General features: G+C 42.0%; 2 protein-coding genes and 1 pseudogene across 4 annotated transcripts; 2 read left to right on the top strand and 1 right to left on the bottom strand.

Annotated features, from left to right (window-relative positions):
• Positions 1 to 22,972: 22,972 nt before the first annotated feature.
• LOC148016113 (glycine-rich RNA-binding protein 3, mitochondrial-like) lies at positions 22,973 to 48,436 on the bottom strand. Of its 3 annotated transcripts, XR_015688145.1 has the most exons (5): positions 48,014 to 48,436; positions 25,120 to 25,243; positions 24,298 to 24,625; positions 23,991 to 24,059; positions 23,836 to 23,902 (listed from the first exon to the last, which is right to left on the bottom strand). XR_015688145.1 is itself a non-coding variant. In XM_087664497.1 (4 exons), exons 1-4 carry the CDS (start codon positions 48,129 to 48,131, stop codon positions 23,617 to 23,619), a joined length of 390 nt encoding a protein of 129 aa, XP_087520623.1. In that variant the 5' UTR covers positions 48,132 to 48,391; the 3' UTR covers positions 22,973 to 23,616. The 3 variants fall into 3 exon arrangements, 2 of the variants coding, with proteins under 2 accessions (XP_087520623.1, XP_087520624.1); XM_087664497.1 differs by lacking the exons at positions 24,298 to 24,625; positions 25,120 to 25,243 and adding an exon at positions 22,973 to 23,712 and having other exon boundaries at positions 23,796 to 23,902; positions 48,014 to 48,391; XM_087664498.1 differs by lacking the exons at positions 23,991 to 24,059; positions 24,298 to 24,625; positions 25,120 to 25,243 and adding an exon at positions 22,973 to 23,712 and having other exon boundaries at positions 23,796 to 23,902; positions 48,014 to 48,409.
• On the top strand, positions 31,257 to 34,773 carry LOC148016115 (uncharacterized). Its single transcript, XM_087664797.1, has 2 exons — positions 31,257 to 31,328; positions 34,066 to 34,773. The coding sequence occupies exons 1-2, from the start codon at positions 31,257 to 31,259 to the stop codon at positions 34,771 to 34,773; spliced, it is 780 nt and encodes a 259-aa protein (XP_087520923.1).
• LOC148016114 (uncharacterized) lies at positions 34,902 to 36,102 on the top strand (annotated as a pseudogene).
• Positions 48,437 to 72,089: the final 23,653 nt, after the last annotated feature.

Here is a 72,089-nt window from a genome sequence, read left to right as displayed (position 1 = left end):
TTTTTAGGTTATTGAAATATCATATATTACCACCTACAAATACCATGCCTGAGTCTCGTGATGATGCACAACATGTTTTACGGAAGCTTGGCATGGACTACAATAACATCCATGCATGTATCAACGATTGCATACTGTTTCAAGATGAATACGAGACTATGGAGACATGTCCAAAGTGTGGTACTCACAGGTATCGACAGGACTTGCAAGGGCAAACCATCCCTCAAAAGTTCTCAGACACTTTCCGCTCATCCCCCGCATAAACCAATGTTTCGTACGTCCGGCATGGCAAGCTTGACAACGTGACATGTGCAGAATAGGTCCACAGATGGAGTTCAACAAATATCAGCGGATTCGCGCGCATGGTGTCACATTGACTCTACCTTCCCAGGCTTTGCGTGAGAGCCAAGGAATCTTCGGCTCGGTCTCGCAATGGATGGTGTGAACCCATTCGGTCTGCGCTCAACTTCTTACAGTGTGTGGTCTATAGTGCTTGTCAACTACAACATCCCTCCATGGCTTTCTATGAAGAAAGGACATCTCATCCTTAGCTTGCTCGTCCCACGCCGCTACAAAGTAAAAAATATGGACATGTATCTTCGTCCATTAGTCGATGAGCTTAAGATTTTGTGGGAGGAGGGGGTCACTGTGCAAGATATGAGCAGGCGCGATGGTCGGCGGCGGTCAGCCAACATTCGAGCCATTCTCATGTGGACGATGCATGACTATCTGGGATTGGGAGAGTGCTCAAGTAAGCAGACCTCCGTTCTCGCTAGTAATATCTATATTTTATCTCACTCAATCAAGTATTCACTAGGTCGTGGCTCGCCTTACAGGTCTGGTTACCTCAGGTTATCATGCATGTCCATTGTGTGGGCCACAGTTAGACTCCCGAAGGTCGAAGAAGATAGTATATCAAGGACACGCCGCTTTCTTGTCGGAGGATCATGAACTCAGGGAAGGTTTCCTTGGATGACCTCCAACACGTATGAACGCCGCAAGCTGGTACGAGCTGAAAATGGTAGACCCGTAATCACATCCAAATGGAATGCGACGGTTCTCAGTTTTCTACGAGTTGCCATATTGGACCCCCTTCAGACCAACCACTTGTTGGATCCCATGCATATTTTCAAGAATGTGGGCAGCTTGCTATGGGACCACATCACAGGAAAGAGAGACACTATAGGGGCACGAATGGATTTGAAGGAGGTAGGTAAGATGGAGCCGCTTTGGCCGCAGTCGAGTGCTGATGGTCACGTGCAGCTTCCTCTCGCTCCTTGGGTTTTGTCCACTAAAGAAGAGCGCATTGTGAAGCAAGTAATCAAGTCTATCCGCACTCCGACGGGTATGATGCGTTCTCTCAGGTCCGCATTTTCTAAAGATGACCAATTGTCGGGGCTAAAATCCCATGATTGGCATAAGATATGTCAGGTTTGTGCACCGAATGGATTGTAATTAGCATGGGCATTTTGCAATTTGAAAAGTGGCCATTATCCATAATGCTTTCTCATTTGTGGCAGTTTGTCCTACCGATCGCGATCGCAGGATGCCTTACTCCAGAAATTCGCGGGGCCATTTACAAGTTGTCGACTTTGGTGCAATGGATCTCACAGAAAGAGATTAAGACGTCCTCTATTGAATCCACGAGGCGGGGAGCAGTGGAGATGGTCTGTCTCTTTGAGAAATACCTGCCCACTAGCATGCTCACGATATAAGTCCACCTTCTTGTGCATCTTGTGGACGAAGTGGAGATTGTTGGACCTGTCCATATGCGATGGATGTTCTTCCTGGAGCGCTTCATGAAAACCCTGAAAGGCTTTGTGCGACAATGAGCTCGACCAGAAGGTAGCATGGCCGAAGGTTGGTTGGTGTCAAAGGCGTTAGTGCATATCTCACAATGGCTACCAACGGTGGAACCAGACAATGAAATGCTATGGACGCTGAAGGACGATGATAGACTGACTGGAGATGTGGTGGTTGGAAATGGGGTAGAAAAAAGAATGGATGCCTCAATGGAAGAGAAGGTGAATCGCTTTTGTATGTTGCACCATGCCTCCATGGAGACGTGGCTCGCGAAGTACCAGATTGCAAGGCAAGATCAAGAGGAAGCGCGAGCTGAATTCCGACGTAGTACGCGTCATCGACCGATTCGATATCCCGAAGGCATGGAGAAGATGCCGCGGTTTATGTCAACACGACGGTTGCATGGAGCCTTGACCGCAGCATCCAGCGAAGGGACAGAGGTCTCAATGAAGAAGTGGGAATTCTCGAGGGGATGTAGTCCAAAGGTGATGAGGGGTTTAGAATCTGTCGTATCTAAATTTTATATGCGACATCTAATTTGAGTGTTTCAATGTACAGTACAAAATATATAGTGCAGCGTGGTCGCGCGGACGGCATTTTCGCATGGAGCGTATTGATAAAATGCGCTCCACAATGGACTATGGTGTCATGGCAAGGTTCGAGCAAGAGAGCCGACGACGAGCAACGGATCCGAACACGGTTGTGGATGAGATGGAGTATTTTGGGAACTTGCAAAGTATTATTATGGTGGATTACCGTAGCTTCTCCATGATACTATTCTATGTGCAGTGGTTCAAAGTGGTACTTGGAGGAGCTAGAGCAACAGTTCGACGAGGTCCATCGGGATTTCTCAAAATAGATTCCGAAAAAAATGGACGGATTTGCGCGACACCTTTGTGTTGCCGGCCCATTGTGAACAGGTGCATGGAGTCATTTGCTTGCTAATTGTAATACGACATGGTTTATGTCACAATGGTTTGAACTCGCTTTGTACGTGTTTGTGAACATGTAATCTTCTATCCAAACCCCCGACAACCTCGATGGTGGTATGTTATACCTTCGACTCCCCGAAGTGCGAGAGTATATGATCAAAGCGATGTTCCGAGCATAGATGAAGATAATATGCAAATAGAGGGGTCGAGACTCATTCTTTTGTGGTGACATGTCTATCGACCTTCCAGTGTATGCGGAGTTGTGTCAGGAGATTAACATGGGACCATAGGATACTTCATACTTGGAGCATCCACTTACTCAATTCGTTGTTTAGATCTCTTATAAAGGTACATAAGATATGCATTTTAAGAGGGATTTTTTAAAAATGATTTATATTACTGTGCTTGTATAATTTAAATTGATTATTCTAACACCATTTTTTATCTGTGCAGGTGACATTTTCAGGATGACTCGAGGGATGAGCGATGAGGAGTTGTAGGACATCTTCGCACGCATGTCTCCAGACCAGCTCGTGAGATTCAGAGAGATGGCAGACCAGGAGCTGTCTCGTTCTTCGTCAGGGCACTCTGCTAGATCTGCTTCAGCGCGATCGGATGCTTCAACTTCGAGCAGACGATCTCGACGCTCACGACTTGGGCCAGAGGGAGGGACTTCATCAGGATCAGGGGGATGCTGCTGTGGAGGCACGGATGTGGTGTCTCCGTCTCGTCGTTCAGCTGGAGCTGCGTCACCTCCAGGATTTGTCACACCTGTGGGGACGTCTACTCCAGTTACTCCGGCTTTTGCGCAGCCGTCAGCAGGTGCCACCCCTTTGGGTGCCACTCCGAGAGAGGTTACCCCCGTTGGTACACCGGATGTAGAGGGGTCTCCTGAATATGCCCAGGAGCGTGGACGGAGATGGGAGAGGACCCATCTTAGGCAGACTCCTAGGGGTTATGGATATCTGGTCGATAGTAGGTCAGGAGCCATCATCATGAATAATGAGGGGAGGAGGGTGATGGCTCGCATGAGAGAGTTGTGCCAACAAGTTTTTCGGCACAACTTTCTGGATCATTGGAAGAACATACCGGAGGGGAGCAAGGACTACATAGTAGCATCCTTGCACGAGGAGTTTCCGGTACCAATCGCAGTAGATAGATTCTCTATGGCCTGGATGATGGATTGCATGCATGCATACATGTCACATAGACGATCCGATGCACACAAGGCAATCAAGAGTGGGGCTGCAAAGCCCGAGTGGTTAGATACAGACGACTGGCGCCGACTGAGGGAGGAGGCTACAGATTCTCCAGGACGTTGGAGTCAGCAGCGCGAGGCGGCGAGGGCATGACTCGAGGCCGGAGTGGTCTATCATCTTGGGAGTGGCGGCCATAGGACATATTTGGAGGACTTTGTAAGTTTCTCTTTTGTTTTGCTTGTTTGTTTTTTTCAAATATTCTTTGTACTAACAATCATGTTTCTAACAGTTAACATTTTGTTTTCTTTGCAGCACTCCATTACAGATCGCGATCCGCAAGGCCTTAAGACTCGATATGCAAAGAGGCACGGTCTCAATGCATTGACCGACCGATTGTATAGACGCGGCGGCCCTGTAAGTCACCCATCTTTCTTGTCCATAGTTACCATGAGATATTTGAATGCATTATTGTATGGTGGATTGATGTGTTGTTTCTTTTTCTGCAGAATCCGTTCGATGCTCCTTTGCGGCGAGACGAGCTTTCGGAGGACGAGGATTTGTAGCTCGCCCTTGGATCCTTGGAGCTCACACACCTTTATTTTTTAGTCGCCTGATCTATGTAGACATTTTCTATGTATTAGTGATATCCTGTCACACCTTTATTTTTTAGTCGCCTGATCTATGTAGATATCTTCTATGTATTAGTGATATCCTGTCATGATTGTACCAATTGCTTTTTATGCGATCATGTATTTATTTCATGTATCAGTTTTATGATTTCAGTATACATTCTTTTTGTTTGCAAGCGCTTTGTATACAGTAGTGAAACTATTTTGTATGGCTCGCATACAGCACACAGTGTTATATGTGGAAGGGCAGCTTGTTGCCCTGCCACAAAAATTTTTTTATCCCTATTACCGTCGCTATTGGCATCGCAAATTTACTGCTCGCGTCATTATTGCCGTCGCTATATGCGTCGCAAATTTACTGGTTGCGTCACTATTGGCGTCGCTATTAGCGTCGCATTTGCGATGCATATAGCGACGTTTCTATGGCGTCGTCAATAACGACGTTTTTTGCGACGACGGGGGCAAATTTTGTTGTTTGTATTTTCGTCGCTTTAAACGTCGGTATAAGGTCTATATCTTGTAGTGCCTCCCTTCCGCCACATCTGCCGCCTTCTCCCTCTCGTCTCTCCTTTTTTCTCCTCTTCTCCACCTCTTCTTCTACTCCTTCCCCTCCTCCCTCTCCTCCCCCACCACCTCACCGCCTCCTCCTCCCCCACCTCCCCTCCTCTCCCGCCCATCTTCTCCTCCCTTTCCTCCTCCTCCCACACCGTCACCCGCCCACCCCCTCCATCCCCTGGTAAGTCCCCAATTATTTAATCTAACTTACTTTACTTAAATTTACTTAATTCACTAATCTAACTTACTTTACTTCAATTATCCTAACCTAACTAACCTAATTGATTTAACAAACTAAACTAAGCTAACTAACCTAACTTAACAAACTAAACTAACCTAATTGATTTAACAAACTAAACTAACTTAATTGCTTTAACCACCTAAGCTAACCTAATTAACTTAACCTACTCAGTCGCCTAATTCACTTAGGCTACTCCCTTACAGCCCCCGTTTCTGCCCCTTCTCCCTCCCCTATTCCCACGCCGTACGGCCACTCTCGATGTACGAGTGTGCTAGTGGGCGTTCACACGCGAGGATGCGCTTCCGGTTTGTTCGTGCGGTGGAGTGTTGCAGTCAGTCGTTCACACACAGTCATCCTCCGATGTTCACACACAGCTCCGGTACCGCCTTTTAATTTCCATACCCGAAAAATATATAAAAACACATAAAAATACACTTAAAACACTAAAAAACTTCCAAAAAATATTAACATTTATTTAAAATTCGAAAAAATTGCAAAAAAATCTTTTAAAATTTCCAATATTGCTGAAATAATTTGGAAATTAAAGAAAATAAATTGCAAAAAATTCAACACTTCAAAATTCCTTCAAAAATACATGTCAAATGTGTAAAATTCATTAAAATTTGGTTAAATTTTAAAAATATTTCCAAAAAAATTTCAAAAATTTCCACAAATCCCCTTGCCCCTTTTTCCAATAATTTCTCAATTGGAAATGCTTTCATAAATGGCCAAAGTATTATTTGAAGCCAAAACCCTAAAGTTAATACGTCATCTCATAAAAATTCATTTTAAATTCCAAAAATCAGTTGAAAAATTAGGGATAAATTATAATACATTGTTGACACTTGTTGAATTGCTGAAATTCCACCTCTACACTTTACAACATATTCATGTGTCCTATATCCCGCAATAATCAACCTACACTCCACCACGATGCGACACCGCTGGTGAGGTAAGGGCTCATGGAGCTCACATCCCTCATACATACCCCCCCTCGAGAAAACTCGATGTCCTCATCGAGTTGTTAAAACTCAGATGATGTTAAAGGGGGTGATTATAATAACGGTACTCAAAATTCGGGGGTCTTAACACGCCTCCCTATCAAGGCGGTTAGTGTCTATCCCGCTAGACTCTTAGACTTAACCAAAAGTTCGGGGGTCTTTACCAACTCGCTATCAAGATGGTCAGGGTCTACCCACTAGGTGCCATGCCCACTGACTCGATACAAGTGCGGAACATGGTCTTTCGGACTCGACATAAGGTTAACCACCCACAGACTCGATTACAAGTGTGGAGCAGCCCTTGGGACATAGACTAGGAAGAAATCTTTTATTGATGAGCACTTCAATCCATCCACCTGCTGACCAACTTACAAACACAGAGTGGAGGTAACCCGGTTGGGTCCTGGCAGTATGAGTGCGCAGACCATGCCAGCAGACTAGAGGCACGACTGGGTGCTCAACTAGAAGCATGCCATGCCATGAAAGCGAGGACCCAAGAGTTGGCACCTTGCTGATTGTGGCCCTGATTGGCCTGATCTGTCAATCCCCGCATCAAGTGGGAGAAAGCATTTGCCCACGCTGGAGTGGACGCATTTCTCCATTTGCTTGAGGTAGCATTTGACCACCCAAGAGTGACCGCATACCTCAGCTTACGCGAGGTGCACTTGGAAGCCGCACCTCCTCGTGAAGAGGGTGGGGTGTTGTATGCCTGAGGTTGATGAGGAAACCGTCGTCTTGCGAAGGTGGTACATCTCCTTACGCATAAAGCGCGAATGGAAAAGGGGTTGGCCGTTCTTTTATACTCGTGGCTACGCGAGTTTTCCACTGCTCTTCTAGCAGCTTGAACCAAAGCCTTCCGTTTATACTCCTGGCTAAAGGAGTTCTTCATCCTTCGGATCTTCCTTCTTTTCTGGTGCACTGAGGGCACCGGATGTGTGGCCTTTCGTTTATCCTCCCGGCACAAGGAGCTTGCTAGATAACCATCATATGCATTATACAAGCCCGTTCCTTTATTCTCCCACGGCAAGGAGTCTTCGACCGTCTGAGTAACAACCTTGTTCCTTTCTTTATCCTCCTGGAATAAGGAGTCTTCGCAAGGATCATCGTTGAACATAGCCATTCGTTTATCCTCCTGGTGTGAGGAGTCTTCACAGGTATCACCCTGCTGCTCGTCCATTCTTTTATCCTCCTGGCACAAGGAGTCTTCATAGGTATCATCTTGGAATGTGGCCATTTGTTTATCCTCCTGGCGTAAGGAGTCTTCGCAGGTATCACCCTGCTGCTCGTCCATTCGTTTATTCTCCCGGCACAAGGAGTCTTCGTAGCAAACATCTTGGAATGTGGCCATTCGTTTATCCTCCTGGCTCCAGGAGTCTTCCGATTCTAGATCCGACTCGTAGATCTCACTGGTTTCAGCACCATCTTCTATCAACACGCCATCAATCATAAAACTAGGCCCAACGGCCTCTGGTATGCACATTGTAGGGTGTATGGCCTCAGGTTTCTTTATACTCGTCCGTGCCGTCATGAGTTCTTCATCCCGCTCTTCTATCTCTGAATCTGACTCGGAGGTCACCTGTTCGTCCTCATAATCTTCGATGAGCACTCCATCCACGATATAGCTAGACACCCTAGCTCCTGATAAGCTCAATGGATGAGTGTTGGCCACAGTTTCTTTTATACTCGTCCATGCCATCCCGAGTTTTTCATATTGCCTCTCTGTATCTGGCCCGTAGGCCCCTTCTGGGTCTATCTGATGTGTGGCCGTTCGTTTAGGCTCCCGGCTCAAGGAGACTGCAAAGATGTCATCATGGGCATCCGCCGTTCGTTTATCCTCCCGGCACCAGGAGTCTTCACAGGGATCACCCTGATAGATGTCCATTCGTTTATCCTCCCGGTACCAGGAGTCTTCATAGGTTCCCTGTTGTAGGTAACATTGGCCTGACTCTTCATAACATATGGCCCTCTCTTCTTCTTCTTCATATCCTTCGCTCCAGCACCACTTTGGGTCCACTGGACTATCTGCATATTTTTCCAGATCTTCGATTCCTGACTCGTCACCACCTGACCCGACTATGGCCCCTGTCAGCTTGCCAATAAATTGGCCACACGAGTTCGAATCCGACTCCATGCCATACTGAGAGTCACCAACCCGCGAGCTCGTATCCGGCGGCCTCTCTTTCCCTTCAGGGACTCATCCCATAGCAGCCTGACTTTAGCCATAGCGGTCCTTTGTGTTACAGTCCAGACCGAATTCCTATGTACCTCATCTTCATTCTCCTTATCTTCTTCTTCGTCATCTGCATTCTGCTCTTCATCTTCTTCTTCATCATCTGACTCCGTAGAGTCGCTTTCAGCATTGCTACTTGACTCCTCAGAGTCCTCTTCACTCCCACTCGACTCCTCAGAGTCGTCTCCATCCTCATAAGACTCCGAAGAGTCATCCTCATATTCATCCGACTCCGCAGAGTCATCTTCATTATCACTGGACTCCGCAGAGTCATCACTATGCTCACTGGAACCTTTGTCACTTGAGCTTGAACTGGGCTCTTGGCAACTCGGTATTGCTCTTGACCTCATATAGGTAGTTGGGGTCGACAAGGCAACCCTTCGTGGGGTTGGACATGGCATCATTTCCTTCCGAGGCTTTGGCGTTGGAAGCCACCCACCGCAGCATCTACACCAAAGTCGCTAGCAATCCCCTTCTTCAAGGTGCTTTCAAGATACAAGGTATCCCCATCGCCCACTTCTGCAAGGTACTCACAATATTGCATAATACTTGCGTTGAGCACTCCCACTTCTTTTTGGCACAAGTCCAGGTCACTGCAGACCTTTTCGATGCGCCGGTCCAGCTCCGACAGCACCGTTCCAAGGGGCTCTGTTTTGCCATTCAGCTTATCCACCTTGTTTTGACATAGCTTAGCTTCTAGAGACTCCATCTGTAGGTAATCTACTAGGAGGCACCTTTTTTCAGCATACCTACGCTCAATTTCTTCTTTTCTCATGGCAGCCTTTGATTTTCGCACAAGGGACATTTTACTTCTACCAGGCTCGCTCACTCGGGGTCATTACGCACCTGCCGAGGAGTTTGCTCTGATACCAAGTGTGACGACACTCCCGTGGATCCCTCATGAGGCGGGCTTCACGGGGTGGGTCTTGCCTACCCCATGACGGCTCCACGGGAGTGTCCACACTCGTATTTATTTTTTGAGCTTTATTTATTTTTATTGTCCCTTAACCACCATTAATTACTAAAATGAACTATATTCACCCACTTTTCACGCGCACTCGCGCTAAACACACAATTTTCTAATTATTTAAAATCAACCAGCCGTTCACTTTGCACGCACTACGTGCGCTTTAGAGGCACATTAATTTTTAATAAAAATGAACCAACCATCATAAAAAAGTACGCGTTGACAAAAAAGTGCTCCACATCACCATTAATTTTTAATTAATGAATTTGCATTTAGAGACCCTAGTCTAGGAATCATAGTCCGGGTTTCGTTAAGGCATTGCTTCACCCTCATAAATTGTAATTAAAATTTTAAGAAGGAACCGTCGTTTTCTTATTAAGGTTTATAACCTAATAAAATGTCACCCATTGTTAATAATTTCTTAAAATGAACCCTTCATTAAAGCCAGTTTCCCTCAGTGCACTTTTTTTTCCCCTTTTAATCAACACGCTTCGTGGAATGGGCACGTAAAGTCCTCTTAGTTGAAATTGTTGGTCAAAGTTATTATGGTTTGCTTCTGTGCTACAATTACAGGTGTGTAGAGGTCATGCCGAATTTTTTCTAGGATGTGGGTTGTTTGGGGTGGTAAATTGGTTAGTTACGTCTGTGTGTGTACTTCTTTTGATCGACTTCTTTTTTATAGCTATTTTGGTTGTTTTACAGGCATTCTTTGTGATTGGCTGTGTTTGTGGTATGTGTGTTTTCCATCTGAATGGCACCTCATGCTCCTTCTCCTATCCAATATGTCCCGTTGATCAGTAGGGATTATTCTTCACTACTGGCTTTTGAGCCTATAGCGAAAGCTAGACTTGCGACTTTTGTGGTTGCCTCATTCCCATTGATTCCAAATGATCCATCCCTGTGTGATGAGTTTCTTGCATCATACAGCAAGAAGTCGGGCCTGGTTCATGGTGCTTCCATGGTGTTGACACCCCGAGGATTAGGAAAGGCTTTGTCTCTTCCCTACAAAGGCGATCCCTTTGTTACAGCTAGACAATTATTCTCCAATGATGAGATTTTCAAGCTGTTACAAAAGCAGACCAAAGAGATTCTGGATGTCAAGAAAGTGATAAACACTTCAAGAGTATCTTTTTCCATAATCACTGATCCTCTTTGGAAGTTAGTCTGCCAGTTCCTCCAAGACAGGTTTATGCCTACCAAAACACCATCCCATTATTTGTCCAAAGAACTCTTCACAACTTCCAGGATGGTGTTAAAAGGGGTGGCCATTGATTGGAGTACTTACCTGCTTACAAAGATGGGCCAACATTTTGTCAAAGTAACTAGAGGAAATGTCATTAATGTCACTTATGGTTCCTATCTATATACTTTCTTGACATACTCAGGTCTTAAGAAGGGTGTGCTACCATCTCCTTCATCTGATCCAGTTCCTCCCCCACCACCTTCAGAAGAGTCAGAACCAATTGACATCGAGGATCTTGATTCCCCTCCTCCATTGGTCATTCAGCGGAAGCGCTTGAAGCGTGTGGTAGATAAAACTTCATCAGTCATTCCTTCAATCACAATTCCTGCTACTTCTGGCAGTGACATCCCTGCTTACCTCACATGCAATAATCTATTCAGGGCACATAGAGAGGGTTCTTTGAAAATATCAGTCCCTTCACTGAACAGTTTAGTGTCAGGAGATGCTATTCCATTCCTTTGTAATGACATCCAGAGTTCGATTGAACTTTCAGGGAGACAACTTGTATTCAACAGTTGTATGCTTCTTTCTATGAAGAACTGATGCATTCCAAAGACCAGTTGCATAAGGCAACCTCAGAGTTAGCCTTTGCTAAAGACACACTTGCAAATTGTTTAAGCAGATGGAGCAGCAAACCCAAATGATTGAGACCCAGAGAGAAGAAATATCTTCTTTGAAGATTCAGTTAACAGAAGCTCAGTCAGAGGTCACTAGAGTCTCGAAGGAGAAAGAGAGGATGTCCACAGAAGCTCAAGAGTTTCAGACTCTTTTAGATGCAAAACTGTCAGCTTTACAGGTTGTTCATAATACAGTGGAATCACAAGCTTCCCAAATTAAGCAGTTGCAAGACCAACTGACGCAGTCACGGTCTGTTCCTCCAAGCTCCAATGTTCCTATTATTCCTTCTATCTCTCAGTAGGACTTGGCAGTTCTCCAGAGACAGGCCACATTGTGTCCATTGTTTCAAGATAAAGTGAAAAGATTGCAGTCCAAGATGGATTTATTATGGTCTATATTTGAGCACTTTTAGGAGTATGTTCCTCCGGACCATTCTTTCTTTATCCACTATCAGTTGCAAAAGTTGGCCTTCTATATGAAGCTTTCAACAATGGATCTTCCTCTTCCAGAGGATGGTTGGAGTGGGGCTTGGTCTTTTGAGTTGCTGACAGAAGTGGTCCATATGGTGTTTGAATATTCTGTGACAACGAATACCATGTTGCTGTCTTACATGTATCTACGAGGTGATCTGTCGATTTCAGATTATGTAGATATGGCCTACTATGTGGGGGACGTGGTTTTGCAAGCTGATTTGTATGTCAACTATTTGGAGTTGCGGATAGATGGCATGTTCCAGTGTTATTCTTCAAAAGTGGCTACTTGCCCTGACAATTCATGGCATTCAATGATTGATTCTGTGGTCCTGAATCAACGTCAGAATACAGCTTCTACTTATGTGCAAAGCACTAACCAACTGAGGGTGGATCTCTTAGCTTATCTTTCCAAGAACCATCCATTTGATTCATCCTTTTTTTATGCCTACCAGAGACTATGTTTTAGGTCCCTCTGTTCCTAGCCTATTGTACTATCTACAAATGGCTCATCGCTATGATACTTATCTTTCCCTTTATCAATCTAACTCAGCAACAATCTTACCTCTTCTTTTCCAACCTCAGGGTTTTCCTCAAATTCCTATATTTACCTATTGTTCTTTTATCGAAGATAGAGTTTTTTCCCCTTCTCCACCATGCCCTTCTCCATCTATTCATATACCTTCTACTTTTCCTGTTTATCAATTGACACCTTTCCTAACTGATTCACTTAAAATTTCACCCACTCCTTCTTTAGCCTATTCCTCCTTTTATGATTTTGCCTACCCATCTCTTCATCCTCTTTTACTTATTCCACTTCCATCTCCTGCCACTTCTATTTCTCAACCCCCTTAGTTGGTTAGTGAATATGAAGGATTTGATCAGCAGATTCCAAGAAGAAGAGGATGGAGCTTGACTTATTCTCTCACGGGACCACAGATTAACTGGCCAATAATTCCAGGGGACTCGACAACTGCCAGTCAAGCATACCAGAATTACCTCCATTTTGCTCATCAATATTCACAATCTCTAGATCCTTCAGTGAGATTGACAGCTCATTTTGCTTTGTATCTAGCATACATGCACAAGCATTCCCATAATGATCAAAAGGCCATTCCAAAGCTTTGTATGAATGTCAATGTGAACATTGATTCCCAACAGTTGGATGTCTTCTATTTTCATGCCCTATGTCTATCTAGCAGATACCTTGTTTTGCTAGAAAGGATGTGCTGCCTGCAGTTCTTTCAAAATCCTCCAAAGACATTTGTGGATGAGTCCTTCTCCATGGATCCTTTTCGAAACCACCAAGCCTTCAAAAGGGATCACCTTCATTGATGCCTTTGCAATGTATTTTGGATGATTCTTAATGATATATATATATCTCTTTTTGGAGGTGTCATTCAGATGGTTGTGTTAGTGTTAGTGTTAGTGTGTGTGTTGTAATAATTGTATGTGATGAGTTCATGCTGGTTGAATAATTTGTTCGAGAGCTCTTTTCAAACTATTGATGGTGGATGAAAAGCCTATGGTGGAAAGCTGAAGAAAAACCTCTTATATCCTTTACAAATTTGTTATGACTTTTAAATGTTTATCAAATGAGTTAATGAATAACGAAGTTTTCCTTTAGTAGTTTTTTTTTAAAATACAGGTAATAAGTTGGGGTCGTGGTTTGGAGAGATTATTGAAGATCCTACGGAATATAAAATTTAGCTATTTAATAAACTTATATTCTTCTTTTCCTTAGGTTGCGAGGATGCTTCCTTTCTAAGTGTGGGGATATGTTGAGAGTGGAAAAAGACTGAATTTTTGACTGATTTTTGTTGTTTTTTTAGAACTGAATGATTGATTTTTTATGGATTTAGAGTGATTTATGGTTGTTAATGGAAGTGTTTGAGAGTGTTTTGGATGATATTGATTATGTTTTGAAAGATCATGATGATTTTTAGTGGAGATATGAAGCTCTGTGATATTCTGATAGGTTCTGTTGAGGTTCTGATTAGTTTTGTATACCTTCTGTATAGCTTCTGTTTTGTTCTGATTTTCTTCTGTATGAAGCATGGATTGATGATTAATGAAGATTGAGATCTTTTGGAAGCCTATTGAATAGTTTTTTATATTTTGTAATGGTTTTAGTATGAGTTATGAGGTTCTGATGACCTTCTGTAACCCTCTGTAGACCTTCTATGTAGAGCCTCTATCTTTGCTCTGTAACTGCTCTATATCTACTCGGGTATTGTACTGTACTGTTCTGTAGATCCTCTGTATGTGTTCTGCAGAATGTATGTGTGACTTTGGGAAAGTTTTCTAACTTTTGGAAAGGATGAATCTAAGTTCAAAAGATCTAAAACAAATGGAAGAAGCAGCTGAAGACTGAAGAGAAGACTGGAGTGGCAGTGACAATAGTGAGCTATGAAGAGACACTATAGTGGCTCTAGTGCCTCTTCACATCAGACATACCTCTTTGGGAGGTGTATCCACAACCTAAGAAGGATTATTGAGAGTTATTATGAGAGCATTGTAGTGAGGAGATGATGTACTATTGAGAGAGAGAGAGAGAGAGAGAGAGAGAGAGAGAGAGAGAGAGAGAGAGAGAGAGTCAAAGATAGTCAATTCTATCAAAACATTGTACCTATATATGAGAGATTGAGAGAGAGAACTATGAAGACATTGAAGATGAATACTATGTGATTGATTTCCATTCAAAGATGGTTTATTCTTTTATGTTCATTGTTCTATTGATGGATTTTATGAAGAAGTTGAAGATTTTGGTTGATTCTATCAAATTCGTGGGAGATACCTACTATGACGCTACATGAAGAATTGCTGTTTTCTTTGTTTTGGTCATCAAAAGAATGAAATAAAAGCTTATTGATATTACAAGATAGATTTTCTTGCAGTAGAATCCCCTTTTCCTTGGTGTTCCTCTTGGGGCTCCACCATGCTCTCCAAATTAAGCAAAGTGATTGAATTTGTAGAAGGGGAAGCATAAGGAAAGTGGGAGGCAACCTTCATCAAGTTGTCAACTAACCTAGGTATTGCGCTATACGAGGAGCCAAAACATAAAGTCAAGTTAGACGCCTACAAGTACCTCTTATACAAATAGTTGGAAATTTATAAAGAAGAAATGTTGAGAATCCATGTCCCATAAACTAAGGACTTTGCTGAGCTCAAAGTCTAGCTTGGCACAACTGTTAGTATCTCATTAGCTTGCTAAAAAGCATGGAGTAAATCAAGGAAGCTAGTTTACTAGCTTTTGAGGTAACAAAAGAAGCCCTAATCTAGTATCTACAAGAAAAGGGATTTGGGAACTGAGAACTTCAAGTCATTGGACTTTCAGAAAAGACAAGCCTTATCCTCTTAGTTCCCCCACTGCCTTGGATCCATCTTCTACTATGACACCACCAATAGATCTTCTTGATCTACCACCATTTGATGAATTCACAAAGCAAGACCCACAATAGAGTAGATTACTGATCAAAAAGAGGTGTGTGATGTTATGGTGGAGGATAATCTTCAAAGATACAGAGCGGAGGAAGAATCTAAGGACATTGTGATTTTTTATATCAAGATCAATGAGGTTGACCAATCTAGGGAGCTCCTAACCCCACAAGCAATACAAGTGCTTATCTGACGTGCAAAGAGTTGTGCCAAGAAGTGGGTATGTTAGTGATATCAATGCCTTTAGAATATCCTTCAAATAATGGGGGGTGCAAGTGGATATCTCAACGTAGCTAGGACAACCAAAATGGAAGTACCTAATCCTTGAGGGGGACAAATTAGCCTAGACTACCTTCATTTACTCCAATGAGCTTGCTCATAAAAATCATATTTTTTGTCCCTATTCGTGCCGCCCAACAAGTATTATGATAAGGAGTATGGGAGGTACAACTTCCCAAGAATTCCCAATGGCAATGCCACTAAAAAGCAAAAAATATACATTGTCTAATCATATGACCTCATCAATTCATACAAGCATTTTGTAAAAATATTCACCAACTATCTAGATCCTACCTTCATCATGACATGCAATTACATGCACCTCCTCATCATAGTACTCCAACAATCCATCACACCATATGAGGAACATCTTTGTCCACTCTTCTTTGATGTCAACACATGAATTGATTGAGTAGCTAGGATACGCCTACATTTCAAGACCTCCCTACTACCTATTTATTATCCTCAATTGTTAAGGGACATGGTAGAGAGTAAGTTTTCCTTGTATACACACCCATTTTTCCCAAAATCATGTCTACAATTGTGCAGCTCATTGAAGGAGTATATAGTTAGCACAAGGTGTCTTCAACACACACTCAAACCATTCACTGAGTTATGTAACTCCTATCATTTGCACTTATTCATTCAAGGAAAAAGAAGAGAAAAATAAAAGAAAAGAAGAGAGAAAAGAAAGGAAGAAAGAAAGAAAAAGATACACACGGCACATAGGGGTCCCCCTAGCCCACTTCCCCCACATCACAACCTTAGGGCCCATCAAAGAAGGTAGGGCTACCCAAGCTGGCTCAGTAAACCTTTCACCCTCATGTTAGCACAACACGATAACCTCTCACAAACTAGGTCCTCAAGTGTGGGACAACATTCCAAGTTTACTTTGGAACTCGGCCCATCTCCTAGGTTCCCTACACAAGCACCTCACACCACCAAGACACATAGTCACACCCTCAAGGAGAACACCTTGATTATTAAAATATTGAGAATGCATGCTATGGAGGATCACTGATGAGAAAATAGACAATCATAATGAGGCATAAGCATTGACAAAGAAGAACAACTAATATTATCCAAGCATAATGCAAGTACAACTGAATGATAATGACCGATGAAATAAGTGTGGGGATGAGTGCCTTTTATAGGCCTACAGTAGGTGTGATTACAAATATCTCAACACCCCTCCTTGATTTGATTATGAGTAGGGAAAGAGGATGTCTTTTTTCTCCATCATTGCAAGAAATTGGAAAGAGACATTATTTTTAGAGAGTTTGATTAATAATACCATGTCACACTAGCATAAGTATAAATGATGTTGAGACTTGTACTTACAAGAATACAGTCCTTCATCTTACCTTCTTCTCTCAACCTTCATACCTTCCCTCACCTCTATCCTATCTTTCTAGTCTTTCTCTCTCCTCTTTTCTCTCTCTTTTGCACTCTTCTCTCTCCTCCCTAGTTCTCTTCTTGACAAGTGGTATATCAAAGCATTGGTCTTTGATCCATCTAATCGCATTCTAATTGGCATTTTTTCCTTAGACAATTAATCCAAGTTACTCAAGGATAGGTTGTACAACTCTTGAAGTGGACTGGTGTACATACTAAGGAGCCTTCAAGTGCAAAGGACAAACTGGTCATAGCCATTTCTAGGACATGGAGGCAAAAATAGAGGCACAATGGACAAGTTAGCATGTCATCACCAAGAAATGAGCTAATTTTGAAGGTACTTTGGTTAAATAGGAGGTCACAGGAGTTAGCCAGGGTTAAAACTTTAGTTATGTTTTGAAATTTGCTCTCTCTCTCTCTTCTTCTTGAAAGCTCCTTCCCCAAGCTTTCATGGTCGATAGCCATTGATCTTCTTCTCCTGCTCTCGAGATGCCATATTTCTCTCTCTGACAATGGGGCAAGTAATCTTTGAGTCTTAAGCAACAAGTAGAGCACACATAAGATTAATCTTGTTGGCGGACATCAACAGGGACAACCAAAAATTTTCGAAGCAAAATGTTTTGATTTCCTACTCTTCTTCTATAGTCCATGACAACCACTAATCTTTCATTTGGGCTTTAAACATTCATCAATCACTGAGTTGCAAGGATTCTTATCAAGATTTGCTAACATTTGACCTCTGATCTTCATCCTCTTCATCAAAAACTCTAAAGTACACAAGGATTCCTACTCTTCTTCTATAGTCCATGACAACCACTAATCTTTCATTTGTGCTTTAAACATTCATCAATCACTGAGTTTCAAGGATTCTTATCAAGATTTGCTAACATTTGACCTCTGATCTTCATCCTCTTCATCAAAAACTCTAAACTACACGGCGGGGGGGGGGGGGGGGGGGGTGTTTTGCCCACCTCCTAGTGATTCAAAGCCCATGTAAGGAGCCTTTCATGTTATTGTATTCCTCACACAGGTATCGTGAGTGGACTCATTGAAGATCTTGAAGACTTCATCTAAAGAGCATCAAAACAAGGATATCATTGATCAATCTACTTGGATTACATGTGGATTACAAGTTCTTTTGGCCTTTAAGAACAAGTACATGTACTTGCAGGTGAAATAAGGAACTTGGGCTTATATTGGGGATAATTTTCATTCATTTACATGTGTGATATAGACTATTATAGGTCTTATACAAATTCATTACAAGTTTTTATAGTGTAACAAGGTAGTAGAGGTCATTTGGGGGTATTCATCTACAGGTACTACAGGTCATCACAAGGCTTAAACAAGGCTATTGTAGGTCATTGCAAGTTGTTTATAATAGCCTTAGGTCATATACAAGAGGCTACGTGGTTTACACACCTTACTTTGGACTATGGGTGGTTAAAACACCAAAACAATGATCTTATATGATGCTTGGACAATTCTGTATGGTAGCAAATGAATATTCCCAAAATATTTTGACATGATTCTAATGGAGTATTTGATAGCTCGTCTCAAAGAGCTATTTTTTAGCTTCAATTTTAATCAAAAATAGTTCGTTTGCTTATCATGGTCAAAAGTTAGGGCCATTTTTTTTACAAGTGGTCTATTGGGATACCACTTGGACAACATACAAAAATGGTAGGGAAGAGGGGAAAGAACAAGGAAAATGAGGATGTCTAGCAACAAATCAAGGAAGTACATGATGCAATGATTGAGCCACATCATGAGGATGAGGAATCACAAGAATATGGGGCTTATAGTACCTTGAATACCACTCTTTATAACCATGAGACTAGACATTCTATCAAACACATGAAGCTTGTTCCAAGTTAGATCAGGTGGTTCAACAGATGATTCAGTCTAATGCTCAAACCAAAGAAGCAATGGAGAAAATGGCCCACTCTACCATAGACTCTTTGGAGAAATTTATTGCTTCTGATGATAAAGAATCATTGGACAAGCTCACTATTCAAATATCTTAGCTTGTGGCAACATAGTTGGCAAACAAAGAAAGTAGGGACAAACAATCATTTTAGCCCCCTAATCCTAATCCACATCCTAGAATCGTTGGTCCCCCAGAAAGGCATCCTCATGCTACCTATTATGAGATAGGGGGAAACATCCTTCAAGACCAAAGAGCCAACCTTGAGTATTCATGCATACAACCCTCCAAGGGTAAGAAGCCAACCACCTATGCCTCCATGAAGATTCCAAATAGTCTATCACAGGAGACTCCTCCCATTGGTAGTTACATGGACACACATCCCCAAGCTTCTAATGGGTAGTAAGGCTTTGTGGAAAGAGAACTCTATGATAAGATTTTGTAGACTAAGTATAGTGGACACTCATCTTCCCCTTTAGATTTGGAGGAGTGGACATCCAAATTAGAGTCATATTTTGATATCTTCCCTAGATCTAATGATCACAAAATCCATTTTGTGATGCTTCACCTTGAGGGATTTGCTCATACATGGTTGAAAATTGGGAGGATTTGAAATCAAAGATGGTTCGAGTGTTTGTGTCCCTAATTGAAAAGGAGAAATTAGCCAAGAGGTGGTATCAAAACAAGGTACAATGTATAGGAGATTTTCCAACACCTGCAAATGCTACCTCTCTTAGAGAATTTCTTAAGTCTGCAAATTCTATCGCAAGTTCATTAAGCATTATGCAACTATAGCAACTCCTTTGACTAACAGATTAAAGAAGGGACATTTCTTTTGGGATGCCATTGCAGATAGAAACTTAAATTAATTGAAGGAGCTCCTCACTTTTGCTCCTATCTTAGTATACCTAAACTTCTCTATGGAGTTTACTATATAGTGTGATGCTAGTGGCAAAGGCATAGGTGTTGTATTGTTACAAAAGCATGGTATCATTACCTTTAAGAATCGCAAGCTTACATATAAAGAGATGGCTATGAATGTGTATGACCAAGAGATGTTGGTTATACTCCATGCAATCAAAAAGTAGTACCATTAGTTGTATGGCAACTAATTTAGGGTGAAGAGTGATCACATAGTCCTTAAGTACTTTCTTACTCAATCAAATCTCACTCCTAAGGTGCATTGGTAGATGGCTACATTGCAAAATTATGAATGATATCAATCATATACATTGCAAGGATAACATAGTGGCCGATTCTCTTTCTAGGATGTGGGCATGTAAAGTTTTAATCATAATTGCGCTTCATAGTGATTGGGTTGAAGAGATATAGGAAGCTTATCTATTGGATAACGAGCTTATCCATACATTTAATGTGTATTCAAGACCTATGATAAGATCTCCAAGAGTTTTCACTAGAAGAGATTGTGAAAGGATGTAAAAGATTATGTCATGAAGGGCATTCCATGCCAACAAAATAAGCACAATGCTTATAAGCCAAGTGATTTGTTGCAGCCATTGCCCTTCCCGGAAGAAAAGTGGACACATATAATTATGAATTTTATTATTGGCTTGCCTACGACTAAAAAGGGCTAGAACAACATCTATGTGGTGGTGGATAGACTCAGCAAGGCACCCCATTTGATTCCCATGAAGACACAGTCTACTACATCACAAGTGGCTAGTCAATTCATAGAGCACACATTTAAGTTACATGGACTACCGCAAGTGATCGTGCATGACAAGAACTCTAGGTACATGAGTAACTTCTAGCACGCAATATTTAACTCCATGGGTACTAAGTTAGCTTCCTCTATAGCCTATCATCTACAAATTGATGGCTAGACAAAAAGGGTCAACAACTGGCTAAAGACCTACCATAGAAATTTTCGTCATGATGTGCATCATGCGTGAAACTCCTGGTTACACTTGGTTGAGTTTGCTTATAACAATTCTATTACAAATATTAGAGTTTCTCTCTTTGAAGCCTTGTATGGCCATAAAGTGTGCCTTCTCATAGTTCTTTTCAATGAAAATGTTACTCTCAGGAAAAAGAAAATTTAAAGAGGATACAGACCCTTCTTCAACGGTATAAAGTGAATCTTAGAAAAGATCAAGAGTAGATAAATATGTATGATGATGAGAAGAGACGTACTATGGATTTCCAAGAAGGAGAGTTTGTTTTGCCAAAAGTACCTAAGTCTTACTACTCTACTTTGAAACATGGCTCTAGTAATAAGCTTGCTCATAGGTTTTATGGGCTACACAAGATTTTAAAGCACGTAGGAAACTTGGCATATAAACTGAAACTATCCTCTTCTACAAAGATTCACAATGTGTTTCATGTTAGTTAGCTGAAACCATTTTATAGCACTTAGATTGATACAATGGAAGAGCTACCTCCCGTTGATGACAAAGGCCTCATACAGTATATCCCTGAGGAGATCATAGGATAGTGTGAGAAGAAGATTTGCTCTAGGTCCATCACTGAGTACTTTATTAAGTGGAGAGGATTACCACTTGAATAAGCTTCTTGGAGGCCTAAATCGGTCTTAGATTAGTTTTCTTATCTTTGAGATGCTTTAGTGGACTGAAGCATAGCTCCAATTGTGTGCCACATTGATTATTGACAACACAAACATGTGTCAATCTAATCATATGTGGCTTAAACCCTTTGTAGTGAGAGCACAAAAAAGAAAAGGAAACTTTAAGCTATGAAAAATAATAGTTAGTAAAAATAGTGATGTTAAAAGTGTTGGTAGCCAAAAAAGGCAATTGAAGGCTTGACGATTGTAAATAGCTAGAAGGAACCAAGGTGGAAACCAAAAGAGTACCAAAAAGATTTGAGGCTCCATCATCACCTACACTTGTATCTCTATTCATACTTGGAGTCCCATAACTATGCTGCAACGTTTGCAATAAATTTTGAAAAATTTGCAGCAAGCTAAGATTACTTATTTAAAAAGTGAAATGTTGAGTAAAGTCTCGAGTAAACTATATAAATGTGACAATAAAATTAATTCTTTCACAAGCTCCCATATGCATTACTTAGTTCCATATGCTAATTAGAAAATCACACATGTGCATTTGAATATCCCATGGGCAAGCGGCTAAAGGCTAGGCATTGTAAATGAACAAGAGAATGAATCAAAGGGCGCGGCAAAAGGCTAGGCATTATAAATGAACAAGAGAATGAATCAAAGGGCCTAAGGTGTCTACACAAAAGAAACGGTATTCTCAAATAGTCCAAGAATTAACAAATCCTCATTGTTTTGTGCAAATTTTTGAGAGCTCAAGCTTCTTATTCTTTTCTCCTCCTACTTTCACTATAGCTTGTGTGAGATACATGGAGAGAGAGAGAGAGAGAGAGAGAGAGAGAGAGAGAGAGAGAGGCTTTCTTCTCTCTTCTCTCTTCTCTCATTCCCCTTCTTCCTACTCTTCTCCCTCTCTTACTTGCAACTACAAGGACAAAGAAAGAGGAGACATTGGCTTAGAGTATTCAAGGAAAACATGGGAGGATGTTAAGGCCATTGAAGCTTCTTCCAAACATATCGCACAATAACAAGGGAGGTAAAGCAATGATGTGCCTACTACAAGGAAGCTGCTTGAAATTCTTCTTCTTTTGTTTGGTATTCTTGGTTGGGAGAGTGAAGAGACGGCACAAGAAACTTGCAGCTTGGAGTACTTTCCAGTCAGGTGAGAGAAAGGTTGAGTTATGAAAAGGAAAATGCTTGAAGAAATAAGCATTTGCCAAATATCCTTGATTGTAAAGGTAAACAGATAAACAAGAATCAAATGAAGTAGATTAACCTCTTAACTTGTGCAGATTGGCTACCTTGTTGGTTGTGTTTCTGATCATATGCATTCTTTCCATGACCATAGCCCTTTCACTTGACAACAAGAGCCTCACACTGACCTGTCTTGACGAAGGAAAATACACACACCCTCCACCACACAATTACAAAGGCCTTAAGCAAGCCAAAAGGATTTGTCAAACAATGTGGCTCACAATCAGATCACATCAACAAAGGCAAGCATACAAAAAGTACATTTCAGTACAAATGTAAAATAGAAAATGGCAGTGAGATACTTGTCAATTAGCTATACCTTAAACCCATTTGGATTTACTTAACAGCTCTCAGTACTCTGGGCAGCACGTATACTGTCAACTAGATACACTTCAACCCTATTTGGATTACATTATACAACTCCCAGTAGTACAGGCAGCACCTGTACAGCCATTAAAAGCTGTTCATGCAATTAAACTTAATTGCAGTAGAAACTCTCTCCAGCCTTTGAGGAGGGTAGATCATTGCTTTATACTCCATTGAAGGCCTTGCATTAAAAAACTTTTCCTCCCTTGTTATTAAGCTATGTTTGTTCTGCACTTGACTCCAGCAGAGTTGCCTCCAGTTCTACTCTCTTTAACTTCATTCTCCTGAGGATTCCTCATGACAGAAAGCTCAGACCACAAGCCTATTGACATAGAGCAGTTAGTCTCTCACACACCCATACATCACAGTAATATATCAAAACTTCTGATTCTTCCCACAAGATATGCTCTAGCTGACATTTGGGTACCATACAGCTGATATAATCTGGCTTGACTTGGATTAGAGACCACCCAATTTTCATAAAAGGAAATTTGTGCCCCCAGGAAGTCTTTACTACCAAATGCAGCAATTTGAAATCAGTATGCACCAAAGCCTTTAAAACCACCCTTGCCACCTTTTGGACCAGTTGGGATGGCCGCATAATCAACTCTAATAGCTCGTCCATCTACAATCTGGAGGCAGAAAGGAACTACCAATATGAACGAGAAGAATAACAGAGGTCTAAAAATGTCCACAAAATGAAGATAGAATGCACCTTTCCATCCATTTCTTGAAGAGCAGCTTCAGCATCAGCTTCAGAGCTGAATGTAACAAATCCAAACCCTTTTGATCTTCCAGTTTCACGGTCTTTGATTACCCTTACTGCACATATAAACGAGTATCCAACAAAGACAGCATGTAAGCTTCAAAATCAATCTGAGACTAGAAGCCCAAATCACCTTAAACTTACCATCCTCTATATCACCATGAGGTGAAAATGCTCGTGTCAAGGAATCCTCCCTGGTTTCGAAAGCAAGTCCTATATACAAAATGCTTTTAGGACTTATCTAAAATGTCTTTATTAGGACAGTCAAGCAAGCAGTTTGAACAAAGGAATCAACACAAGGACCTTAATATCTGAGAAGTTTGTCGGAAATTCCATCATGGCAAACTCGTTTCATTGTAAAAAGGAATATGCTGAGGCATGAATCTAGTATGTGATTCGAAACAGAGATTCCTAGGTCACACACATTAACAAATGGCTTGATGTGTACCACCTGTTTGAACTAGCCTTCAGAAATCGCGTCTTGTAAGGGACCCATCCTCTTTGATTTTGATTCTTGGTTTACATCCTCCCAACCTTTCATCTCAGATCCTTTCCTCACTCTTTCCTGCCCAATCCTTTGACTCTCTTGCTGCTGTATACAGTAAGTCCAGGAAACATCATCTCGCACAGGTAGCAAGTTAAACAGTTCCTGTGCTTCTACAAGAGCACCACAATTTGCATATGCATCTACCAAAGTACTTGAAGCAATAGGGTCTTGTTCAAGACCATCCTTGATGATCCCAATATGTAGCTCCTGGCACCCATCTAAATATCCAATGCTGTCAGAAACTTTCAAGTTAGAAGTGAATGTAAAAGCATCAGGGCAGATGCCTTCTCGAAACATTTGTTTAAAACAAGTCACAGCTTTCTCACTAAGCCCTTGTTCGGCATAGCGTGTTTTTAAAGCACATGTAATTTCACCATGAGGGGCCAAGGACCTTGAGAAGTCAATGGGCGTCAAAGAGAAAAGTTGTAATAAGTTGTACTTGACATGCACTAGCTAGTACCCAATGTCAATTTGGACCTAGGGCATATATTTGACCAATAAGTATCAATGGTGACATTAGGAACTAGGCATTATTTAATTAACTGATGTCGGTTCAAGGGTCAAATAATGCACGAGACCACTTGGTGGTCAAAATGGCCAAGCCAATTTGACTATAGATTGGCAAAATTAATTTTTTGGGCATGAACAAAGGGCTCAATTAATTTTTAGAGTTAATTAAATTCTAAAAATTAATTAAATTACTGAAAAATGGACTAGAAAGGTTACCACTTGGCAAAACTTTCCCATGCAAGTAGTAGAAAGGTTGTTGGAGGCTGGGGGGAGTAGATTCCGAGGGGGGTGGGGGTACAAGTTGTACCAACATGCGCCAACTCATTGGAGGCCATTACAGCTGGAGAAAGCAGCCCAACATCAGCAACAACACCATGAGGATGGTTGGCAGCAAACAACAACATTGGGGCAATCTTTTATCGAGGCAACAACAAAATTTATCAATTTCGGACAATGAAATTCTGAATTCTCTCTCTCTTTTCAGCATTCTCTCACATTCTCCAAATTTCCCCCAAAATATCTCATCAAATCTCAGCCATTTATAGAAAAAATCTTAACCCTAATTTACAGCAGTAACTTGGATTTAGCAGCCAGCTTGAGTCCCATGCCAGAGAATTAACAGGCTTACTACTGAAATCAGCAGCTGGAATTGAAGGAATCGCCAAAGATTTCAGAAGCTAGCCGTCCAAATTGGATTTGAGGCTAGATTTGACCAGCCAAAGGTCAATTCAAGGCAAATCCATGCGTGAATCAAGGTGCAGAAGGCTTGCTGGTCATTTATGACAGCAAGAGACATTGAAAAGGGAAGTATATTGGAGCACTCAGTGTATATTTCATCCAATTGCAATACTAACAGAATATATATTGCAAGGATCATGTCATAACTTCCCTTTGGTTTCATGCATGAATTGAATGCTAGTTTGGTGTGGCAACGATGCAAGTCCAAATTTAATCAATCTGACTGTGACTTGGATGTGTTAAGGCTAGGGAAAAGCATTGGGATTGATGCATGAACAAAGCTGAGGCTTCATACAACAGATCAAATCAATTTGAAACTAAGATTTGCATGTATTGCACGTTATTTGCAGACTTGAGATGCAAAAACGTAAAACTGAAGAATGAAGATAACTAAATGAATGAAAAGTGCTGAAAATTGAATGCATAAATGGATGAATCTGTACAGAAGGCTCAAGGGCAGAGCTGTCCAATAGTTGATGACTCTCATGGGAGCAAGATGAGGGATGTGTTGGAGTGTGTAGCCCACCAGAGATGGATTCTGAGTCCTAAAGCCACTAATCTGAGCTGTAGGATGAAGATGATGATGCAAGCAAAAAAAACACAGCTTGTAGGAGATGTGTCTGAGCAGGATGATCCACTGAGAGCAGCCTAAACACAATTTTCCTTCCAATGCTGATCAGTAGGTTGGCGGATGGAAAAAGACAGAACAGGTGCTAAAGATGTAAAGGAGGTGGTTCAATTGATGGAGAAGGTGACCAGCAATCAGGCTTCAGCTGGAACATTAAAAATTCAAGTTGTTCTCCTTCCAATGCAAATCAGCAGTGTGGCGGATGGAAAAAGGTAGAACAGGTGCTGAAGATGTAAAGAAGGCAATCCCACTGATGCAGAAGGTGACCAGTAGTCAGGCATTAGCTGGAACATAGAAAATGCAAGCTAAAACTGGTCTGAAGCTGTAGCTTGGAAGTCCAAAGGCCACCATGGCATCGGACAAAGGGTGCTCACTAGCTTCCACTAATGCAGAAGGTGACCAATAGTCAGGTATTAACTGGAACATCAAAAATGCAAGCTAAAACTGATCTGAAGCTGTAGCAAATGATGACTGATACTTATCCTCCCTCGGAAGTCTGAAGGCCACCATGGCATCAGACAAAGGATGCTCACTAGCTGCCTGGTGGCCTACCAAGACCTACAAAGGCGATGTATTAACCACTTTAAACTTTCATTGCTTTTTTTCTTTGAATTTGTGGATGAAACAATGCCTATTCAAGGAGAAGGATGGTTGGCTAGCAAATCCCAAAACAGAAAGCATGTACAAAGTCACCCCCAAGGGATGTCAATGATGAAGTAATTGTGAAAAAATATATAGGGGTATGGAGGTGACAAAACTATAGGTGAAGTTTGCAAAGGATCCGATGGGAGCAAGTGCTCATGATTGCTCTGATCAATGAGATGCATAGACGAATGCTTATGTAGCAAGGTGCCATTTGGATAATGTTCCTCAAGGGAATAATTGTTCACTCGCCCAAGCACCCTTTTCCAAGGATGATCATGTGATGCAAAGGGTAGGTACAACTAGGAAGGGGTGCTGATGTTGAGGACGAGAAGATAATGCCAAACCTGAAAATACCTAATGAAGGGCAGAAACCCCCTCTCAACCATGGATGTCGATGCAAAAGGAGTCGTTTGATGTCGATATGTGTGTGATGGCAAGAACCAAGATGAGAGGATGAAGAGCGATGATGAAGGTAGACCTAATAGCCCTCAATTGGTGGGACTAAAGAGAGAATTAGCGACTTGGGTAGTTGGGACAAGCTTATACTCGATCTCGAGAGATGGCTCCAATGCTAACCAAGTAGACTAGGCATGCCCGAAACTCAACCTCCAAAGATGGCTCCTGTGCAAATCAAGAATACAAAGGCACCACCACCAATGTAGCAATCTGCCTAACCGAAAAATAAATAATGTTAAATAATAAAAACACCTTAGCTGAAAGGAAAGAAAGACAAATGACATGATAAGCAAAAACAATTCCCGATACCCAATCTTACACGAAGAAGATACCATCTCCATCTCCATCTCTGTAGGTCATCTCGTGGGCTACACGTTGATGCCCTTTGATCCATGATCCATGCTCCCTAGGCATTAAACTGTCATTAAATGCAGTTGTTACCCCTTGTGTCCTAGCACTACGTGACACTAGGGTTAAGGTGTACATACTAATTCTTGCTCATGCCATATGAATCCACACCCTATGCAAACACACCCTTAACACGACATCCTCAAGCCATGTCACGTTATCGTCTGCATCATCGATGATGTCATCATGAAACATTCTAGAACATCTTTAGCCACCCTCCAACACCTATAAAAGGAGGGGCTCACCATAGAGCTCCTCAATCTTGCCAAGCCAGTCTTGGGAGCTCAAGGAGTCGAGACCTCCAAGTAAGTAACTTCAAGTTCTGGTTCTAGTTCTTGTCTAGTCATGGTATCTAGTCTTGTCTTGTCTTCCATTATACTCCTTGTGCCTTGTCACCTTGTAATCTCATAGTACGAGATATTATCTAGTACTGTCTTGTATCTTGTTCATCCCCGTCGAGGGAGATCTTGTAATTCTAATATCTTGTATCCATGCCTACAATCACGGGTTGTGGGATCCTTCATTTCCTATCAAGTCCTATTGTCTATACCTACGGTCCCGGGTTATGGGATTTTCCGTATCTTGCTAAGTTATCATTGCACCTTGTGCCCCTACGCGAAATTATCTTGAAATCGGAATTCTTGTAACAAATCCTGCATCTAGTCTTGTCTCTCGAGCACAGTCTAGTGCTCCCATAACACCTATGGACAAAGGCTGTTGCGTGCTGCCTTCGCCACATTTCCTAGTTGCCACCCTGCCACGCATGTGTTCAACGTCACACAGAAAAGCTGCCGACCATCAACCTTACAGACCGCCAACACATCACCAACAAGTTGCCGATCTATCCCTGATTGACTGACTTTTTTTTAAAAGGTATTATTTTATTCATTCTTTTATTTCTTCACACCGGCAAGCCCCTATTCATATTCTTTTTGCCCTTCTCTAGCACAATTTGGGGCAAATTTGGGGATTTCCACAAAAATCACCCAATCTGTCTCAAATTTCTAGAAAGGTTCGGGCTTCTCATCCTCATTCAGCAACTCATTACTAAATAGGCGAAATTTGTTATCACTCATCGACAAATTTGGGGCTTTTCATTGAATCGGCCAAATCTCACGCCAATTTTGCCACCAAATTTGTGACTTTTCCAGGATTTGGCGTTCCTCACCAACACTGATGCTCAATTCATCATTGGACGCGACATTCGGAATCTTTCGAGTAAAAAATTTACAAAAATTATCAAATTTCTCTCTAATTTTCCAATAAAATTTGGAGCTTTTCTTAAATTCATTAATATTGAGTCTCAATTCACCTTCTAGCGTGGAATTTGACAATATTTGGGTAAAAATTTTACCCAATTTCTCTTCATTTTTCAAATAAATTTTGGGGTTTTTTCCCAATTCCACCACCGAGGCACTCAAAATTTGCGGTTTTTGCCTCAATTCATTTTCTTGGCCCTCGACGTACTCCAAAATTATATTATTCGGCTGCTAGTACTATTGGGCGAATTTTCAGTATATTTAGTTGTTGTCCACATTATTGGAGCATTTCCAGCCATTAATCTTGATTTTTGCATGTTGCTGATTACCACCTTGATCGGGTAATATTTATTTCTAAAAATAATTATTTTTTGCATTTTTTCTCTTCTCAATAGAAAAATAGCAAGAGAATTTATTATTCTCTATATTATTCGGCTTCATTGGGGCAGACAACAATTGTCCTATCAGTGACTTATTATTATTCGGGCATCTATTTTCTCTCTCTTCACTTGGAAAACATTATTTTCTTACTGATCAAATCTCATGGCCAACAATAATAATGATTTGTTGGGCATGCTTGGCGCCGACGACAAGCTCGACAGCACCAATTACCCAATGTGCGCTTACATGATGCAACATGTTCTTGTCGCAAAGAATCTATGGCATATAGCCAATGGCACTGAGCAAAGGTCGACTTCTCCAACACCAGCACCATCTCCTGCTTCCACATCACGAGGTGGCTCTCATGATGCTAAATCATCTTCTTCTTCAACAACACCTCCCACTTGAAGAGAGCCATCATTCCACACATTCGATCATGCAAGACATCCAAGGAAGCATGGAATAAGCTTGCATCATTATATCAAGTGCGCAATGAAGCGCGCGTTGCTTACCTACGTAAGCAACTAGAAGACCTTCACATGGAAGAAGGTAATATGGATGCCTATCTCACCGGCATCAAAGATCTTATTGATCAATTATTAAATATTGATGAAGAAGTTCTTGATAACCAACTTGTTTCCATCACTCTTAATGGTCTACCGAAATCATATCAAGGTTTTGCTACCACCTTGTGTCAAAAGATGACGCACCAGCGAGACAGTAGGGTTTGTAGGGAGAAACACAGAGTGAACTCGACAAACATGGAGAAGAAAAGAGAAGAGAGAAGAAACTCTAATGAATGGAATGATGAAGTTCCGAATCATGGAGTGAATGTGATACAAGGGAACAAGGGTGCCGTAGCACAAGGAAGATGATGATGATAGCCACGAACCATGAACCGCAATGTCCTCCTGAGGGTAGTGGAGAGGCTGGAGAGAAGAGGTGACGGACTGAATGAATCAGCCGTGAGGAATGAATGAGAGAGTGGCCTATAAAAAGGCACAGTATGTCTAGGATAGCGCCCCTTTTTGGGGCTGCAAATCCTAAATGCAAAACGCAAAAACGCAAAAACGCAAACTGCAGGTGAAGGGTGAAGGGTTTCTCAACAGCCCCTCTCAGGCCCAAAAAGGGGAACAAGAGAAGAGAGAGGTGGAGATGCAATGCTACATGCTGAAGAATGCTCATGCAGCAGGTGCCATTTGGACAGTGTCCCTCATGGGAAAATTGTTCACTTGCCCAAGCGCCCTAGTTCAAAGATGATGAAAACATGCAATGCATAGGAGGAATGTCGGACTTTGTGTGGTGCCGAGAACCATAAGGATATGCCCGTACTCAATCTCGGGAGAGGTGGCTCCATGCTAACCAAGTGACCAAGGCAAGAAGAGAAGAGGAAAAATATATAGAGAATCCCTAAGATCCAAGATTTCCACCGGAAAGGGAACTTGCAAGAAAGACCAGTAGACAGAGTGAACTGGAGAACCCGAAACACAACCTCGGGAGAGAAGCCACTTTCTCCGTGCATCCATGCTGGAAGGAATATGAAGGCCTCGTCACCAAGTCGCAGTTGAACCTCTGAGATCCCGATCTAGGGGATACCTGAAGATCTTGGGTATTAGTAGAAGAGATGACTGGTCGAAGACAGCCACCCTAAGAAAGTAGAGGATGGGTGAAGAACTTCATGTGGAGTAGGTTCCCCCTCTGAGGTGGGAGGTGCAGGGGCCCCCGCTGAAGTTGAAGAAGTAGATGCCCCCTCTGAGGACAAAGAAATAACATCCCCCTCTGAATTCCCCTCTGAAGTAGATAAGGAATCCAAAAACTCATGGATCACGGACTCTGAAATGTCTGATGACGAAGGAAGTACCGCCGATCGTGCCAAAGAAGATATCTGGGGTGGCGAAGAGCTCCCAGAGGTAGCCTTTCGAACCTGAGTAGTCAAGGGTGGGAAAGGGTGGTGCTCAGAATGAGCAAGAGGTGGGCAACAGTCGTTGTCTCTTAGTGGAGCATACTGGGTAGCCGAAGAAGAGGAAGGAGTCGAGCAGTCACTGTCTCTCAAAGGAGCAGGAGACTGTATCAAACAATCACTGTCTCTCGATGGAGCGGAATGCAGATCCGTAGGTCGTGGAAGCCACTGTACCTGAGAATAAGTGGGAGAAGACTGTCGATGGCATTGCGACGATCTCCAGGAGATCATAGCGCCAATCGATCCTCCATGTGCTCGAAAGGACTTAGTGCGCATCGGATGCGTCTTATTGCCTTGAGCATAGTACTCTGATAGCCAATGCAGAACGATCTCTGTGGCCCAAAAAGGAGAGGTGGCACAAGGAGTGCCTAGTGGAAGATGCATATACTCAGGGGGGTGGAAAGCAAAGGTCGAAGTCAACAAGCATCGATGGTGTAGGAGCACCCAATAGTCTGGACATCTGTTGGTAAAGAAGCCATAGATACCAGTGTGCCTTGCTGAAGAAGGAAGAGGTCAGCCCCCATGAACCACGAACCGCAATGTTCACCTCAAGGGGTGTGAGGGTAGTGTGAAGCACGAACCGCAATGTCCGCCTCAAGGGGTGGGAGGGTAGTGGAAGGCTGGAAGTGAGCCGCCACTAAGAGAAAGATGTAACCAGTAGTAAGAGATTGCAACCAATAGAAAAACCTAGGTGAGGAAAGAGAAAGACTAAAAACGCAAGCAGGACAGCTTGCAGGAGAGAGAAAGACTAAAAACGCAAGCAGGACAGCCTGCAAGAGAGAGAAAGACTGAAAACGCAGGCAAGACAGTCTCCAGGAGAGAGAAAGACTAAAAACGCAGGCAGCAGGAGTGTGATGATGTGGCAGGCTATACGGCAGCAGGTCTGCACAGGAACAACAGTCGCCTAGCTGGAATCAGCTCCAAACTGCATGAAGAGGACTGGAAATCAAGCGCCAACTGATGGAGACAGCAATGGACAGCTTTGGCTGAGGTGTCCTCCGCGAACGGGGTGTAGGCAGTAAGCTGAAACACCTGAAATTTGCAAAAACGAGATGTTGATGCAGCAGAAGAAGAAGAGAAGTGGATGCCGAACTCGCCACCCATCTTTGCCTTCACTGGAGTGGAGGATCTTTGCCGTTGTTTGAGCAGATCCAGCTCTGATACCATGTCAAAAGATGACTTACCAGCGAGACAGTAGGGTTTGCGGGAAGGAACAAGGAGTGAACTCGGCAAACATGCAGAAGAAAAGAGAAGAGAGAAGAAACTCTGATGAATGGAATGATGAAGTTCTGAATCATGGAGTGAATGTGATACAAGGGAACAAGGGTGTCGTAGCACAAGGAAGATGATGATGACAACCATGAACCATGAACCGCAATGTCCTCCTGAAGGGGTATGAGGGTAGTGGAGAGGCTGGAGAGAAGAGGTGACAGACTAATGAATCAGCCGTAAGGAATGAATGAGAGAGTGGCTTATAAATAGGCACAGTCAGTCTAGCATGGCGCCCCTTTTTGGGGCTGCAAACCCTAAACGCAAATCCTAAACACAAAACGCAGAAACGATGGGTAACCAAGTTACCTACAATTTCGACCATCTTGTGTCTCTTTTGTTACACGAGGAGCAAAGCCGTCTCAACCGCAATGCTACCATGGCAACCAAACATGCCTTTTCCACCCATCATCGTGGAAAACCCAAGCCCAAGCTAAAAAATAAGGTTGCTAGTCAAAAAACAGCAAACTTTCATGTTGGTCATCCTTCTTCCTCCACCCCTTCTACATCGAAGACACCCTTCCATGTTGGTCCATCCTCTTCCGATCCTTCCAAGGGTCCAATCAACAAAGCTAAGAGATGTAATTATAGCCAGAAGACATGGCACAATATCAATAAATGTGGTAAGTGCATCGCACCAGAGAAGGAGTCTGGTCTTGCTCTTACACATGAAACTGTGAACTATTCTCAGTTTAAGGCATAGTAACAGGGGACGGAGGGGATGGCAGTGTGGGACGGGGGGACGCAATCCCAGGGACGGGACAGGGAGGGGACATTCCGGAATGGACGGACGTCCCGTCTTAGAGTGGGGACGCCGGTGAGCCAAGCGGGGACGCGTTCCTGAAACACGTGCGTGTTAAAGACGCCAAACTGGGGACGGCCCAAGGAGCCATTGTGCCATTTTTGAAAAAAAAAAATTGATTGTTTGGTTGCCAACGGCCATTTCCGCCATGCTCTTCCTAATGTTTCCTATATAATGCTCCACTCTCAAGCTACACTCACACTCCAAGGCCAAGTCTCAACTTCTCAAGGCTCAAGTCTCCACTCTCTCCTCCCTTGGGCCTCAAGCCTCAAGGCTCAAGGCTACCCTCTACATTGTACAAGTTTTCTCTCTCTCTCTCTCTCCCCCTCTCTTTCTCTCCCTCCCTTGGACCTCAAGCCTCAAGGGTATCCTCTAAGGCTTAAGCTCTACTATCTACATACATTGTACAATGTACATGTATTATGTTACATGCTCATTGCTACTACATACTACATAGTACATAGACTATACTACTTAGTACTATAGTCTATAGTACATACTACATGCTCATTGCTCTACTAGCTACTCTCTCTCTCCCTCTCAAGTCTCTAGAGTCTAGACTCTACTCTCCCTCCCTTGGGCCTCATAATTCATTGCTCAAGCCTCAACTTTCAAGGCTCAAGGAGTCAAGCCTCAAGGGCAAACTTCAAAGGCTACTTCTCATCAAACTTTCAAAGTTTCTATCATCTATGGCAACTTCATCGGCTTCCCGCCGTCTACAAACCAACCCACATCTACCGCGGCATCCACCCCTTCACAAAATGATAATCATGAAGGAACCACCGGCCCCACTCAAAGGAGAAGACCCGCGATACATCGATGGTTATGGTGGGATGAGGTCGATTGCCCTATGTATGGTTCGGGAGGCGGTGCTAGAGCATGGGCATGCAAACTTTGTGGATACAAACGTAGTGGTGGTGCCAACAAGGTGCGAGCTCATCTCTTGAGCAAACCCGGGAATGAGATGAGATATTGCACAAAGGTGACCCCGGAGAAAAGACAAGAGCTTCTTGATAAGCTCGCAATCTATGAGGTGGCCGAAGCGGCAAGGCAATCTCCACAAGTGGCCATTGATCCCAATCTCATGGTGGGGTCACGAGGACGTCCTATGGAGGCTAGCGGTAACTTGGGTAGAGGTGTGTCATCACATGCCTTCCCATCAACACCTTTTGCATGTGGCCCATCCGCATCAACCACCCCATCTTCTCATCCTCGCCAAAGTACCCTCGAGGAAAATTGGAATCCTCGCTTGAAAGAAGAGACAGACATGGCCGTGACTCGTTTCTTCTTTCATGATCACATTGCTTTCCGTGAGGCTCGGTGAGTTTCTAGTGTCAAGTGATAAATAATAAATTATTATGTTCATTTAACATTATTATTTATTATCATATTGATTCTTAACATACTCTCTTTGATTTATGAACATTGAATAGGTCTCCATACTTTAGAGCCATGGTTATGAAGATTAGGGAATATGGTTCTTCCTATGTTCCCCCCTCTTCGGAAACCCTTCGCACCACCCTTATCGAAAAGAAGAAGAGGAGTGTTGAGGCTACTGCGGCAAATATGAAGAAGCTATGGGCCAATAATGGTATCACACTTGTGGTGGATGGATGGAGTGACACCCGCAAGCGGTCTATTCATGGAGTGGTGGCCTACTCTCATGGAGAGATGTATTTTGTCGACTCACATGATGCCTCCGGCTGCAGGAAGTTCGCCGATGTGCTTGCTGCGGAGTGGGCAACAACTTTAGAAACCATGGGAGCAGAGAATGTGGTGACCATTTGTGCAGATGACGAACTGACAAATCGAGCAACAAGGAACATACTTCAAGCCACATATCCTCACATCACCGTCTCTTTTTGCATGGCCCATTGTCTTAACAATCTCATCAAAGACATTGGGGCCCTACCATGGATAGCTCTTGTCATGGATGAAGCCAACAAAATTGTCACCTTTGTCCTCAATCATGGGAGGATTTGCCATGAGTTCACCAAGAGGTCGAACCTCTCTCTGCTCAAATATTCAAAGACATGGTTTGCTTTCAAATTTCTCATGTTAGGCCGCTTGTCCACATGTAGCAGGGCATTACGAGGACTCTTCCTTAGTGATGAGTTTTCTAGCATGCCAGAGGCTTCCACAGCAAGGGGGCAAGAGTGCAAAGCACGAGCAAATGACACAGCATGGTGGGAAAGTGTGAAGCACATTGACACCATGATCAAACCAATCATGGACCTCTTGAGGGTTGTCGATGGCATGTTGACATGCATCGGCAAGGTATATGAGGCCATGGATCAGATGATAGAGCGCCTCAAGGTTTATGTTCCTGATGAGGACTACGATGAGATCAAATCCATGTGTGACAAGGTGGGATACCTACTACTCCCCTCTCCATGCAGCAGCCTACATGGTGTATCCCGAATTTCAAGGTTGCAAGCAGGAAAAGGACAAAGAGGTTAGCAATGGCTTCAGGATTATCTTGGATCATCTAGTGCCAGACGCAGGTATCAGGCGCAAAATCAAAGATCAATTGCAATTATATCGTGAGAAGAGGGGTAGTTATGGATTGCCAGATGCACAGACGGATCGCTTCAAGATCGGCTCAGCACTTTGGTGGGAGGATTATGGTGCAGATGGTCCAGAGTTGCAATGATTTGCCATCCGCATTCTCTCACAGTATTGTAGCTCCAGTTGCTTCATTGCTGCGTACTACTTTCCTTTTCTCGGGATCCCATAATCTATACCCCATTTCACCCTCGTCACCATATCCTAGGAAAATGCATTTATAAGACTTTGACTCAAGTTTGCTGCGTTTTTCTTTACAAATGTGCACAAATGCTTCGCAGCCAAACACTTTCAAGTATGCATACGAAGGTGGCTTGCCCGACCACGCTTCTTGGATAACTTCCCCCCCCCTCCAAAGACCTGTTTGGTGACCGATTAATCAAGTGTACGGCTGTCATAACAGCCTCTGCCCAAAAATCATGGGGTAATGTAGCATGAGACAGCATCGTACGGGCCTTATCCTATATGGTCCGATTCATACGCTCTGCAACTCCAATTTAGAGTGGATTATGAGAGACAGTGAGCTCCCTCTTTATCCCTTTGCTGTCACAAAATCATAGAAACATGAAACGGAGAACGTGAACGGGGAACCGGGACAAGAACGCCAAACCTAGAGAACGACGACGAGGAAACAGGAACGGCATTCAAAAAATTAAAATTCATGAAAAAAAATTAATATTTCACTCATAATCCATGTGGACTATGGAGTGTTAAAACTTAAAACCAAGGTATATAATCCACAAGGACAAATCATTTTAAGTTTTAACTTTAAGATATCATGCATCATTCTAAAACTACTCATTAGAAATTGAATTGCAACTTACAAGGCTCAAGAGGTGAGCTATTCAATTATAAATAATAAAATGCATGATACATATGCCATAACTGATAAAACAATGAACAATGAACTAAACTTTAAAGTCTAAGCTAAAAGAGCATGCCTATGGTGGTTGGTCCCATTGCCAAAAACCTTAAAAGATTACAAATATGAAATTGAAGTCTAATCTTTCAAATAACATGCTCATTGCCCCAAAAAAGACTACAAATATAAAGTCTAATCTCTAGACTGAAGCAAAATGCGGCATGCCAAAATAGCCCAAAGAGCAACTGCAAGACTGCAAGACTCAAGTACAAATATAATATCAGCATGGCACAACTGTTAACAGCCCAAGTATCACATTGTCATCAATGATCATAATATCATATACAATGTACATGTGTCATGTATCATGAGACTCATGATAAGTAAACTAAATCAAAGATCATGATCATGATCTAAGCCTGCTCTAGCTACTCCTGAAGTGCAAGCCTCATCATCATGTGTACTATGAATTGTTGCATCTCCCTCAACATTAGCATGTGTCTCCTCTTCTTGCTGCATCTCCCACTCTGTGAATGGATCGGGCTTTATTGTCATACTGTTACATAACATCCTCAAATTAGCACTAACGAATACTAGATCGTTTGCCCTCTCCACACCAAGACAGTTCCTCTTCTTTGAAGCAATGTGAGCATATATACTCCACCTCGTCACAACTAAATGGTGTATCTCCTCATACACCTCATCATTTGGTGCCAACTCTTGCAACTTTTCATTCAACCTATCCATATCCTCATATACCTTGTCAATGCAAGGTTGCATAGCATCCATAACCCTCAATAAATGTACAATAGGTGATACCATAGCATCTATCCGCTTTACATCATCCCAAAAAGTGGAGTTATTTGCTTTCTCCAAGCATAAGATACCTGTAGGAGTATCTGCCAATGTTGATGAGATAAACTCATCACTAAGAAATAACTGCCTCAAGGCACCACTGCATTCTCTTAACCTGCCTAGCATCAAGAAGTTAAAGGCAAATCTGGTATCAGAGTATTTTAAAAGTGTCTTCTTCGACCGCAAAGAGAAGTGATGGCGAAGAAACTGGTGATTCAAAACAAAGCTAACCATTTGAGCTCCTTGCTCTATGACAGGTACAATCCATGACAGGTTACCAATATCCTTTAGTAGGTTGTTCAAGCAATGAGCCATACAATATGAAACTGTGATATGCGGATAATATCCCTGGATAATAGCACCTGCTTCCCTATTTGCGGGCTCTCCATCTGCAACAAATCCCACAACATGCTCTGGGCCAATAAGCTCAACACCTGTAACCCACTCTGCTGCAAGTACATCTGTTGACTTTCCTGTCCCCGATGCATCATGTGAAGATATGAAATACATTTTCCCACGAGAATAAGCAACCATACCATGAATGGATCGCTTGCGTGTATCACTCCAACCATCAGCAATCAAGGAAACTCCATTTTTAGCCCACATGCTCTTTCTAGTCACTGTTGCTTACTCAACAAGGCGCTTTTCCTTGTCGAGCAAAGTGGTGCGTAAGGTCTCTGATTATGGAGGTACATAAGAAGGGCCATACTCACCAATCTTCTTGCACATCAATTTAAAATACTCTGACCTAGCTGCACGAAATTGAATGTGGTCATGATAAAAAAAGCGTGCCACTGATGTATCCACCTCTTCCTTCTTCTTGGGATCCCAACTAGCATCGAGTATGCTCTGTCTATGTGCAATATGTGGCGTTGTTGATGCCATGGCCGATGCAATGCTTGCAATAGGTGTGGAGGTAGCACTTCCTAATACTGAGCCTGCTCTAGATACATCTGATGGGGATGGTGTCACAAAAGTTGCAGGGTCAACTGCAACACGTCGTGGTCTAGATGCAAGATAAGCTTGTTGACCTGCTACACGATTACGAAGCTCCATTTTGCTTCTCCAAGGTCACATTCGGACAAAACTGTACCTCTGAATTTGGCTCATGTAGGAGATGAGCTCGGACCTGATTATGCATAAATATTAAAATGGAACAAGTGGCAATTGGTATTCCATATTCTAATATTTAAGTAACTTTGAAAATTTAAAATCAATAAAAATTCGAAATACAAATGCTCGGCTTAATGGATTATCTTGTTTGCTCCACTAGTTTGCTTGTATGGGCAAAGCTTGCAAGTCCATGGTCGAGATCCTCCACCACTCAATGAGCGGTCAGCATTTACTTCTTCCCACCATGACCAATCATCGGACCTTCTTCCGCAACCCGACGAGCGGGGCGGGAAGATGAAGTCATTTCAGGCTGAAAATTGAAGGCTCAAGAGTCGAGAGAATAAAAAATTGAAGGCTCAAGATGAAGCCATTTCAAGCTGAAAATTAAAGGCTTGAGAGAAGGGAGAAGGCTCAAGAGTCAAGACTCACTCAAGAGTCGAGAGAGAAGGGAAAAGGAGAGAAGGGAGAAGAAAAAGAGAAGAGGAAAACTTAGAAGAATGGAGAACTTGGAACTTGGAGAAGAAGGAAGACTCAAGAGAAGAGAAGAAGAAGAAGAGAAGGAAGAAGTGAAAAGAAGGAAGAGAAAGAAGAGAAAGAAGAGAAAGAAGAAGAAAGAAGAGAGCCTAGAGGTTGGAGGTGGGAGGAGACGGAGGACAGCTGCTGGCGGCTGGGACTGGCGCAGGTTGCAACGCAGCAAGAAATGGGGGGCGCAGGCGATCTCAAGCGGGAGTAGCGGCAGACAATCTCGAGCGGGAGCATCACGCAGTCACAGATGATCCAGGTGGGAGCAGCGGGCGGTCGGCCGAAGGTAAGTGGTGCCACATGGCATTCCCTGTCCCATTTCAGACAGGGAACGCGTTCCATGTTGCGTTCCCTGTCTGAAACGGGACAGGAAACGTTCCACCAATTCGAAACGCGTCCCACGACGGCTTCGTGCCAGGGACAGCGATTCCACGTACCGGGGGGCTGTTCCGGCCGTTTCCTATCACTATGCACAAAATGCCTGAAAGGCCTTGGACACATATTTCCCACCATTGTCAGAGCAAAGACACTTAACTGTCTTATCAGTTTGATTTTCAACCAATGCCAAGAATTTTTTAGACTTGTCAAGCACTTTATCCTTGCTACGAATAGGATAAACCCATACCTTCCGTGTAGCATCATCGACAAAGGTAACAAAGGTAATAAAGGTAATCCTGGCATCTGACATAATCGGAATGTACTAACTCTAGAGGAGAAGATTTCAGCAGAAGAGACTTCTTATGAGACGTCTATGCATGTTTACCATAAACACAATGATCACAATGCTCAAAATTAGCATAACAAAGACAAAGCAAGTAACCCAAACGAGAAAGCACTTTCATTCCAGTTCGACTCATGTGTCCCAACCGGCCATGCCACAAAGAAACACTTGGCTGCTTGGTCACCGCAACAACATGATCACTCGCACTAGATACATGGAGAGGATACAAGATATCACTTTTACAACCTCTAGCAATCACTCTAGATCCCTTACACATCTTCCATTTCCCATCACCAAAGGTGGTATGAAATCCATCATCATCTAGTTGGCCTATGCTAATCAAGCTCTTCTTGAGCTGAGATATATGCCGTACATGCTGAAGTGTGAAGACAAAACCATGCTGAAATTGCAACTGCACACTGTCAATACCTGCAATGTCACATGCATAGTTGTCCCCAAGATGGACAACACCATGTCGACCCCCTGTATAGTCAAAGAACCACTCACGATGAGGGGTGACATAAAAGGAAGCATGTGAATCTAGAATCCAAGTATGCATGTCATCATCCATATCTACAAGTAAAGCATGTGTACTAAAGTGTGAAGAGACCAAGAGTACATCATTTCCACTGTCACTGTCATGAGTGACTACATTCACCTCTTCAATTTTGACACCGCTCTTCTTAGGTTGACTCTCTTTCTTTCTCTTCCTTGCTATCATCTATCTTCTTGCCCTTTCCTTTTTCTTTCTTCCATTTGTAGCAGTCACATTTAAAGTGACCCTTATTGCCACAATGATGGCATTCAACATCCTTGCCACGTGATTTACTGCGTCCCTTGCTATCAAATTTGCCTTTCTGCTGTGATCTGCCCCTAGTATCCAAAGCACTGGAAGACTTACTAGATGCATTGTTCTGTCGATTCATTTCTTCCATGAGTAGAGCACTCTCTACATCAGCATACAAAAGAATCGCATTAGAATTGCTCATAGCAGTCCTGAATCTATCCCAACTCTCTGGCGGCAGAGTGCGAAGCAAGAACGTAGCCTTAATTTCTTCATCAATCAAGAACTTCAAGGCAACCAGCTAGCTAAAAATGGAGTTAAACTCACTCAAGTGAGTAGACATTGTTATACCCTCTTTCATACGCAAATCCATAAGCTTTTTCAGCCAATACACTTTGCTTGCGGCACTCTTCTGTGCATAAGTTCTTCCAGTCGAGTCCAAATAGCATACGCAGAATCCAAACCTTTAATGTTAAACAACAAGGCATCAGAGATCAATAGCTCGATGGTTGAGTGTGCAAGCTCATTTAACTCATCCCAATCTTCATGTTCCATATCTGTGGGCTTTGCCCCTTTGGTCTTAATTGGCTTTGCCTGCTTCTTCTGCAACAGGATATTGTAGCACTGTTTTTGCCAAACTGCAAAGTTATGTGCTCCTTCAAGCTTCTTGATGTGCATGAGGTTACTGCTGTCACTCCTGCCAGCCATGATTTTCAGCCCAAATGTGACCAAAAAATTCAGCAAATACAGGTCCAAACTGTCACATAAGTGACCAAGGTACAAACAAGTACCAACCAGCAATAAATAACCACGTAGAAGTAAAAATTTCAGATTTGCAGATAAATTTTCAGAAGCACTAAGCCTTGTGCTACAGCACTCCACAACTGATTACAGTTGTTTCAGGGAGAAATGCATCACATTGCATGAGAAGTCCCAAATTTTAGCTGCAATTTCTGTTATACATGCACCCATGGGCACAAAATTTGACATGCACGGTCAAAAGCCCCAAAATTTTTGTGCTCAAAGCATCAACCATACATCTGCATTGACTCTAATATGCATAGAATAGGCCAATTTTGCCAAAATAGAGCAATTTCAGCAAAACTCCCAAATTTTTCCAAGTGCTAGATGTCCAAATTGCATGGAATTAAACCCGCATGTACATAAAATGACCAAATGGCAAATAAATTTTGCCCAAACAGCAAAAGCCCCAAATTGCACGGGGTCCAATATGCATCAATATTGAGAAATCGGGTAAATTTCAGCCCAATTTTTGCATGTACATGAAAAGCCCCAAATGTCGGAGGCAAAATGTCACAAATTCCTACAATTTCTGAGACAAATGGTCTTGCTCTGCATCACAATCCCCAAATCCGGGAAAAGCCCCAAATTTCTGGGCCAAGATTGCACAAATCTGCACTCTCTGCTAGCACGCGTGAAACCCCATCAAGAAAGAGGGGTAGAAGCTGATTTTTTTTAAAGAAAAAAATTTTCTGAGTGACCTGACATGGGTCCGTTGACCCGTTAGGTTCGTGTCGTGATGACCCGCTGAAGCCTCCCGTCCGTCGCGTGCCGTAGTCCTGCCATCAGCGCCCCGCTGGACGCCGTGCATTCGCCCATCGCGCAGCAGTGCCTGTCATGCAACACCGTTGCCTCCAGCCCCATCGCGTTCCCTGCAGCCAGTCACTAGTCTGTCACGTCACCTACTCTCCAGTCGACTGTCGCGTGACAACAACTGGCCTTCGTCCAACTAACCACCGTCTACTGACACATGCATGCACTTCTCCTGCACCTGTCAACTGCTACTCATCGAGCCCACCTGGGACTCCTGCAACACCTACCATCTACTTTGTCTCGAGAAGCGTGCACTCCTTGCCACTCTAATACCAGTTTGTTGAGCTCCGAGGCGCAAGGATGAAGACACATAGTGCTTGCTAGCAGCAAAGAGAGAGAGATAGAGAGAGTGCAGAGTAGTGAGAAGAGTGAACACGACTTGTGGATACAATGACGAGTGTACCTCTTTAGGTTTTTAGATAGATATATATATGAAAGTACAAGTGTGCTAAGGGTGTGTTTAGACTCGAGCACATATAAAAGGCACGAGGGCCCTTTATTCCCAACAGTTTATGAGTCCCAAGAAAGACAGATACTTTTACATTAACTCAAGCCAAGGTAAGAAAAAGATGAAAAAATCTCCTGTAAGTCTTCCTTCTCAATCATTTCCTTCAAATTCATTTACTAACTTTCTAGGTCAATTTGAAGTTGGTGCTTCTTCTTGTTGAGCCAAAACATGCATTAGCCTGACTTAAACAACCCCAAAATACACTTAATTAATGAAGAAAACCTCTTATTTGAAAAGAAACGCAATCCTGGAGAGTTACTGTGTCCCACATGCAAAACCCTAATTTTGGGTGCTCCAAACTTTCTATAAATAGGCATGTAGCCCACCACTCTCCCTTAATCTCGTTTTTGTGGGTTTTAGGATCCGTATCTCTACTGTCCACACCCCATTCACGGAGGACATCATGGTAGAACTTCCCCCAGCCATTTGCTACCATCTAGCGCCCGATTCCAGCCTTCATCACCTATCTACAATTGTCGTCTGGTACCTTGAAGTTATCACCTACTATTTGAGTGTTGTATTTGATGCTGATGTCAGCATCTAGTGCTGTCACCAGCAGTCTAGAGCTATCACTGTGATCTTCTCTCTCCTCTACAAGCTGCATTTACAATTTCTAGTTGCCGCCCTGATATTCTCTCCTCCACATGTTGCATTTGCACCTAACTACTATCGCCCATTTTTTCTCTCTCCTCAAGTACCTACGTTTTTAGTCTTTCTTTCTCCTGCACTGTTGTCTCAAATCTAGCCTTCCATGGCACTGTGTTTGTTGATGTTCGACACTCAAAAGCTGCCTTTGCTGCGATTCAAGATCCATTCGGAATACGACACACTCTACAGCTCATAACCTCTATCTTGATCCCAACGATATGAGAGTTCAAGGTTTAGTATTCACTATATAGTGCGTTTGTTCCATGAGCACTGTATATTTATTATTCATTCACTTTATTATTCATCGTGTTCACTGTCTCTAAGTCACCCTAACCCTAAACTGTATTCTATGTTTATCAATTTGTGCTTTATCGTACGATTGGCTTTGTGTTTTCTGCATTTAGAGCATTTCTTCACACTTCCTCTAATTTTAACAGATTCACTGTACCTTCCACACCACAATTTTCATTCGCACCCTCTTCTTCCGCTATATCTCCATCGTTCACATCTCCATTTCAAACACCACCTGTGACATTTCACACTACACTGAGGGTTTCACAAAATATAGGCATATCCTTTAGGACCTTTTCTTTTCCATTTTCGAGTAGTGCAAATGCACATTTAGGGGAGGCTAGACCTCCATTACACCACACACTTGCAGAACATCCCCCGCATGGGACACCCTCCCAAGTATTTCGGAGTGTGAATCAACCGATACCATAGTTTGCGTCCATAGCATTACCTAGTGGATCTACTAGTCATTCTGTTGTACCCCGGTCGACATTTAGATACCCTTCCGTGTCCAAGAGCCTTCACCTCCTTCACCACCTTATGGAAACATTTATCTTCCAGTGCCTCCACCATCAACATCATATGGACACCCACAGCCCATTTCTACCTACCCACTTCCTACTCCTTATCCCTCTCCACTTCCGTCCTACCCACCTTATCCTTCTTGCACTTCTTATCCGACACCTCATGGTTCATCTTCCTCATCGGCTAAGCATGCTTTTTCTTACAAGGCTCATTTCAACGGATCTACACTACTTGGTCAAATTTGATGAGGCACATTCTTGACTCTCAAAGAACCTATGGAACCTTGTTCACGAGTTAGAACCCCAACCCGTTCCCGCACTTGTTCTATACAAGGTTGTCCACTCATGGAAAGCTAGAAATGCCTCCACCATAGTCAAGTTGATACAAGGCCTCTTCCCTAAGTTTCACTCACAATTACAATACTTTGACCTATGGAAACATTCATGTTCTAGTGCCTCCACCACCGGCATCATATGGACACCCACAACCCATTTTTGCCTACCCACTTCCTACTCCTTATCCCCTCCATCTCCTTCATGTTAAGCTAAAACATGCATTACATGCTGAATTAGCCTCTTGAACAACCTCAAAAATACTTAATTAATGAAAAACCCTAAAACAAGGAGTGGTTCAAGAGAGTTTGAAACGGGGAGAGGTTCGAGGTCCTAAAACTTTCTTTAAATAGGTAGGCCGCCCTCCATTCAGTCCAATCTCGTATTGGCACATTTCAAGCCCTCTAGCTTCGCTACCCACACCCTATTCCCAAAGGAAATCTCAATTGAGGCTGCCCAACATTGTCTATATCCATCCGATACCTATTTCCAGCCTATTAGCAATCATATGTGTCTTGTGTAGTCATCTCCTGCTTGTGAGCCTCAATCTAAGTCAAATGAGTATATTAGGAGCTCTGGCATTGTATTTGTCTATCATTTTTATGTGGTTTAGACGCTTTAGATGGAGGGCACATCAATGCATTTCTTTTTGGGCACTTTTGGCCATTTTTAGGATTTTGACCATACATAGGATTTTGCCACTTTTTGCCTATATATAGGTGGCGTGCCCTCCCACTCTCATTATCCATCATTGATCCTTTGTCATCAGCCAGCCCTCCTCATTCTCTCATCCCACTACTACTGTTTCGCACCCACACTGATGCATAGAGCTATGTATTGGGGTTAACCGTTGCAACCTTGTACCTTCAACCATTGTAGTCGCATTGTTCCTTCTCTCTCCTACATTCTCTCTATCTCCTCTGCGTGTTCACCTTCCTCTTTCTAATCGACACTCCCACATGGTATCAAAGCAATGCATGGGAGCTAGAGATTTTGAAGAGAGGCATGTTGTTCGCTTTAGACTGCATTTACTAGGGCAGATTTGCATTTTGCTCCTAAGCAGCCTCTACCATGCTAGGTAGCACCATTACTGCACCCAAGTGGCATCAAACAAGCTAGATGGCCACTCTATTGGCTGGGCGGCACCATACAAGCCTGCGTTTTCTGCAGGCAATCCCCAACACACTCGCTGCAAAAGTACACCTCGCATTGCCTGCGGTTTTATAGTAGGGCATCCTCCTTCAGGGCTCAGCAGCACATTTGCAAGCTGGGAAGCACCTATTCTCTGCTGGGCGGCCTATATACAGGTGAACACAATTGTTACTCTGTTGCATTACATACTAGCTAGTCTTTTTTGACTAGGCAAACTTCTTTTCGATGCTAGGCAGTCTCTTTTTCAAGCCACCAGCAAGATATGCTTGCATTTATTGCAAGTACACCATTTCCAAGCACTCCTAGTACATTATCAGCCCCTGGATTGGCTGTGATTCCATGCTGAAGACCTATTTTACTCTACATTTACTATTCCCTCTTTCTACCTAGCATTGTGTGTTCCCTTCGTCATCGGATACTCCCCTGGATTGGCTGTGATCCCATGCTGAAGACCTATTTTACTCTACATTTACTATTCCCTCTTTCTACCTAGCATTGCGTGTTTCCTTTGTCATCGGATACTCCCCATCTACCTTGCCTTAGTCAGTCTTCTTTTGTACCATGGCCCAACGGACCCCGATCCTCCTAAGGACACCTCTTATTGGTTGTTTTCTTTCCAATGGCAACATCTTCTTTGCAGAGTTTATTACAGGACATCTATGGCCGACATGTATGCTATGGGGGATCATGTGGTTCAAGATGATTCAAACCGACCACCATCCTATCTCTCTTTCCCACTATATTCTTCCACGGCTTCTAGTTCCCGATTGGCATTAATGGTATCTCCTAAGCAAGTGTCAGTCTTACCCTCTCTCTCCGCATGCGACAAGTTAGATGGGACGAACTACCCTCTATGGTCATGCCGCACGGAGTATTTCCTCAACAACCGTGATCTTTGGGATTATGTTACTGTCTCTATACCCCGACCTACCGTGGATCCTCGTGATGGTGTGACAGCAAATTTGACAACTTTATGGGATTGGTTGAATGCCAAAGCCCGCTCTTCTCTCCTTTTGAGTTGTACAAATTCTGTGCTTGTGCATGTTAGAAGTATCCACACTGCTACAGAGGTTTGGAGGAGATTGGTATCTCTCTTCTGGATCCAAACATTTGGCATCAATTATCTCTTGACTTGACGCTACGACAAAAAAGCAGATTCTCCTACGATGCGGGATTACACTTCTCTCACATCTTCCGTCACCAACATATGATGTGTTCTACACCAATCTTCTCATTTGTCATAGCCAAGAGAGACTCACTTAGGAGGAGCTAGTCCCATTGGTGCTTGAGCAAGATGCGGGTCTCACTGAGACAAATTCTTCCGGAGCCCTTGCACATGGCCATGCTTATGCAACTTTATCTTTAGGTACAAGACAAACCAAGCACAAGAAAGGGAAGAGGAAGAAGTTAGATTCATCTTCCGACTGCATGTGTTCAAAGGTCTAACACTAAAATGGCAGAGGAAAGCAACCCTCTGCCTCATACTCGTTAGGGGTTTATTCTGCAATTTCATTTTTCATGAGTTTACATTGGCTTGTGTGCTTTTTGCAGCAATTGTAAATATTCTACCTGCACGTGGGATAAATATTTCCCTTGGAGTCCAATGGAATTTTATTACTAGTGCATGTTCAAGATTCAGTCGAAGTAAAGACCCTCCTTGGAAAATTTACACACCAGAAGGGAAAGAGAGTAGGGTGCAGCCCCTGCTGTGGCCTTATGAGATATCTGACTCTGAAGTTCCAGCACTATCAATAACACTCTATGTGATATGTCTTCCCAAATGCCAGTGCTATCAATAACACTCAATTGAGTACAAATCCAATTACAAAAGTCCTAGAGAAGATTACTGACAAAAAAGGAAGGCTGCCTAAAAGAGCTTGTGAAAGCAAAACATCACCTGTTTGAAAATAAGGTCACATATTCAGAAGCAAGAATTTTGAATTTTGCAAAGAAATGTCTGTGCAGCATACCCACTTAACATAGGCTGCACAGCTTTTCACAAAGACAAAACATCATATGTACTGAAAACAAGTTTACATATATAAGACCAATCAGATGTCTCATACACACACCTCCGACAAAAAGCCTTGAGGACAAAATGGTGCGAACGCTTCGGTACAAACTGGGCACACCTCGAGTTAGGGCATTCCTCCATGATTGCGAAGTTCCTAGCCCCGCAACAGTTGCCATTCTAGTATGCAGCAGGCATCACTTGATGCAGGTTTTACAGTTCCTAGGTGGTTCTTCTGTGTGTCAACACACCCCGAGATGAGCGTGGAATAACCGTAGCATTAGACTCATGAAAGCGTCATCATCGAAGTGCAAGTAAAGCCGTGACAGCACGCTATACACTCAGAGCTAAAGCCAGTCGCTGAAATTAACGTCCCAATATATTATTTTATAATGCGGTAAATTGTATTAACGTCAAAAAAAAAAGATAAATAGATACACCATCGCAGATGCGGCGGTCCTAGGCCAAGAGACTTCATACAAAAAACACGAAAAGTCTGATGCATGGACTTGAAACCAGAGGTCATTGCTAAGAGTTCTTCTAACACCTAATTCACACAATGTGACACACTAGGAGTGCATGGAGTGCTTTGCTCAACTTTTTGTTCGTCACCCACGGTTGGCACCCTGATCCCCTGCAATCAAACAACCATCTTTGCTTATAAGAAGGCACTTTGGTAGAAAAGAAAATAGATTGCAAGAGAGCTTTGAGAGTGAAAGAGAATGGTTATATTATGTAGGCGCAAGGCCCGTGTGGAAGGAGGAACATCGAGACGTTTGCAAGATGATAGCTTGTTACAATGCTTGTTTGCACACTTGACCACCCTCATGCACTCCCCCCCTACGAGAAAGCTCAATGCTCTCATTGAGCGGAAGTTGGACTAGTTGACTCAAAAATCTAAGCGTCTTAATCCACTTCTAGAGAGCGGATCAATGTATGCCCGCTAAGAATATATCTAATTAGGATTGTGCCTTGTCCACTGACTCAATACAAGTGTAAGATAAGGACTTCTTATTGAAACTACAATTATTTATTGACGCTGAATGCCTTGCCCACTGACTCGATTGCAGATGTGGATGCAAGGACTTTCAAAGAAACAACAATTGGTATGCCCACCAACTAGTACAACTTGTGAAGCACACATCGGGAATACAACAACTAATCTGCCCACTACTCACTTACAACTTGTGAAGCAAATGATCACTCCTGAGATAAGGGAGGATGATATAAGTCAGGATTTTCTCACTCGTTGTAGAACTGGAGTAACAAGTCATGAGCATGCCCGAGTTTTCAAGATGAGTTCTGGCTCAAACGCGAGCTAGGCTAGTTGAGTTGGAAGAGGTTGTTGTCGCCCGAATCTGGTATTTGCATGAAAGCGTTGCAGCAATTGCACATGGAATGCATCGTGAATTAAAACATTAGGTGGCAGGTTGTATCTTGTAAGCCACATCATTGAGTCTGGCCACCACTTTGTAAAGACCATAGTACTTGTTGAACTTGAGTGTAAGATTCTTGGGCAATTCAATGTTTTTGGAGCTGACAAGTACCAAATCACGTCAGAATAACTCCACATGTTTCTCTTATTTCCGTTTGAGAAGAAATTCTTTTGCATCTAGATCATCCACATATTTTTTACCAAATGCTAAAGCCATGGAAGTAATAACTTCTTTTCCTGTAGTAACTTTGAAGGGTGTGAATCCTGTGGAACTATGCAATGTGGCATTGTAACGAAATTCCAAGATGCCAAGATATTGTGCCCAATCCTTCTGATTTGCTTGAACATAGCTATGGATATAATCTTCAATGCCTTGATTCAGCCTCTCGATTTGTCCATCTGTTTGGGGATGAAAAGCAAACGAAAACTAAAGTTATGGGTATCCATGAGTTTGAATAACTCCCACCACATGTTACTGAGAAACCGGGGATCCCTATGTGAAATGATTGCTAAAGGCAAGCTGTGATACTTGAATACCCTGGAAAAGAACAACTTGGCCACTTTCTGTGTTGTGATGGGAGGTTCTATAGCAATGAAATGAGCTTGCTTCAAAAAATAATTAACCACCACAAAGATGGCCATGCAGCCATGAGACTTCGACAAATCTGTTATAAAACCCATACTCACCGCGTCCCAAGGACGGTAAGGAATTGGCATCTCTTGAAGTTCCCCTGCTAGCTTTAGCTATGCTTTCACCATTTGACAAGTAGGGCAAGTATGTACATACTCTCTAATGTCCTCCCACATTTTAGGCCAATAGAAAAATCTTTTAAGGCGGTTGAATGTCCTCACTAGATCAGAGTCACCACCTATAGGGATGTCATGACATTCCCAGAGCACTTGTTTTTTGAGATCATCATTCTTGGAACATATAGGGCTCCTTGATAATAGATAAGACCATTCCTCATTTCATACATTCCCCAAGGGATATTTCCTGTTGTTATGTCCTTTAGTAGCTGTTGTGCTTTCTCATCTGTATCCATTTTCTCCCGCACTTAAGCACCAAATTTGCTTTCATCCAAACTGATGGCTTATAACTGCACTTGTCTGCTTAGAGCATTAGGCATCTTATTGGAGGAGCTTGGCTTATGAAGAATTTCTATATCAAATTCGGCTAGGAAATCTTGCCATCTGGCTTGATTGGGAGACAGCTTGGGCTGAGTTTGGAAATACTTGAGGGAGATGTTATATGTATACACCTTTGTTGGTTTGTCTTGCACATAATGTCTCCACTTTCTCAAGTAATACACCACTACATACATCTCTTTTCCATGTATAGCCCGTCTCCTTTATGTTGGATCTAATTTCTTTGACTCATAGCACACTAGATGGCCATCTTGCATGAGTAAGCCACCAATGGTATAGCTAGAAGCATCTATATGGACCTCAAAAGTTCTGGAAAAAGCTACTATCTTCAACATTGGGGCCTGAATCATCATACTCTTGAGTTTCTCAAAAGCTTGTTGTTCCCACTTTGTCCATCGGAAAGCAGTTGAATTGGCTGTCAAATCTGTTAGTGGGGCTATGATTTTATCCAAGCCATACTGCCTTTGGGATAGTCATATACCATAATCACATCTAATCACCTCAATTACAAGAAAGTATCTCAACTCACCTAAATACTTTATCTCAAACTTCTTCTTCAAGAAGTCCTTAACTTCAACAATCCCATTGTCATTGACACATGTAATAATCAAGTCATCCACATGGATGACTATGATGACCAAACTTACATCTCCCTTTCTCACATAAAGTGAGTAATCAGCATCAAAAATATAAAAGCCAATATTGACAAGATACTCACTAATCTTGTCAAACCATGCTCTAGGTGCTTGTTTCATCTCATAGAGTGCCTTCTTTAACCTACACACATATGCGGGATGCTCTAAATCCTCATAACCTACTGGCTACTCCATATACACCTCTTCTTGCAATTCACCATGCAAGAAGGCATTCTTAACATTCATTTTCTACAAACTCTTACCTTTGACTGCTCTGCCAATGTAATCACGCATCTAACAGATGCCATCCTAGCAACTGGACTAAATGTCTTTTCATAATCTATGCCATATGTTTGAGCATAGCCTTTTACAACCAGCCTAGCCTTATACTTGCTAACTAAACCATCTGCACTATGCTTGACTTTGTAATCCCACTTACAGCCAATAGATTTCTTACCCTTAGACAAGGGTACCAAATCCCAAATCTTATTGGCTTCTAATGCAACCATCTCCTCATCCATTGTTGCATCCCAATGAGCATGACCAACAACATTCTCAAAACAAGTGGGCTCAACATCCTCAACTACCTTCACCATATAAGCATAATGGTGTGTTGCATAACCTTTAGAACCAAATCTTTTAACAGGATATTTGACCTTGTTAGACTTGTGTACCACTAGATCACTCAATGGAGCCTTTACATTATTGTGTGCTCTCTGTACACCTGGTGTCCTGACTGAAGGAATACTAAGCTCATCATCCAAACTCTTTGAACCACTAGAATCACCATCAAATCCCAAATGACTAGTAGATACATCATTACCATCAAACACTTTCTTCTTTCCTTTGTCTTTACCTGCAACACTGGTAGATCCACCTGAAGATGTGGGGCTACTCCTTAGTCTCCCAGACCAAGGGCTAACTATAAGTGTAGTACCACATGATGTTTCTGGTCCACTAAGACTTCACGATTCTTGCTTTTCTTTTTGCACATAGCTATCATGATCATTATCATCATCTAATACATCACCAGAAGTGCATACCAACTACTCATCTCATAAAAAATAACATCCCTCCTCACTTTGAACTCAAGTGTGACAAGGTTACAACAACGATATCCTTTTGCTCTAAAGAGTATCCAATAAAAATACATTTTTCAGCCTTTGGATCAAGCTTCTTTTGCAGCTCATTTGGCACATGAATATATGCAATACAATCAAATACTTTCAAGTGTGATATATAAGGCTTCTTGCCTATAAAGCATTCTTCGAGGGTCATCCCATGAACTGCAGATGTGGGAGTTCTATTCATAATATAGACAACAATATGAACAACTTCAGACCAAAAAAAATTTGGCATATTCTTTTCAGCCACCATCAATGCCTGTGCAACTTCTGCAATATGCCTATTTTTTCTTTCTGCAATCCCATTTTGCTGTGGGATATACCTACAAGTAAATTGTCCCTTTATCCCATGAAACCTCAAGAAGCCACTAAACTATTTAGAGAGGTACTCTTCCCCTTCATATGATCTCAAGCACTTAAATTTCAAGCATGTTTCTGTTTCAACAGTTGCCTTAAAAGATTTGAAGTGCTCAAATACATCACTCTTTTCCTTCATGAAATATACCCATAGCTTCCTTGAACATTCATCAATAAATGTGATAAAGTATTTTTTGCAACCAAGAGATACATTATGTGTAGGCCCCCAAACATATGTATGCACTACGTCAAGTATATTTCTGCTCACTTCTCTGTCATGCGAAAAGGGTTGTCTTGCCTGCTTACCAAACTAACATGCTTCACACGCTTTATGAAATTCTGCAACTCTAAAAGAAGGCAACCCTGTAACCAATCCTTTGGACTATATAAATTTCAATCTTTGCACATCTGCATGTCCAATACGTTTATGCCATATTTTAATGTCTACAACCACTCCTTTTTCTTTAACATACATATAGCAACATCCATTGTAGGAATTCTAGCATCTAAAGTGAACATGCGACCAATTCTACTTCCTTTTACGACCAACCTACACTTGTCATTAAAGTCTTCCACAAAACAACCTTTTGCATTGAATCAAAACCTGCAACCCCTTGCTCTATCATTTGGCCAACAGACACTAGATTCTTTGTGATTGATGGCATATGTAATCACATAACCTGGATTTTGTAAGTCCTGCATCTCTCCAAACCATTCAACATGACTGGTCATATGATTAGATGCACTTAAATTGGCATGTCATACATCATAATGTGTCTCCTTTCTTGTAATTGTATTCATCATATGTTGCGTAACAAGCAGACACTCATTTTTGTCTTCATTCTATTACGAAGACGATGCATAGTTTTCTTCTTGCAATTTACCACTACAAAAATCATTCTTCTTAGCATAACAATGGGCTGTAATATGACCTAATGTAAACGCCCCGAACAACGTAGTATGCTTAACAATTATGATATTCGCTTGTTTTCGAGATTTAATATAAAAGAGAATGAACACTTAAAGCTGAAAATGAAAATTGCTCACAAAATTACAGCCATGAAAATGTAAAAGTAATGGAGACAAAATTGAGGGTTGAAGATGGGCAACCCCCCCCCCCCCCCCCCCGAAAGAATGTATTTCTGCTCAACCCAAGTCCCTTAGGGAAGAGCTCAGTTACAATCAACCTGAGAGTGAGAAGAAGTAATTCTCACTCTCACAAGATCATGCAAAGATGTATAAACACACATGCATTATCTATTATGCAATGATAAGAACTGATTTCTTTACAATATGAGAGAAGAAAAAGGGAAATTCAGCCTTTCTCCATCGTTGATCAGCAGTACATGGATAGGGCTTACTTCTTGTGGCTAAAATGGAAGAAAGAGCTCGAGAAGGAGGTGCTGTAATGAATTTACAGACTTGCTGACTTGTAAAAAAAAACAGTGATAGAAGAGGGAATATGGAGGAATTTGATAATGGAGAAGTGGGGAATGATGATGGGGATGGATGGGGCCAGTTTCTGGCTATCTGTGGGTGCTGTTCATGAGTTTACAGCAAAGAAAAATGATGTTGAATGAAGAAAAACGAGCTCTTATTTATAGGAGAGGGGAGAGCTAGTACAAAAGGGGAAAGTGGAGTAGCACAAGACAAGTGTCCAGCCACATGTCATGAGATGTGACAAGTGGTGGGACACTTGGAAACTTGTGTGACAAGTGTCTTGACACTTGTCTCTTCTCTATGGCCTTCCTTTTTGGGTTGAATACTATCAAGAATAGAAACAACCAAATTTAGTAAGCACAGTCAGAGTACAGAACTTACTATTTTTAGAATGACATCCCTATTTTTTAGGACTAGCATTTTTAGGCTAATTCGAGGCTCCTAAATTTTAGGGACCTCCTAAAATTTAGGGATCTCCTAAAATTTAGGGACCCCCCCCCCCAATATGGGTGTCATATGAAAGCTTTTTCCGTGTACATCGTAAAAATGGTATCCGAATCTTCATGTGACTTTCCTATGCAAAGAAATGTGCATTTCAAGCTTTCAGCCCACACATGCACATTATACAAGCATTTCATGATCATGCCATCTTGTTGATTGTAACTGTTTGTTCTGGTGGATCTAGCCCACACTTCAAGGCATCAATCCTTTCTATGTGCGAGTCTAACCCTGATATGCGTGAGTTCTAGTCACAGGCGCCCAATCGGGTCATATAGGTGGAAGTGTGAACTATCTTTTCTCTAACCCACCGCGTGGGTCCACCATAACCCGTGACCACTCATCAGTGGCCAGCTCCAATGCACTTTTCTTTATATCTAATTAGTGCAAAGGAAATACATTTAATAAATCATTATATAGACAAATTAATGAAAAAGGATACAAATTCTGTTTCTATAGAGTTGTGACAGCCCTCTGGCTTTTATTCAGCTGTCCTCAGTTGAAAAGCTTCTTGATATTGCTGTAGAATATTTGGGTAATCCTTCATGAATATTTCATCTACCCACTGTGCATCTGTTGTGGGTAGATTCTTGAATTTTAGTAAGAATTTTCGTGTCACAAGGCCACTTCTCGTGGTTCGATCCTTGAGAAACAAAATCTTTTCAGGTTCCAAGAGTTGCTCTGTTTCTTCAACTTCTGGGGGATCTTCAGTAATGGGTTCCTTTGGTTCTGGTCCTATGTAAGGTTTTAGCAAACTTACATGAAAAGCATTGTGTATTTTCCAATGAGTAGGAAGCTCAAGTCGATAAGAAACTTCATTTATTTTCTCAATCACTTTGAAGGGTCCAAAGTATCTACTGGAGAGCTTTGGAAAAGATGAATTTTGACCAGAACCTTGTTTGAGCCTGCTTTTATCAAACTTTAGCAAGACATATTGACATTTTTCAAAAGCCAAAGGTCTTCTTCGTTTATCTGCTTGCTTCTTTTGTCGCTCTTGGGAAACTTTGACAGTGGCTCGAACTTGATCCATTGCGGTTTTTAAATCTGAAGCAAACTCATCAGCAGCAAAAATATTATCTTTAGTGCGAATAATTGGAGGAGGAATCACTTTACCCTGTACTATTTCATTTGGAGCTTTCCCTGTGGATGAGTGCACTGTATTGTTGTAAGCAAGCTCCAATAATGGAAGATATTTCTCCCATTGTGACTTATGTTCACTAACATAAGCTTTCAACATATCCAAAAGAGTGAGATTCATCACCTCTGTTTGGCCGTCAGTTTGAGGATGAAAAGCTGAGGAGAACTTTAAAGTGGTTCCCAAATTCTCAAATAAAGCATGCCAAAAGTTACTTGTGAATTTGGAGTCTCTATCTGAAATGATCTCAGAAGGCATACCATGTAATCTGAAGATATGTTGAATGAAAAGTCTTGCAGCTTGTGCGGATTTCAATGTTTTATGACATGAAATAAAATGTGATTGTTTGCTGAATCTATCAATTATGACCCAAATCATATCATGACCTTGAGGTGTTCTTGGAATACCTGAGATGAAATCCATTGTGATAGATTCCCATGGATCTTTGGGCACTGGAAGAGGTTGTAACAATCCTGGAATCTTCTGCCTATCATATTTGGATTTTTGGCATACCAGACAAGCCTCAATGAAGTTATGTGTATCTTTTCGTAATGTTGGCCAATAAAAGTAGCGCTCAATTGCACTTAGAGTGGCTGCCCTCCCTCTATGCCCTGCATAAGGGGGTTCATGACTTTCTTTAAGCACCTTTTGTCGAACAGGAAGAGTGACACAAAGGCGATTGTTCATGAGAAGGTAACCGTCTTTGATGGAATAATTTGGATGAGAACCTCCTTGCTGTAAATTTGACCAAATTGCTGCAAAATCAGTATCTTCATCATAAGTATTCTTCATCGTTTGAAAATCTTCATGATGAGCCACTGTAATAGTTACAATGCGAGGCACTCTAGAAAGTGCATCAGCAACTACATTTTGTTTCCCTGGAGTGTACATAATTTGAAAGTGAAACATAGACAAGAAATTTTCCCATCTTGCATGTTTCTCCTGCAAATGCTTTTGAGTCTTGAAATACTTCAAGCTTTGATGATCGGTTTTAATAAGGAATTCATTGCCTAAAAGATAATGTTTCCATATCTTTAAAGCATGAACCACTGCTAAGAGCTCCTTTTCATAAATGTCATACCTTTTCTCCACATCATTTAGACGGCGGCTTTCAAAGGCTACGGCATGGCCTTCTTGATTTAGCACTGCACCAATACAATCACCGCAAGCATCTGCTTCCACCACAAATGGTTTTACCAGATCTGGAATGATAAGAACAGGTCCAGAAGTAAGAGCTGCTTTCAGCCTTGTGAAGGCTGCCTTCTCTTTTTCCTTCCATTGGAAAGAGATCTTCTTCTTTGTAAGGTCATGAAGTGGAGAAGCCATATGTGCAAAATGCTTGATGAAGTGGCGGTAATAAGAACATAAGCCAAGAAACGATCGCACCTCATGTACATCACGAAGATGAGGCCATTCTTGGATTATCCTGATCTTTTCAGGATCCATCTGAATCCCTTCAGAAGAGATGACATGCCCAAGGTAATTTATTTTATGCATGAAAAATTCACTCTTTTTACCATTTACCAAGAGTTGATTTTGTTGTAGTAATTGTAGAACAAAGTGTTGATGATGCTCCTCTTCATTCTTGCTAAAGACAAGAATATCATCAAAGAAAGTACCGACATATTGTCGATGCTCTCTAAAGATGCGTTCCATCATTCGATTAAAGGTGGCTGGTGCATTTGGTTAATCTGAAAGGAACCACCAAGAATTCATAAAGACCGTATGAAGTGCGGAAAGCAGTTTTGTGTACATCTTGTGGTATTACCCTAATTTGATGATAACCACTCTTTAGATCAATGCGGCTGAAAACCTTTGAGCCTCCTAGACGATCCAAAATGTCGTCAATTCTGGGAATAGGAAACTGATTCTTCATAGTGATTTTGTTGAGGGCTCGATAATCAATGCACATCCTGAATGTGCCATATTTCTTTTGAACAAGAAGAACTGGTGAACAAAATGGTGAGCTACTTGGCCTAATTAGCCCACGGTTGAGTAGGTCTTCGACTTGCTTTCTGATTTCTTCTTGTTGAGGACGGCTCACACGGTATGGTGCTATATTAGGAGGAGAACTACCCGGGATAATATCAATATGATGGTCTTCTGGCCTTTCTGGGGGAAGCTGATAAGGAAGATCTTCCGAAAAACAATCTTTATACTTTTCCAAGAGCTGAAGTTGCTCTTGCTTTTCAGCATTCATATTATCTTTTACATCAGTGACATAAAGCAGACAACATTGAACACAATCCTTAATTGCTCTAGAGACATGCATATGGCTTACCATAGGTATGGTGTCTCCAGAAACTCCAGCTTGGATCTCGTACTTCTTGCCTTTGTTGGTGAGTTCTACCTTCTTTTTCTGAGAGAAGATGGTTGAATCTACTCTATGATTCCAGGGCATGCCAAGAATCACATCGCAACCATCAAGGTCTCCGATACAGAAGGTATCTTCGTCACTATAGCCTTGAATTTGAAACTTGAGCTTGCCAATGTAGGGTATCACAGTCTTCACTGTGTCACCTTCATCAGCATTTAAAGCTTGGCGAACTTCTACCGGAGTGTCCATCTCTTCATTCTTTAATCCAAGCTCTTTAGCTAATTGCAAGGAAATGATATTTTCATTCGCCCCAAGATCTATCAAGAATAGTGCTTGCTTACCTTGCAACTGTCCCCAAGCTTTTAATAATTTGCGCGTCTCTGGAGTGTGAGTTGTGTTTGCAACTACATCACTGATAGCATTGATTTTCACTGGCGACTTAGGCTTGTTGTCAGAAACCTTGCTTTGTCCTTTGTTTGGACATTGCTTCGCTATGTGGCCTGTTTGTCCACATTTAAAGCACTTCCCTTCTTTCATGAAGCGTTGCTTTTCTTCTTCGAAAAATTGCTTTGCTTGTGGGTATAGATTGGAGCGAAATTGAGGAGCATTAGGAGGTGCATAGGGCTTCATCTTCTTTTGATTTGATGGCTGCTTTTGCCAATGTTTTTGTCCTTCATTTGGGGCTGAATACTCCTCATCATCAGCTACTCTCTTCTTATCATTCTTTTGGAATGATTTGTTGCCATTGTGCTCCATTTCCCATGTCTTAGCATGGTCAGTGAGTTCCCTGAGACTAGAACAATGATAATGATTAAGAGCAGTACGAAGTTTAAAATGCAAACCTCCTTGAAACTTCCTAAGCTTTTCCGAACTGCTGATCTTCTTGAAATGTTGGACCTTCAAAAGTAGCTCCCAAAATCTCTTGGTATAGTCACCAAGTGACTCATTTTTCCTTTGCCAAAGCCGATCCCATTCCATTTTTACATCTCTTTTGAAATGAACAGGAAGAAATTGGCTTTGTATAAGGCGAACAAAGGACCGCCATGATTTTGGGGCAGCATGATCATATTCCAACCCCGTCCACCAAGTATGGGCTAAGTCGGTTAAATGTAAAGCTGCAAACTTAATCTTTTCTTTTTCTTTATACTTGTCACGACCATACAAAATTTGAAATTGACGAATAAACTTCAGAAGAAGATCAGGATTTCAGGAACCATCATACATACTGAACTTGATCTTCTTTTCAAGTTGAGATAGTGACTTAGTCTTCTTCTTCTTCTTATGCCTTCGTCCATGCTCGGATCTTGAGGTTGAAGATGATGAAGTGCTTGATGGGGATGGAGATGGAGACGAGGGTGAAGAATGTCGACGCCTTTGACGATGATGAGGTCTTCCACGAGAAGGGTGTGACTCTTCATTACTAGAAGAGGATCCATCAGAATAGGCGCCAGATGACTTTGAAGAAGAGGATGAGCTTCGACGCGATCTCTTTCTTTGTCTTGAAGTAGAATGGGACTGCCTCTTAGAAGTAGTTGGACTTCTTGATCGGCTCCTTTCATTGGTATGGCTTTGTCTCCTTGAAGTAGAGGGGCTTCTTTCCTTGAATTCTTTGGGATTCTCAACTTTTTCTAGTTTGAGAAGTTGCTCACGAATTTGCTGATTCTCCTCTCTAAGACTTTGAATGGCTTGAAGGATAGCACTCGATTGATCCATTGAGACTAAAGAAAAAAATATATGCTCAAGCACTCAATGCAAGGGCTGAAAACAAACAAACGTATAGTTGTAAGCACTACCAGTGTTGGGGGTGAGGACTGAGCCAAAGCTCTGATACCACTGTAAACGCCCCGAACAACGTAGTATGCTTAACAATTATGATATTCGCTTGTTTTCGAGATTTAATATAAAAGAGAATGAACACTTAAAGCTGAAAATGAAAATTGCTCACAAAATTACAGCCATGAAAATGTAAAAGTAATGGAGACAAAATTGAGGGTTGAAGATGGGCAACCCCCCCCCCCCCCCCCGAAGGAATGTATTTCTGCTCAACCCAAGTCCCTTAGGGAAGAGCTCAGTTACAATCAACCTGAGAGTGAGAAGAAGTAATTCTCACTCTCACAAGATCATGCAAAGATGTATAAACACACATGCATTATCTATTATGCAATGATAAGAACTGATTTCTTTACAATATGAGAGAAGAAAAAGGGAAATTCAGCCTTTCTCCATCGTTGATCAGCAGTACATGGATAGGGCTTACTTCTTGTGGCTAAAATGGAAGAAAGAGCTCGAGAAGGAGGTGCTGTAATGAATTTACAGGCTTGCTGACTTGTAAAAAAAAACAGTGATAGAAAAGGGAATATGGAGGAATTTGATAATGGAGAAGTGGGGAATGATGATGGGGATGGATGGGGCCAGTTTCTGGCTATCTGTGGGTGCTGTTCATGAGTTTACAGCAAAGAAAAATGATGTTGAATGAAGAAAAACGAGCTCTTATTTATAGGAGAGGGGAGAGCTAGTACAAAAGGGGAAAGTGGAGTAGCACAAGACAAGTGTCCAGCCACATGTCATGAGATGTGACAAGTGGTGGGACACTTGGAAACTTGTGTGACAAGTGTCTTGACACTTGTCTCTTCTCTATGGCCTTCCTTTTTGGGTTGAATACTGTCAAGAATAGAAACAATCAAATTTAGTAAGCACAGTCAGAGTACAGAACTTACTATTTTTAGAATGACATCCCTATTTTTTAGGACTAGCATTTTTAGGCTAATTCGAGGCTCCTAAATTTTAGGGACCTCCTAAAATTTAGGGATCTCCTAAAATTTAGGGACCCCCCCAATATGGGTGTCATATGAAAGCTTTTTCCGTGTACATCGCAAAAATGGTATCCGAATCTTCATGTGACTTTCCTATGCAAAGAAATGTGCATTTCAAGCTTTCAGCCCACACATGCACATTATACAAGCATTTCATGATCATGCCATCTTGTTGATTGTAACTGTTTGTTCTGGTGGATCTAGCCCACACTTCAAGGCATCAATCCTTTCTATGTGCGAGTCTAACCCTGATATGCGTGAGTTCTAGTCACAGGCGCCCAATCGGGTCATATAGGTGGAAGTGTGAACTATCTTTTCTCTAACCCATCGCGTGGGTCCACCATAATCCGTGACCACTCATCAGTGGCCAGCTCCAATGCACTTTTCTTTATATCTAATTAGTGCAAAGGAAATATATTTAATAAATCATTATATAGACAAATTAATGAAAAAGGATACAAATTCTATTTCTATAGAGTTGTGACACCTAATCTGCCATAATAATGGCAAACAATACTAGAATTTCTTAAATCTCTATTATGCCATCCAGATCTTCCTCTAGAGCTCCACCTACCTCTAAAGTTTCATCGGCCTCCTGAAACCTCCATTTCACTAAATTGATGATTTAACCTATTTTGCTGGTTATCACTAGCATGTCCCATACGATGGCCTCTCAAATAGTGTTGAGCTTCTGTTAAGGCTGAATTTTTGACTGATTTTTGTTATTTATGGTGGACTGAATGATTTATTTAGTATGATTTTTGATTGATTTTAAAATGATTTGGAATGATTTTGATAGGATTTTGATAGCTCGTGATAATTTTTTGATGAAGATATATTGATGTGATAAGTTCTGATGATGTTCTAATAGCTTCTGTATGATCCTGTTTGAGCATGTTGAGCTTCAGTTTTCTTCTATTTTGCTTTGTTTTGTTTGAGTAATTGAGGTTGGGATATTGAATAATGATTTTTGAGGTTGTATAATAGCTTATTGAGTGATTTATGATGGGATTATATGGTTTTAGTTGAGCTGAATGTTTGTTGTTTAGTTGCTATTGAATCTCTATAGACCTTCTGTAGAGCCTCTATTCATGTTCTGTAAATCCTCTATAGATCTTCTGTAAGTGTTCTATGATATGAGGGTGTAATTTGGAAAAGTTTTTAAACTTTTGGAAAGGATGAATCTAAGTTCAAAAGAGCTAAAACAAATGGAAAAAGTAGCTATTGAAGACTGAAGTGAAGTGATAGTAATGAGCTATGAAGAGACACTATAGTGGCTCTGGTGCCCTTTCATACCTCCCATGCCTCTTGGATGGGACATCCACGACCAAGTGAGGATTATTGAGATTCATTATTGAGTATTGTAGTAAGGAGATGATGTTCTATTGATTGAGAGAGAAAGAGAGAGTCAAAGATAACCAATTCTATCAAAACAATGTATTTATCTATGATGTTCTATTGTAGTAAGGAGATGATGTTCTATTGATTGAGAGAGAAAGAGAGAGTCAAAGATAACCAATTCTATCAAAACAATGTATTTCTCTATGATAGATTGAGAGAGAGAATTATGAAGACAATGAAGATGAATACTATGTGATTATTTTCATTAAAAAATGGTGTATTCTTTTGTTTTTCTTCTTCTATTGATGGATTCTATGAAGATGCTGAAGATTATGTTTGATTCTATTAAATCTGTAGGAGATATCTACTATGATACTACATGAAGATTTGTTCTTTTCCTTGTTGTGGTTCTCTAAAGAATGAAACAAAAGCTTGTTGATGTTACAATATATATTTTCTTGCAGTAGAATCCCTTTTTCCTTGGTGTCTCTCTTGGGGCTCCATGTTTTTGGTGCATAACTCGGGAAACTTGCCATCAACGAGCATCAGAAGAGGCTAGAAATGAAGGAAATGGCATTGCCAAGGAAGAGAAGAATTCAATGGATGTTTGCAAAGTTCCTTCTTCCACTGAAGAGTTGGAGATTCTTATTGCCAAAGCCACTTTCTACAATGCAGAAGAATGAGTTTTGATACCTTCCAAACATAATATCTCCCCCTCTATAGTGGGATGAAAGCAGAATTCAGAGATGTTGAAAAGAAAGAAGTAGAAGAGATATTTGCTAGAGAGTCCTCCAGAGACTAAAATCCCCTCTAATTCTGTTCTGTTGAGTACAGACCAACTGGTTGTAGCCAACCCCCTGATGAATGACACAATCAAGAGGCAAACATTAGAACGAGTCCAGAGGTATGTGAGAAGAGAAAAAACAAAAATCAAGGCTGAGAACGAGCTTGCAGTAGAAGCCCTCTTTGATGCCTTAAAAGCACTCTTTACAGAAGTCCCCATGGTGACTCAAGGTCCCCTTCCTAGTTAGATTCGTCCTGGAAATATTGATGCATGCCAGCAAATGTAGTCCTATTGTCAATCTTTAAGGAAGAGTACAATGAAGACCCTAATCTTCATGTAGTAGAGTTTATGCTAGCATGTGTGGCTAACAATGCTAGAAACCCTGAGCATTGGTTAATGATATTCCTCGCCACTTTCAGGGGCACGATGTTTTAGTGGTTTAAGAGACGAGCAGCAGGAACTTTTGGCACATGGAATGACCTGAAGTTGGCATTTCTCACTAAATTCAGGCGTAAAGGTTTTGAAGAGCGGATGCGAGAGGAGTTCATGAACCTAAGTCAGTCCTCTAGAGAAGGAGTAGAAGCTTATGTCTCGCGAATGGAATCCATCCTAAAGAGATGGACCGATCATCATTTGGATGAAGGCAAAAATGAGTGTTCCTTAGAGGCCTACAACCAGAAATTCGCAAGTTCGTGGAATTGAAAAGACCAGTCAATTTGCAAGCTGCAGTGGAAGGTGCAAGACTATATAACAAAATTGAAGCAAGGTTGTCAATAACCTCATGAAGAGGAGTCTTACCTCCTCCCATGCTAGGAATGGTATACCCACCAAATGTAGTTCCAGGGATAGTTCCCTACCTCTACCAGATGCAAACAGTGTCGCAGTACAATGCACCTAATCCACAATAGCCGCAGATGATAATGCCTCAAATGATGGTTCAACCACAACAACAGTGGTCTCAAACAGTTTCTTCAATGGCGACTCAATAATAGTGGAATCCTACCAACTGGAATCAACAACCCCAAGTCTCAACAGGAGCTCTAAATCAGAACCAGAACAGAGGACCTCTTGGATCAACCCAACCTGTGTATGCAGCAATCACAGAAGCTTTTCAAAACCCTACAACAAGTACTCAAGGAGGTGAAAATATGAAGGACTACCCATCTAATTCAGTGGCAAGTATCAAGAAAGAGCTTATGGATGTGATTATAGAGCAGCTACAGACGCTAAAGGTGAATACCGCCAATATATCCACTCCTGCATTAGGTGGGAGAGATGTAATGCATTCTAATACATGGTGCGAAAAGTGCCATCAAGTAGGACATTTAGCCATTGAATGTACCCAAAAACCAACCATTCATGGAGCTTTCTGTTCAAACTATTTGAGGAAGAATTTGCTCTCTGAAAGAGATGCACGAAAGAAGAAAGAAATATAAAGATGCAAGATTCAACTTATTGGAATCCAAAATGACAATGCAAGACATTGGACCAAAGCCTAGGGAGTTTGGTCCTAATTTCGATCCAAGGAGGTTTCCCTCTCAAAGTTATAAAGGACGACAGTCTGATTGGTGGTCAAAGATTAGAGATGGAATGTTATAAATATGGAAAAAAGGGTCATATCTCACCAAATTGTACAAACCCTAGAAGATCTGTGGATTACAAGCCCTTATACAGTCGATGCAAAGGAGAAGGCCACACTGCAAAAGATCAGCCCCTGTGAAATCTACTTCTGATACCCAACAAAAGACCCAAGAACTTGCTTCCAATTTGGTGGAATTGGAAGTGGCCGCAATAACGCAAGCAAAGAAAGGAGAATCTGTAGTTCCAAAAGAGAACGTTTCTTCTACCAAGAGTGTGAAGTTCGACTTTCCTTGAGAAAAGTAGAATAATGCAATCCAAAATAAGGAAGTACAGAGCACTACAGCACCACAGAGAGCTACAGGGACAATTGTAGAGACAGGACTAAAGGTCCAGGAAATAGAGGATGTAGAAGTACCTCCTCATGATGAAGAAGCGTAGATGTTACCACTCCTAGAAGAAAAAGGAAAGATAAAAGTGGGTGTGGCCCCGATTTCCCAGTTGATTGGAAAAGCCTGTGGATCCTATCGAAGAGTATGATTTGGTCAAAATCTAGACACCTTTAAACCAAACCTAACCTTCTGACAGTTGTTGATGCTGTCTCCTAGTTGTCAAAAAAGATTTAAAAGCATCTTGACAAGAAGAAGAGACCTAAGAATTGTTCCTCCATGGTAACCAAGTCCAACATAGCCTCTGAACCTGTGAAGGAAGTAGATGTGGCCAACACCTTCTTGGATCCTAGAACCCTAGAGATTGGCGTATGGATAGAAGGATGCTTTATTGCAGATGCATTGATTGATGGAGGTACATTAGTAAACATAATGATAGATGTGACAATGAAGGATCTAGGTTCGTAAGGAATACAGCCTACACAGTGGCTTATCAGATTGGTAGACCAAAGCAGAATCAAACCATTGGGCATCCTCCCATATGTAAAAAAACCCTTGCAGTAAGAGACTATTGGCTGACATATTTGGTGGTCAAACCAAATTCCTACGAGACCTCATACCCTCTACTATTGGGAAGACCTTGGCTTTTTGAAGCAAGAGCAAGGACGGACTAGTTCAAAGGAACCCTAACCCTAGGTGGAGGACCCAATAAGTGGTATTGAAGTTGTATGGATTGCAAAAAAGTAATGGATCTACGTCCATTGAAGTCATAACAGACTCCTCCAATGAAGTAATAGATGGTACATTAGGAGACGAAGAGGTTATCAAATAGATCTTTCCCAAGAAAACAGAGGTATAGTCCCTAACAATGGACACTATAAGCTAACTACCGAGTGAAGCAAAATTTTTGTCCATGGGAGAATACCTCTTTCTTAAACTCAAATTGACTTTCGAAATCACCTCTGATAGCAAAATAGAAGCATGGATGTAATGTTCTCCCTGTTACATGGCAGTCGTCGCAGAGTCAAAGACAAAATCAAAGACAGAGACAAAGTGAGAGGCAGAGACAATAACAGAAGCCGAAGCAAAAGCAGAGGACATAACAGAGAGCTTGTTCTTCTCTTACAGAACACCCACAAATATAGAAATATAACCTGAAGAGGACGAAAGCGATAATGCAGATGAAGATTATGAAAGCAAGCTAGAAGGATCTATCATACTCATAGAAGGCAGAGATGAGTAGGATGTTCTTGACGTTCCTAAAGCCTCAAAAGCAGAAGATCCCTTTTTGTTTGACCGAATGATTGTGGTACCCTTTGGAATGATCCAGGAATCATGTCATATGCAAAGCCTTTATAAGAAATGGATTAAGAAGAATAAGCCTTCCTTTGGCAATGGCTCTTGTTGTCCAAAGTTACCCTTCTTTAAAGAAGATGATGACGATACACCTTGCCAACAACCCCCAACCTTGCAACTCAAACAGAACGCAGGAAGTTCTTGTTATGTGACGTTCTTAGATGCAACTTCAGAAGATGAATTCTCGAGCCAAGAAGTAACTCATCCCTAACCCAAACTCAAAACCTTAATGATACCCTTTCAGCCTCCCAAAGAGTGAGCTAAGCCTCCATTAAAAGATAATAGTAGTTCTAGTGCATCATCATAAGATGAGACCACTCCCTTGAAGGAGTCGGATCTCTACCCAAAAGAAATTTGTGGGACATTTATTTGTGAAGTGGAAGGTGAAAGGCAATTGACGTTCCTAGATGCCGAGGTATCGAACGTCACATGAAAGTGGGTCTAAATCTTCTAGAAGAACTAGTGGTCCTGTGAGATCTACTAAAGGAGAACTTCGTCGTTTGCTTGGTCGTACAAATACATGAAGGGGATCAACCCTATACTCTGTCAACATCATATTGACTTTGAGCCTGATACCAAAATGGCGAGGCAAAGACAGAGGCAAATGAACTCGAACTATTCAACCCTGGTGAAGGCAGAGTTAGTGAAGCTTCTAGAGGCCGAGTTTATCTACCCAGTTGCTAACAATGAATGGGTTTCTCCCATTGTGGTCGTACCCAAGAAGAACGGAAGACTTCAAATATGTGTGGACTTTCAAAAGCTTAACTCCAAGACGAAGAAGGATTATTTTTCTAACCTTTCACAGACCAACTGTTGGACATAGTGGCAAGCCATGAGCTCTATTCCCTCTTGGATGGATTCAACGAATACAACCAAGTCCAAATCGCAGAAGAGGACCAATCCAAAACAACATTTACCATAGAATGGGGAACATATGCTTACAAAGTGATGCCATTTGGGCTCTGTAATGCTCCTACTACCTTCCAACGAGTAATGATGGCTGCCTTCCAAAACCATCTACATGATTTCATTGAGGTTTATCTCGATGACTTTTGTGTCTATAGCCTAATTCGTGAACATTGGGGACATCTAGAGCAATGTAGGGTATTTCTCTCAACCCCGACAAGTGTGTTTTTGGCGTCTCATCAGGAGTTCTTTTGGGCCACATTGTCTCTGCACAAGGGATAGCAACAGATCTTGCCAAGATTGAAAAGATTGCCTCCTTGACAGCCCCAACTAACCTTAACCAATTGAAGGGATTTCTTGGCCATGTGGGCTACTACAAAAGGTTCATTGCACACTTTGCGACTAAGGCAACCCCTTTGCATAAACTCCTAAGAAAAGATGCCGAGTTTTTATGGACCACTGATTGTGATGAGGCATTTAATATCCTGAAGCAATGTTTGATTGAAGCACCCATCTTGTAGCCTTCTGATTGGATGGAGTTCCATGGTCACACTGATGCATTAGTTGAAGGCCTAGGTGCAGTCTTATGCCAAAAGGGCCCCTCTAAGTTTTAGATCAACCAATCTATTATGCAAGTCGGAAAGTAACTGACCGAGAGCAAAACTACATAGTGACAGAGCTTGAGTGCTTGGCAATGGTGTTTGCATTGGAGAAGTTTTGACACTATCTATTGTCGATCCACTTTAAGTTTTATGTGGACCATGAAGCCCTTTCCTTCCTGATGAAAAAGGCCGGTATGAAGGGAAGAATGATGAGATGATTGCTCATGTTCCAGGAGTTTGATTTTGAAGTAGTTACTAAGCCTGGCCGTTCCCATATCCTAGCCGATCATCTGTCATGGATCCCTCAAACTGCAGAAGAGTAACAGGATGATTCGGACCTCCTTGATGCTTCCTTATTCTTGGTTGAGACTATAACTCCATGGTATGCAGACATAGCCAACCTCTTGGCAACCCAATAGTATCCCCCCTGACATCTTGAGCCATGAGAAGAAGAAGCTTTTGTTGGAATTAGTCCCCTACACCTTGCTAGGTGGTGCATTGTACAAGAAGGGCAAAGATGAAGTCTTGCGAAGATGTGTTGCAGGAGAAGAAATCAACACAGTATTGAAAGCATACAATGGCGAGTCATGTGGTGGACACTTTGCAGGAGAAGTGACAGCCAGAAAGGCTCTGCTCATAGGATACTGGTGGCCAACCCTCCATAAGGATGCCTATGACTATTGAAAGAGATGTGATGCTTGTCAACGAATGGGAAAGCTTGCCAAATCTAGTGCCATGCCCTTGCAACCCATTCTTTCCCTAAAGTCTTTTAAGAAGTGGGGGATTGATTTTGTGGGCCCCATTGATCTGCCAATCAGAAGGAAGCAAAATAGATACAACTTCGTCTGTACAGACTACGTAACAAAGTGGTATGATGCTAAAGCTCTGAAGTAAGATGATGGCAATAGCATAGCTCTGTTTATGTACGAGAACATCATCACCCGTTTTAGTAGTCCCCTAGATCTTGTGAGTGACAGAGGTACGCACTTCCTTAACAAATTATGGAAGAGTCGATAGAATTGTATAAGATCTGGCATTGCAAGTCCACCCCTTATTATCCTAGAGCCAACGGCCAAGTTGAAGTTACCAATCACATCCTCTGCTTGATCCTAACAAGGAGGATTGCTGCACATTGCCGTGATTGGGATGATCGACTTACAGAGGCCCTACAATGAATGGAAACCACTGAAGCGTGATGCAAGGCCTATCATGACCATTTCATCAAGCACAAGAAGTTCAAGGAGGGTGATCTCGCCCTAGCCTATGACTCAAAATTTGGCAAGTTTCCAGGAAAGCTTCAACAATGCTGGATGGGCCCTTACAAGATACTTGCCATCAATCCGAATGGCTTAGTCGTCCAAGTCCAGACAGTTGATACTTATGATGATCCTTTCCTTATCAATGGCTATCGCCTGAAGAAGTACTTCCCTCTCTGGGGATCTTGACAATCACAGTCGACCCACCCTTTCCCTTTTGGGAGTCGCATTGCCCTTCTCTTGGTACTACTGATAGCCATTATGATCTTCCTTACACGGCAGCATCCTTCTGCTAGCCCCTCATAGATACCTCCCATTCCTACTCTGTTCTCCTCTCGTCTGATCTAATAGAGGTGACGAGGATGGTTTTGATACATTGCGCCCCTGCCATTCGATGTTTCAAAGATAGTTAGAAGAGGAAAAAAAAAGAAAGAGAGAGAGAGAAAAAAATAAAAAATATATATATCGATCATGGGAGAACATGACTTCGGTCCCTGTCATGTTGACCTATTCTTCGAGAAAAGGTGGAAACACCCTCGGGAGTAGGAAAGAGAAAACAACAAGAAAATAAAAAAAGAAAGAAAAAAACAAACAAAATGCTATGGGAGAAAAGGAAGCAATTCCCTGTCATAGTAGGCCTTGTTCCAAGAAAAGGTAGTGAACACCCTTGGATGGGAAGCTGGCTGTGGAAAAGATGGAAACACCCCACAGTCTAGAACATTTGAATCACTAGTCGAACCTTTTCAGACGCAACTTTCCAGAGCCACCTCCCTTGGTGCACTGTATCAACCGTCTCATTTGAAGGATTGATTCCCTATAACAGACTACCTTTTCCAAAGACGACATGCTCTACAGATAAAATCAAGTATCAGATTTGTTGGCAACCTACCTGAGTACGCCTCTTCATCAGAAACCTCTACAGATAAAATCAAGTACCAGATTTGTTGGCAACCTACCCGGGTACACCTCTTCATCAGCAGCCTCTACAGATAAAATCAAGTACCAGATTTGTTGGCAACCTACCTGGGTACGCCTCTTCATCAGCACCTTGTTGACAACCAACCAACGATCTTCATCAACAATCCATTGAGTGACGTGAGCTTTCATCCTAACCAGATGGGGATGTGAGTATGGACTGCTCTTTTGTATCTATCAAATGAGTGCGAGACAGAGGGTGGGCCGAGTGACTAGTCCTTCTCTTTCAATCAATGAGAGGTGAGTTGTGTGAATGGAGTGTTGCACGGATGGGTTGGGCCTCTCAATGTGCACTGCACTATAAGGCTCCCAGGCCTTTCATCTCGCACCGTATGCCGACACTAGGTGGGATGCACAGTTGCACCAGTAAATGCGCACAAGGCATACAACCTCTGCACAAGCACAAGTGAGGCTAACATCAATGGGTTTTAGGAACGGGTTGCCCTCCTGTATCTATCAACCGAGTGTCAGTCAAAGGGGGGTTGAGTGTGATTGGTGTTTTCTAAATCAATTATCAAGAGGTGAGGATTGAGAGATGTTACGAAAATTGGAGTTAGGTACGTTCTCATTTTCCTATGCAACCACAGGATGGGTCTTTGCCACCACCGTCTCACAAGCCACGTCACCCTGTCTTGTACACTGCACCATAAGGCTCCCTAGCCTTCCTGCTTGCAACTATGCTAGATGGGTGGAATGCATGAATGCCCCATCAATTGTGCACACTGGCATACTCCCTCCAAATTATTTTTCCCTTTTTCAATTCTAAGTCATGCCTAAACTGGGCGTGAGTTATGGGATTTCATGCTTATTCATTGAGCAATGGGCATCATGGGGCGAGTGACTATTCTATCCTCCTCCTGAGTGCCTGTGAGCTAAGAGTTCTATTCTTCGTCATCGATACTTGAATCGCCAGACTTTATCGACAAAGCTACTTCCCTGGGTGCTATTGCATGGTCCCTACCATGTTGGATGTGTTCTGTGGCGAGCCTTGGTACCTCTTGTCGATGGCTCCGATCTTCTTGCATCAACAACGACGGTTCCCTTCAACCATCTATGAAATGGGCCAAGTGTTCCTAACCCTACCTTTCTGTTTGCAAGTACATGTTATGTCTTAAGTGTGGGGACATTAGTGTCCAATTGGTTGAGAAGTCCTAGGCTGTCTAGATCAATCTACCCTAACCGGTAAGGTCTTAACAGTGGGGACGCATCCATGCGCGTCTGATGTGCATACCCCGTGCATATGTCATTAACCAATCATGTGTGTCTACCATGTACTAGTTCTGCCCTGATGGGGTCCCTTCCCCACCCAACCACCCTCATACCCCTTGTCGTTGAGGCCGTTTCACTCGAGGTTGCTTTTATTGCACAATTTTTTACATTTTTTATGTGAATACCCTACGTTCACCAAACTCCTCATCCAACCTTATAGCCCTGTTCATCCCTTTGAATGACACACTTTTCCTTTGTACATCCCCTTGTTTTGGGTTACTGTTTTTGCGTTATTAATTTTTGAAGCTTTTTCCATACACTTGGAGTTATTTCCATGCGAACGCACCTTTCTCACTTCAAAACAATGATCTGACATACCAACCTATCCTACACCTTCCCTTGGACATTTCTCCTTTTACCTATCTATTATTCAGCTGAGCGGTTTGTCCGTTACTAATTTTTGCAGGTTTTCGTGTCTTTTTCGTGCGTATTTTTGCACTTTTTCCATAAGAACATGCCCTATTCTCTCGAGAATTTAATTTTGACTAGATAGGCTTGTCTGGCCACCCTTATTGCACATTTCTCATTTTTTCTTCACCCTGTTTTGCCCTCTGGATTTTTCGTTATTACTATTTCTTGGTGTTTTCGAGCTCCATTTTCTTGTTTTTCCCATGTGAATGCCTCCTAACCCCTTCATAACTAAGTTCTAATTGATATTCCTGAAGATCATCCATGTCCTAACATTTTTTCTTTTTATTGCCCTACATTCTGGTGCACGGATCATTCCTTCTTAATTTCTGAATCCCTTTTCGGGTACAATTTTGAGATTTTTTTCATGTGA

This window comes from Lygodium microphyllum, chromosome 23, assembly GCF_053477565.2.
Source record: "Lygodium microphyllum isolate KBCC chromosome 23, Lygodium_microphyllum_v1.1.10, whole genome shotgun sequence".
NCBI classification, from domain to species: domain Eukaryota; kingdom Viridiplantae; phylum Streptophyta; class Polypodiopsida; order Schizaeales; family Lygodiaceae; genus Lygodium; species Lygodium microphyllum.
The sequence above is the reverse complement of the archived record's forward strand: the minus strand, read 5'-3'. Positions and strand labels throughout refer to the sequence as shown.

Coding starts and splice junctions, on each gene's coding strand:
- LOC148016115 (XM_087664797.1), top strand. CDS start 31,257: ATGTCTGATGACGAAGGAAGTACCGCCGATCGTGCCAAAGAAGATATC. Junction 31,329..34,065: donor GTGGCGAAGAGCTCCCAGAG/GTAGCCTTTCGA, acceptor TCAACTTTCAAG/GCTCAAGGAGTCAAGCCTCA.
- LOC148016113 (XM_087664497.1), bottom strand. CDS start 48,131: ATGGCAACTGTTGCGGGGCTAGGAACTTCGCAATCATGGAGGAATGCC. Junction 24,060..48,013: donor CTCAAGGCTTTTTGTCGGAG/GTGTGTGTATGA, acceptor TTTTGTATATAG/GACTTGCTTTCGAAACCAGG. Junction 23,713..23,795: donor TTCAAGAAATGGATGGAAAG/GTGCATTCTATC, acceptor TTCTGCCTCCAG/ATTGTAGATGGACGAGCTAT.